At 31.9% G+C, this 72089-nt stretch overlaps 1 long non-coding RNA gene across 2 annotated transcripts; it reads right to left on the bottom strand.

Annotated features, from left to right (window-relative positions):
• Window positions 1–23977: 23977 nt before the first annotated feature.
• Window positions 23978–51441, bottom strand: LOC148284818 (uncharacterized). 2 transcript variants are annotated; one of them, XR_015823806.1, is made up of 4 exons: window positions 51289–51441; window positions 50611–50765; window positions 50286–50356; window positions 23978–24345 (listed from the first exon to the last, which is right to left on the bottom strand). It is a non-coding gene; the product is annotated as an uncharacterized LOC148284818 (long non-coding RNA). The 2 variants fall into 2 exon arrangements; XR_015823807.1 differs by lacking the exon at window positions 23978–24345 and adding an exon at window positions 46846–47264.
• Between the last annotated feature and the right edge of the window lie 20648 nt (window positions 51442–72089).

Raw genomic sequence — 72089 nt, 5'->3', positions numbered from 1 at the left:
GTCATATTTCCTAAGACCAAAAATATACCTTATGCATGTATTCTGAATCATTTAAAAACGTATTTAGTGCCAGTGCATCACTGTAACTGAGAATTGCTTCGCAATTGCGCCGCCAGGCGATTTTTTTCTCAAATGTTTACCATTGCCGTGTCCCACTGGTTTTGCTTTGTTATAATGTGTTTGCTTTGTGGACTAACTCATCTAAAAAGTCATCCAAAACCCGTAAAAACGCCCAGTTTTATCTGAGGTTTTCGGGCGCACGGTATACAAATACGATTTTTGAAAACCGTAAGACGTATCGATACAGAAAAATTCATTCTGGTATTCAGTTTGAAAAATTACAAAATCGGTTCAGTTTTGATATGCGTACAAAATGGTACAGCGAAACGTCGATTTAGTCTATTTTATTTAGGCATAAAAGGGCCAGCGGTTGTCTTTTTTACGGCTTTCGCGCAGTATCGGGTAGGCGTCTGCAAGACGGTGACGGAAAAACAATGTTTCAATACCTATTTATCAAAATTCCATTCCACCGCATATCCTCACAATATATGTAATTCGAAACACCAAAATAATAATTTACATATGCATATCTAATAAGAACTAAATACAAACCCCCCCTGATATCAAACATTCGATTGTGTACATAGAATTCTTACAGGGTGTACTTTAAACCCTGTAACATCCGAAACCACGATTATCAGTATGGGCAAGAAGACATATTAGCACATTAAAAAAAATATTAAGAACGAAGAAATTTTAATAAAATAAAATATTTTAAAAAAGCAAATGGTTGCTTACTTCTGCAGGGGAGAAGCGAGTGGAGCGTGGCCGTGCGGTTGAGGGTGTATCAGACTCCCCCCTCCTCGTTTCTCCCCTTCAGAAGTAAGCAACCATTTGTTTTTTATTTATGTTTTATTTTTTTAAAGATTTTAATCGTTCTAAAAATTTATTTTAATGTGCCAACATGTTTTCTTGCTCATACTGATCATCGTGGTTTCGGGTGTGACAGAGTTTAAAGAACACCCTGTATACTCAAATCTAGCATTGGCAAGGCATTGCTGCGTTTAGGTCGTTGCTAATAAAAATATGTCAATCGAAGCTAAACTGGCAGTGCACAACGGAGTTGCAGTCCCAACACTTACGTATGGAAGTGAAACATGGAACTGGCAGAGGAACGATGAAAGCATTGATGTGGGACATCAATGTATGACAGGGTCACGAATGATGAAATGAGGCGAGTGTAAATCTGAGTCAGGTAAAATTGATAAGGTTAAGAAAGAGTCCCTGAAATGGTTTGGTGATATAGAACGAATGGATGACGAAAGAATTGAAAAAACAGACATATATAGTGAGAAAGAACGGTAACACGGGACGAGGACGACCAAGGAAGACGTGGTATGATCAGATAAACGAAAATCTGCAGAACCGAAGGGCATGTATGACAAGATGTATTAATGTGGAGGAAGATAGGAATGTATGCCAGGATATACGTGTATAGCGGTCCATCCTCTCTGCCTACCCTTACGGAAAAATAGCGTGATGGTAGTAGTAGCAGTACATACAAGCGTAGACTGTGAAGTGCCACAGATTTCTAATAGACAAGCTGTAGACAACAGCGACTGCGAACAGTACAAATTTTAAGTACTTGCTTAACGTTACATATCTATCTACCGAATAACATCAACCCTGATGATGGTCGCTGTAATGCGATCTGAAACGCCGGTAAATAGTAAGAACGCCACCGGGCATAATAATCTAGAAAAACTTATAATGTGTCTGAACGGCCGTGAAAATTTAAAAGTTTAATTTATATTCCAAGTGATAGATGTCAGTGTCAAAAAACTTTTTAAACATAAAAAAAAAATCGTAGAAAGTTGATTGTTTGGCTCTTTTTATATGTATCGTCCCAATACAGACAACGCGGGAAAATTAGGGTGAGTTGATACCACAGATATGTATAATAAGATATGTATTTTAAAAAATCCCACAAAGGCATGGCCTGTTCGCAGTGGCAAATGGTGATTTTATTTACAGGTAAGCTATAAAAAATATAATATATATTTGTACCTACGTAGGAGGTACATAATATAATGTAAGTAATATATACTATAAATTGATATTTTTCTGTGGTTCGTGATATATTATATTGTATAGATATATTATCCATTACTTTAATATATAATTCATAAAAAAAATAAAAAAAATACCACTATGAATTCAGTCGATATTAGGTATTCAATTGAAATTTCAACTGGCCGCATTGTTTTAGTAATTACTAGTGCTAAAAACGGCCGCGTAGAGTGCTATATGTCCTGCAATATGACGCACGAAAGTAATTATGGTCTTATGTCAAAAGTACCATCTCAAAGAAAAATAGTCCTTAAGAAACAATGTTTGAAATACTGTTTTCCAAATCAAGAATATTCAAATAATTAGTGTAATCTGCAAGTTTAATCTAGGAGAAAAAACCCGCACTGCGGCTAGTTCATTCAAAATATAGTATACTCATTTGTATGAAAAAATAAGCTGGAATAATCGGCTAGTTTCTTGGCTCACCGCAGGCGCTGGGCGCGCTTTATTAAAATTAGGATAAAAATACAAACGGTGGAAATGATTAAAAATAAATGGTAATTATTTATTTATTTTTCTGCAAATAAAGTTACAATAAAACATTATTATGGTTGGTCAAATATAAAGGTAAGCTGTGCATAATCACTTCTATACACGGATCGCCCCTGCCTGTTCGTGGGTATACAAGAAAATGTTAATGACTTTTTGCTCCTATAATAAATAATTGACAGTTAAAATATTTTTGTGTAACATAAGAAAGAAAAAATAAAATATTCTGTAAAAGATAATATGGTATTTTTTATAGTAATTAAAAAAGGAAACAAAAATCATTAAAAAAAATACACAAAAATATTCCTTATTATTAATAGGTCTAGGATTGTAACTTTTTGCCGTATCAGATCTGGCCACTGTTGCACTCCGTCCCATCTTTTTTAAATTAAAATTTTAGACTCCAATGCCTGCGAATGTGGAGGCATTGGAGATCTTAATCACATTTTTTTTACATGTCCTTTAATGACTGGGAGGAAAAAATTATTTGATATTTTACTTATGTTTTTTATAACCTTTCCAATTCATTTATCTCAATTTTTTTCTTGCACAAATTGTTTATTGATCAATTCTGTTTATATTTTTTTAAGTTCAAACTGTTCCCTATTATGATTTGTAATAATTGTGTCATTAAAATAATTATGTTTAAATTAATTATTTATTTTTTTACAATAAATTTATCTTACATTTTTAGGTTTATGTAAAATATTTTGTCATTATTACTTCCGGCGTTTAATTTTTAATTTTAATATTTATCATTAATATAAGATTATGTTTGTTGTAATTTTTCTAGTTATTAAGTTCTATCTTCCTTCTTATTTTACTGTAAGTTTCTATTTTCTGTTAAATAGGCACTATCAGGTTTTGGTGGGTTTTTCTGTTAGTCCCTATTTCAATTTATGTTGAAATTTTTGTTGGTTTAGATATGTGTTTATTATTACAATTGATATTTTGATGTTATTCTTGTACTTATATTTTTCTTCTCTTTTGTTTGTATCTATATTGTTATTCCTTTCTGTTTATGTTTTTCTTATGTTTATAAATGTAACTTGTTTTTGGCCGATGTTATCATGTTAGAAGGCCCTAATAAATAAAAAAAATATTAAAGGGCAACACAATATATCATAGAAAAAAAGAGTTCATATCTTTAGTTTAAATCCAGAATAGTTCATGTTTTTTAAAAGAAGGAAAATTTACTTATTTACGATAGGCACGTAGTTTCTACGCACAGGTAAAACAAATGCAAAATGATATCGAGTGGGGATTAGTCGACCTCACGGTGTACTGCTTATGCTTAGTGCGTTTGTCTACCATTAAATAAATAAAATAATTATAAAACCATAAATTTATTTATCGCGCTGAGTAAACTTTTACTGAGATGTGAAACGGCCTTCCTGTCGTCCAAGCGTCAAACGTCAAATGTCATGTCTGTCACGTGTCACGTCTCACGTCACGACGTCACGAGTCACGTCACGAACGCGCCCACGCTGAAAAGTGATGACGTCATGGTAAGTACTAACTAGTAGTCATTGACATATTATACACATAGACATGCCCTGAGCCCTCAAAATTGATGACACCTAACCCCTTACCGCATATGGACGCATATATGGCCCGAACTTTAAAATATTTTTATTAATTATTTCCAAATATTTTCGGTCAAACTACATATAATCCCATATTCGGCAATACTATATGCGTCTATTGGTGCTATTTTACGTCAAATATCTCAACTAACCACTTGGTGAGTGTGTTTACAACGGTGACGGTCGCGTCTTCCGAATTGTTGAGTGTTTAAACGTGTTTAATTTAATAAAAACTGACGGTTCAAGTAAAATTTAAATTGTACACTAAGATATGATATACTTAAGTGAATACATTGAATAATAATTGGGTAAATTTCATATCATTTATCATCACAATTATGTGTTTTATTTATACGGCCAAATGTGACTTTGTATGCGTTTAGGGTTACATTTATGTTGCCGGATATGTCCTTCTATGCAGTCAACGTTGTATTTACATTGGCCACATCTGGCCCTGTAGGCACTTAAAGATATATTCATAAATCACATATTATTGTTTGTTACAAACAATTAATTTTTCCCGAAAAATGGATCCAAGCTCATTTTATGGCTAGAAACCATGTTTTAAAATTTCCGATGAGAGGGATTGTGAATACCTATGCGATAATTCTGACTGCATGAATGAAAATAAAAAAAATAAAATATTGATACTGTTCAGGAGCCTCCAAATTTACAAGATACGCAGGATATTGAAGAATCTATCGGAAATAGGCCATCTTCAACAGAGAAAGGCGAAGTGAGAGGAAAAAAAATATTAAGAAGACAGGAACGGAAGATTTCATTGAGGGGACAGAAGAAAATATGATATATTCTCAGGACGATTCAACTTTTTTGGGATATTAAACACTAACAGAATAAACAAATTGAATCGTATTTGTTCATAAATAAAAATAGAACCTGTTTTTTCGATTTCCATAAATTGCAATCAATTTTTTTAAAACTTTGTTGTTATCAGTTTGTTTTACTGTTATTGTTTTATTTAAACTTTATATTATCTAACGTCAGTGTGTTTTTTTTAAATAAAGAACTCTTTAAACTATTTTAGGGTATAATGTAGGTCACAACTGCATGAAGTGCCAAATATGGCCAAATTATACTTCATGTATTTAATGCATGTATTTTTTATTTATTTATTGTGGATAACTTATATAGCGCCATTTTCGTAATAAAATACCTCAAGGGCGCTTTACATGGTGATTCTACTGTTAAGTTAATTTAATTGAAGCTTTAAATTTGTAATTTGATTAAAATAATTTATTTTGTTGTCACGTGCTACGGATTTATTCAAATGATTTAGAGAACAAGTGGGTTTTAAGTTTTTTCCGAAACATCACTTCACTTTCACAGCCTCGCACCTCTGCTGGGAGAGCATTCCATGCCATAGGGCCTGCGACCGCAAATGCGCGCTCACCAAATTTAGTGCGCTGTTTGCGTAGAGGTATAATAACTTTTCCTCTCGCCGTAGACGTAGCTGATCTAAGCGTGAGACGCCTGTCAGCTAGTTCATCTGGAATGCATAGTTCCCTTAGATATTCCGGAGCCGAGTTGTGCAGTGACTTATACATAAGCCAACAGAGTTTGTATTCGACCCTCTGTGGAAAACGTAGCCAGTGTAGTTCCCGAAGTAGTGGAGTGATATGACTGAACTTAGAGATTCCGAAAATAAGTCTCGCTGCGGCATTCAATACAGATTGTAGGCGAGTCATTTTGTTCATTGGTAGACCTGCATAGATACCATTACAATAATCGACTCTAGACACTACAAACGCATTTATTAATTGACGGGCGGCATCAACCGGCAAATTTTTGCGTATGCATTTAATTTGTCTCAGCTGGTAGAAGCATGAACTTATCGTTCTACTAATTTGAGCGTCAAGAGATAGGTCAGAATTGAGTAAAACTCCCAGTAGTTTAACGGTGGGTAAAACGGCACTCCCTACATTGGGTAGAGCCGTATCCTGGATCAAATTCTGTCGTCTGGCTGAAGCCACCCACAGTTGTTCAGTTTTTGATGGGTTTAATGTTAGTCTGTTTTCAGCCATCCAGTTTCCTATTTTCTTGATGCATCCATCAATTAAATTGACAAGCACACTTCTCTCGCCTGGTTTGCAATAAAAATAAATCTGCGTATCATCTGCATAGCAGTGCGACCACAATCCACATTCTTTGATAATGTTCTCTATATCTTTAGTGTAAAGGAGATAGAGAAGTGGTCCGAGTACTGACCCTTGAGGCACTCCTGTAGACACCCGAAAGTTGGTTGAGCTTTTACCCTGGAACACGACTGCATATTCTCTTTTATTAAGATATGAACTGAACCACATATGTGCCTGATCACGGATACCATAAGTTTTCTCCAGACGTTCAAGCAAAATATTATGGTCTACAGTATCAAATGCAGCACTCATGTCCAGAAGAGCCATCAACACCAGATTACCAGAGTCCACCGACGTTATAATGTCAGACAGTACACTCCCGTCTCCGTGGAATGAAAACGTCGGTATGCCGATTGCCTTACCGAAAATAAAGAATTCCGCTCGATATAGTTAACGAGCCTGTGAGAAACTATTTTTTCTAGTATTTTTGATACGATGGGAAGATTTGAAATAGGGCGAAAACTGGAAAGATCTTCCACATCTAGTTGGGAATTTTTTAAAAGTGGAGTTACATTTGCTTTTTTTTATGGCTCTCGGAACAATGCTGCGCTCCATGGATGTATTAAATAAATCTGTTAAAAATGGAGCTAATACGTTAATGCATTTTTTCAAAAACCATGTTGGCATCGGATCTAATATACATTGTTTGTTGGGTAATGCCGCAACAAACAAACGCAAAGCCAGATATGGCCCGATCTTCTCTTATTCAAATACAAAAAAAAAAATATTTTCCCAGCTCTTTTTAAGTATTCTACATAACATATATTTTTTTCAAATCGAAAAAAAAATCCATGCGGTAAGGGGTTAACTCATGCCCAAACGCTCAGTCATGCCGTCATGCGTCATGCCTATCTTTTCTTCGACCGTGATGTTTAGAATCGAAACCAAAATGCCCGCTTGTGTCATAAGAGCGCGTAAAAACCTTTCGGATAAACATTGTATTCAGGATTGCGTATCTTTTCATTGGTAAATATTTGTTTATGAATGATCAACAAAGCTCAAAACAATTAATACCTATTCAAATATAAATATTGTTTTTGTAAACGTCAAACTACACCTAGCGGCACAATTGCGAAGCTCTTCTTAGTTACGGCCGTTACGGGGTATGTAGTGATAGGAATACGTTTTTAAAATATAATAAATGAGAGTTGATATTATTTTTGCATTTCTCTAAATACAGTGAAAAGAAATAAATGAGTCAAAATCATAAGGTATTTAAGGAAGTAGCCTGATTGGGATCCATCAGAAACAAATGTTGATTACAATATTTTGAGTTTGTCCAAATGTTTCTAGACAAAATACTGAATTTCACCCTCCAGGGAGTCATTAAGATTAAAAAATTACAACAAGGATGGAGAACATTTTAGAGAAGGGAATTGAAAGCCCCACCCACTTATCTTAAAATAAAAATTTTTGGCTGTAATAAACAGTAAATAACATATTTTTTTCAAAAAGTTTTGTTTACAAAAGATTCGTGTTTTTTTTTTTAGAATTTACATTTACTGCTTTCAATGTCCCTATCGCCGTCAGAGCAACCTAAGTATATTCACCCTCAATCTAATTTTTACAATTATGACGGCGATAGGGTATGTTAGTTCATTAGCTTGTTAGTAAACCGGAAGAAACAAGTCCGATCGGGAGAACCAGAACCGTTACCACCCCTCTACCTGTCCATAAATCAAACCTGTTAAGCCCAAAAGAAAGTGATTGTTCATATTTCTAGCAACAACCTATTCAAAACCTGGCATCATCCTAGTCAAGACCTATCAACCAATCTATCAACAAACTAATGAACCAACCTTATTAACCCCACGCAATATGAAAACTCAATCATACATACCAGGACAGCGTCCTTTAACACACCATGATAGCAAAGTCCCGTAAAGTCAACACGACAAGTTCATTTTTTTTATAATTTACTGCCCAAAAAAAAAAATTATGTTCAAAAGTCGTTTATTTATCGTAGCTGCTCCAAATTTAATTTACTTTGTCCCCATTTAGATATTTTTAATACAAAATTTTGTGACTTCAAAAAAAAACTTTTTGTAACACTGTAAAATAAAACATGTGTCAGTGTGTAATAAGTTTATGTTCCTTTAATTATGTTTATTTTATTAAAATATCACAATTTTGAATTGGTCAACTATATTATAAAAATCCCTCTCTTCCACTCCTCCACTCTATTTCCTCATCTTATTCAGAGCTCCTTTTTTTTTCTCATGTCTTATATAATATATTATTTTTCTCTTTACTATGTAACATGTTCTCTCATTATTTGTGAAAAACTTTAACTGGATGTATGTATTATTTTTTATATTTTATATTCTTATACAATAACTGTTGTTTTTCCTTAATAAATAAAAAATAAATAAAATAAAATAAAAAAGGAGCAGCCCAGTCCGACCTCCGACCGATACACGCCTCCCAGCCCTACTCATTACTGTATGAGTAGATAAACCCTCTTCCCTTTTACGGAAATAGACAATACAAGACTTGAGTTCGGAGCTGCATTGCCGCCATGAAGATCATCGGATAAAAATCCCGTTAGAGCCAAAAAACAATGCGCCTTTAGATTCCCCGAATATCATCCCACTTTTTCAGCCATGCTCTAGCAATCTTTGCAAGTTTACCAAAATTGTTCGGATTGCAGAAGAAATCGGAATTCCATGTCGGTCTCATTACCGTCAAGCCATCGAGCATGGTCTAATGGAATAGGACATCTCCAAAGTATGTGTTTAGCTGTTTGCATTCTCAACCCGCTCACGCAGTCCGGATTTTCAGCAAGGGCGAATTCATAGAAATTGCCCCTGAATTCACCATGATTCATTACTAGTTCGATTACATAGTGACTCATGCTAAGGTACTTAAACTCCATTCTGCTGTGAATGCTCGGTGAAAAAGGGTGGGTCCATCTCCCTGTAGGCCCTGAGTCCCATCGGATTTTATATTCATCAAGTGTCTTCATCCTAACATTAGAGAAGGGAATATAGAAGTCTAGGCATTTACAGGGCAATAAAATCAACCGGTCCAAGAAGTTTAAAAACTGGCAAATTGTTTTCAGGCGTTGCCTAGTATGTGAAATAATTCGATCGGATGAATCTCTTCACAACAATAAAGGTCTCAGCATTTTAACTTCACTAAAACTAACAGATAATTTAAAGAATTGAAGAAACATGGATGTTCAAACATAGGCAAAATGGTGAATGTTACACTGTGTGTAAAGTGGGTACTTAAACCAGCCAATGACAGGTCATAAGACCCTGTAAATGCCTTGACTTCCATCTTTTCTTCTCTAAAATGTTCTCTTTCCTGGCTGTATTGTGTTAAATGGTAATTGTCAACGTTAAAACATAAACTTTTTTGAAATTTATTTGTTTATTTTTCCATACATATATTATTTACATAAAAATATAATTACAAAAATACACTTTAGAAAAATACATCTTAAAATTAAGCCACAACATAAATTCTGAGCGTCTGAGCGTGGGCCATTCCTTTATTATTTATTAAAAAGTTTATAGCATATAAATATGATATGATATGACCATGAAAAGAAAAGAAAAGAAAAGAAAAGAAAAAGAAAAGAAAAACCAAACTAACATATGCTGATATTACGAAAACATGATTTATTTGCAGTATGCATTTTTTTTTTTTTAAAAAGAATGTGTTTAACTGTTCCTTCTATGCTTATGCTTATCCAAGACTTCAAACCTCCTTTAAACGAGTTAGAAGATTGAAGGATCTTGGACCAACATGTAAGGAGTGCCTCTGCGCGAACTTAGTTCTGCATCCTGGAACTGACAGTAAACTTTCGGATCATTACTAATACGATTAAAATTATTATTAAACAATTCCCTATTCAAGTAAACATTTTTCAAAATTTAAAAAATGTTTTGAACAATGGCAGGATCGTTGCAGAGGTACGTTGTGGTCAATGGAGAATACTTTGAATGTGATCAAAATTTAGTGGAAAAATATTGAAAAATAAAGAAGTTATGACGAAATTCCTGCTAATACTTAAATGTTTGAACCAGGGGTGCTATTCTGAACCACTCTCGTGGCACGAGAAAACAGTTTTTCTCGTGTATTTACATACAAAATAATACAGCCATGAGAGCGTTTGGAATACCAGTCGAGCCAATGACAGGTTACAAGCCTTGTAAATGCGTAGACTTCTTTATGCCTTCAAAAATATATTATCCACCTGTGTTGTCTAATAATCTTCCCCCAAAATCAAATATCAACAGATAGAAGAATTGAAAAAAATGGATGTTCAAACATAAGCAGAATAGTGAATGTTACACAGTGTGTGAAGTGGCCACTTGAACATGCCTGTTTATTTATTTATTGTCACTGATGCACCTGATGGTGCATAAGGCACTGCATTGGAAATGACCATGCATCTCAATCATGTGTTACAGGAAAGTAAGGTGATCAGTCTCACGATAGTGAAATATTGCAGTGTAAAACCACCTTATGAACAAATGTTACCCTTTTCAGAGACAGACTTTTCTCCACTCCATTTCCTTTTTCATTACTTGAGAGTAGTCATCAAGTGGAAAACACTCATCCACCCGGACACAGAGAAAATGCCAATACTTATTAACCTTTCCCTTACTGTCCCAAAAACATCTGCGCGTTACGGCGCTGTGCAGTCATTACCCATTAAAAAAAATAGAGATTTTATATTGAAAAAATGTAATATTCATAGGCAATTGCTTCAAATTATTTGTAGTTGAAGACAAAAGTGATAATGTTTTGAATCTATTTGCTAAAAACATGAAAAAAACCATTAGCTCATGTTTGCAGCGCAGGCGAAAGAACCACCCCTGACGAAAGTCGGGAGCTACTCACTGGCATCTGGAAGAAGTATTAGAAACTTTGTTGTGTAATTGTCTCTCTCGCTCCCGAATATACCTGTATTATTGAGAGCGAGACGTAAAGAGTGTGTGAGACAATTATATATTAGGATGACTTCTTTACTACGTAGTTTGCAACATGCGACACTTTGGTTGATTTTCTATTGTATTGGTAATTTATTTCCCGATTTTTGATGAAATGCTTTTTCTTTTCCCAATAAGCATTGATTATTAAATATTTAAACCGACATGTAAATGTAGAACGGAGGAATACCAAAAATCTTAACCCATAATTTATGATATTTATGGAGATATTAAAGTTATTAGATGTAATGTGTACTAGCTACACATCACCGGGAAATTAGAGTTAAAAATGACGATTCTCATTGACTTTTAACTACTTTTGTTTAATAATATTACATCTCTAGTCTCCATTATATACGGGTTAATTTGGACCATAATTTTCAATGGAGTTTAATAAATGTGTACAGTAGAAATATGAATTATGATATATGAATTAATTTCAATAAAGTAAATAATTAAATTTAAAAAATACTGTAAACAATGTTCGAATCTGACACGGTCGTACCCTCAGAGTAATAATTCATTAGAAAAGCCTTTTCGCTCTATTGCATAGAATAAAAGCGTTAAGATTTTTGGTTTAGGTTTTAGTTTAACAACAAACGTGTAACGGACGATTTCACCTTGCGTTTGCGATTCTCGACCTGAGTACCTACGGCCTGTTATATTGCTGTAAACTGTACCTAACTTTGTGGTTGATAATGGCGTATTAGTACTCTAAGATCGTACCATATTGTTGATTAAATGTATGTACAATAAATGATTTTTATTTTAAATTTTCTTATATTCACAAATAAACACAGTTATATAATAGAAATACAGTCATCGTTATAAAATACATAAAATATAAAAAACAAAAAAACTCTATTTAGGCATTACATTTGTGTGTAAGTCACTACAAACATCCAAGTACAGATTCATAGTATATAACTATATTCATCATCACTATTGTAGCTGACGCGCTACCGACAAGCTAGCAGGTCCACCACTTTCACTAGGTCGTCCCTTCCGCTGGTTGTAAGGCAGTGGAAACCGAAGAACGAAGTACACACTGATTTCACTGGCAGCGAGAACCGAAGGGTGAAGCACACACTGGTTTCACTAGCAGCGAAAAGCTGAATTGACTCGTAGTCCTGAAAAAGACTTTTAATTCCGAAAGAAAGCGCCGCGGTCAGGATCCAGTAGTCTAAAGTCCAGTGGTCGAATCCAAGGGCAGGCGAAGGTCTTGTAGAGTAGTCAGTATCGGCGGAGGGTAGAGCGGGAGATGATTCAAACACGAGCAGTAGAATGAGACTGATTTATTGGATGGTGCTGCGGCCTTTTATACACTAAAAATTTTGCCGACCAATGTCGGGCGGGAGTTAGCCGACCAATCCCGTCGCGAGAGAGATAGCGTGCTGTCGCCCGTTCTATCTGTCCCTCTCTTGCCATGTATAAGGACTACCTCCCCCCGCCACCTGACCGCATTAGGGTGCAGACCGTGCGGTAAGAAACATGTACAAAACAGGGAAACTATTATTATGAATTATTATGAAAAATTAATATGACGTGGCGATATTTTTTATTAAATTTCGAGATGGTGGTAATAACCCATGCACTTTTGAATGTGGATACTATTTATGGGTCAATTATGATCATAAACATTATTATTACAGAAACTATAAAACAGTCTGTTGTAATACATCCACCCCATTTGACGTATCAACATAAGCTGGGAATACCAAAAATATAAGACCGTTATCTCATAGTATGACGGCGTGGTTTGTAAAAATGAGTTGTGTACTGACCATTTCGACTCATACATAGTAGTTAAGGGTTAGAAATGACAATGCTTATTTAATTATACATTACTTTTTGTATTTATTTATAAATTTATTGCATAAATAAGTTCATATTTAATACCAGGGAATCTATATAAAAGTAGTGGGTGACAAAAAGAATACGGAGCGTCCTCTGGTTAGGATAGTCTCTATCTAACATGGCTCAGCCTGTTCTAAGATGGAGATTGCTTATATTTTAAAATATAAGTAGTTCAATACTAATATAACAATAACAGAAAAAAAAACTAAAACTAGTCAATTATAAATGCATGGCTAATCAAATTTAATAAGTAAATAATAATTATATATTTTATGTGCTAAGAATACAGTGGGCAGTAAGAATACACTTAAACATAACCATTATTGTTTTGCCCTTGTTCGTCTTTGCTACATAGTTTTATGTTCTTTTTGTTCAGTTTCTTGCATTTATGTTTCTTCATGTAACTGTTGTAATTGGCTCAGGCCATTGTTTTGCGGTTTAGGATTTGGTGTCGCGGTCATGTTTGGCGCTGTTGTCGTATATGCTCCAATATGACATGTATTATGTCAACACAGAATTGGCAATTATTAACACAATTGCAATAGTAAATAATTAAAATTAACTGTTAATTGAAATCACAGGTTACAGGATTGTAATAATAAAGCAGGACGCTATAATTCCAACCAATAATTCGCATTATAATTATTCTTATTCAAACATTTATCGCCACTTTTGACAGCAGTTCTTCTTCTACTTCTTAGTTTTTTATTGGTTTTTTCACCCCTAACAGCGTCAAGTTTGAGATAGTCTTATTAAAATATTTACACACGTGTTAGTACTATACATACAAGTTAGTGTGTTAGTATTTAATATTACATACACTTTACATAATATATTTATTTTTTATTATTTACAACTTAATACTATTTATAGCTACATATTTACATAAAAAATTTAATATATATTTATTGGGTGGGGACAAAAGAGTTAAAATATTAGTAGGGAATGGGACCCTGATTTTGGAGAGGTCAGATAGGAACTCAGGATAACAATCATTTATGGGGCATCCAAAGAAAATATGATTTAGATCTTCCTCCTCAAGCTGACATTCGCACATGGCAGAGTTCCGGACATGGATTCTAAACAAATGATAAATATTACAACAATGTCCAATGCGCATTCTGCATATGGAAGATGTCTCAAATTTGTTCAGAATTTGACAGCAGTTCATCGACATTTGACATTGAACTATAGACTCACTAATCAGTAATGAAACAAAGACAACTTGATTGGAATCCGTCACTACGAATCTATGGAATCACAACTATTTGTTTATAACCAGTGAAGGGGGTCGCGGCAGATGTTGCAATATAAATAAAAATACCCGACTTTTCGAGAACTAAAGCAATATTGGTCTGCTGAATGGGGAAAAAAAATTAGGATAAAAGGATAGAAAAGACAATTTTCTCGACAAAATAAATAAATGTCTTAGTTATTGATACGTTGATACGTTACAACTAAAGTACTTATAAATCGATTTACTAACTCAACATAAGAAAAAGCCATAAATTTTAAAGTATAGAATAGATGAGGAAATATGGAAGTTCAAATACAGTCAGAATGATGATTGTTACACACTGAGTAACATTCACTTAAATCAGCCAATGACAGATCATAAGCCCTGTAAATGCATAGATTTCCATATTTCCATGTTTTCGCAATAAATCTAGCCTTGCCAATTATTATTACTATAATATATCAAAATACTAATACTTGTTTTTCTCTGGTGTAAAGTAAAATTCATGAACGTTAAAATTAACATGATTCGTATTTAAATAAAATTTAATATAGTATGTACATATTTGTAAAAAAATCACGCAAACATTTGTTTAAATCCGAAACATTTTTCAAACGATCACATATTTCGGTATGGAGCATGCGCGGTCCGACCACAAAACTCATAGGAAAAGTTAGCCAAATAATCAATGTTTGTAAAATGTTTAATACTTTCATTATCAGTCATAATACTTTTAGCATTGCCTCTATTCTAGAATTATTATCCCCTAAAGTCCATAAGCGGGGTAGCTGCTTTTTTATCATATTACTTTTCGCTTAGTATAAATCGTATTATTGATTAATTATAATACGATTTGTACTACTACGTACTATTCATTATGCTGATTTTGTTTATCAGTTTTTTTGGAATAATAAAATATGATTAAAATTGGAATTTAGATTTTTCTACAGCTGGCAACTCTTGACGTTGTGGCTTCGATCAATATTTTGGAACGAAATTTTGTTTTATCATATGCTTTTTCATTATCATAAGTTCATTTACTGATAGTTTTATTAATCTTATAAACTCAAAATCATTGTTAAAATTTATAAATGTATAAAACACGAGCAATAGTTGAAAATGTTCGAGTAGATTTGAAAATCGCGGTCGAAATTCCACTTTATGTAAACCATAGATGATCGGAAGTTCAATTTCTAGACACCGGTAGTAGGTAAAGAAATAGCCAGGGTATATATATTATTATTTTTATTAGGATCACGATAATCTGGGGTAGGTTGATATTATTTTCACCTTAATCAGTTTACACAAAAAACAAGTCCCGTGCCTGAACAGAGCCCTAGACCCATTTCAGAGGGATTGAAAAAATCCACACGGTACGGAAAAATTACTAAGATTGCATTTATTTTCATTTATTCGTACGTATATTTTTGATTTATTTGGTGAACTGATTGGCTCGACTGGCCGAACGAATCGGCCTTATGGCCTACGGGTTGATTTGTTCACTTGCTATACCTGGGGTTCTGAGTTTGATTCCAGGCGAAATCAACGTAAGAACTTATTATATAATTAGGATTACTATTCATTACATCCTCGCACAAGTGATAAAGTATTCATACTTTTATTGATCCGTATCATCAACATAATAAAAAAAACTTGAAAACAAGAAAGTGGTATTTGACAGTGGACAAGTGGACAGTAGCAAGTAAATCTAAACCTAAATCTGAGTCGGGTTGTGGTCCTGTGACTGACTCACAGATCAAAGGTCCGTGGTTCGAATCCTACTCTACCCCAACTTGATTCCCATTTTCTAATAGTGAGTTATTTACAACTCGTTGAAATTGGCAACAAAAAAGTAATAAAACGCCTAGTATTTTTATATAAATTTTTATTTTTTATTTTTTACAATAAACATAATAATAAAACAGAGTATTAAAAAAATAAAGCACAATTACATATCAATGAAATACATATTAATAGAAAAATAGTAAACAAAAAAATCCCACAAAGGCATGGCCTGTTCTTGGGCATACAAGAAAATGTTAATGAATTTATGCTCCTATAGTAAATAATGGACAGTATATAATATTTTTGTATAACATAAGAAAGAAAAAAGTAAATATTCTCTAAAAGAAAATATGTATTTTTTTTTATAGTAATTAAAAAAGGAAATAAAAAATATTAAAAAAAAAACACAAAAATATTCCTTATTATTAAAGGGCAACAAAATAAATCATAGAAAAAAAGAGTTTGTATCTTTAGTTTGAATCCAGGATAGTGCATGTCTTTTAAAAGAAGGAAAATTTTTAATGTTTGTAATCAATGAAATATTATCAGTAAAAAAAGAATTAAAAATTTTTGGGCCTATAAAATATGCATGTCTCTGTGCAAGCCTCGTTTTACAATGTGGTATTTTTAACACACGATTTCTTCTTTGACTTGATCTATTTGAATTACTTATTATTAAAGAACTAAAGCATCTAGTACTTTATGTTATGGTGAATAGTTGAAAAGTCCATTATTTACTGATTGTCGTGGAAATGCAACTTTTATAATTAATGCTTTCTTTGACTTTTTGGACTACATAAAAAAATATTTTTACAGATACACAGACCAATCAATAAAAAAAAGAATTTATTTTATCATCGGTATAAAAAATATAAAGTTACGATGAACATTGTGTTTTTAATGATGTATGTTGAATTCTGAAAATAAAAACAAAGATTTCATAGAATTACTTAGTGTATATGCAACTCAGCTAATTAAACAAACTTCATTAGTGTGATCACATGTATTGAGTGTCTCAAAAAGTCCTAAAGGTATCACAATCTTGTCGAGGAACGTCAACCAATTTACATATAGGCATGCCGGATTTCACAAAACTAACTTGAAATTCTGTATTAAGAACTTTCGTATTTAAATTTATTTAAAAGCAAAGTGGATATAGCAATAACCCGAATGTGATGCAATTTAGAAGAAGTAAAAAACATAAAACCACTTAGAGTTAACACCATTTTGCATGCTGTATCTATTGATAAATAAATAGCACATCGCTTTTATATATCAAATACATAAAAATGTGTACTCAAGGCTCTACTCAGGGTCTCTATCAGTGTTTGAACGAGAAGTTGTTCTGGACGTCAGGCAACTGTACGCCAGGGCACTGCTTGTTCACACACATAAAAATGGTGGGAGTAAGTATAATACAATCTATAAAACAAGATTAAAAAAGAGTCAACTATTTTGTGCCACCTAAAATGACAACATCGTTTGATCAGAGGAGTCACATGTACCTTTCACCTAAAATTTACAACACTATACCTATTGATTTAACAAATTATTTGTTAAAAAATGGCTTGAGATGGTCACCCCACCAAAACAGTAGTCTATTTGAACTCAGAATTATTGTTGCATGTCCGCTATTTATAATTTATGTTTAAATCCATACCGTGTTTTTACTATCATATAAAACATACAAAAATAGTCATATTTGTATAGAGGTATTTGTGCGGATGTTGGAGGACTAGCAGCTGGCCGGTGTAGAGGAGCCAAAAACCCGCGGCGGTGACCCGCTTCTCGGCTCAATATCTGCACAGTACATATGTGTATTATATTACTACATTTAAGTTTCTAAGTGAAAATTCTTGATGGAAGTTCATTGTAATTTATTATAGAAATAAAAGACGAGTGATACTTTTATCCACAAACTTGGAATATCCAGTGACCGGTTTCATCGCTTTGGCGACATCTTCGAGACTGCTATCTTTATTAAAGGAGTTCAATGTATTTTTACAAAACAGAGGTAAGGATAGAGAATTCAAAATTATATGAAAGTAAATTAAATAAAATTATTTTTATCTTAAGGATCATTAACAATTTTTTTTTGGGTTAACTAATGAGTTGATATAATGCTATTTTAATGAGTTTAAGTATTGTATATATATTATTTTTAGTGTCCCACCCTTGACCAAAATCATAATAGTCCCATAATTGTCAAAAATTACACTCACGAAGGATGGGACAATAAAAATAATATAAATACAATACTTAAACTCATTAAAATAGCATTATATCAACTCATTAGTTAACCCGAAAAAATTTGTTTATGATCCTTAAGATAAAAATAATTTTATTTAATTTACTTTCATATAATTTTGAATTCTCTATCCTTACCTCTGTTTTGGATAAATACATTGAACTCCTTAATAAAGATACCAGTCTCAAAGATATATTCTATAAAGAATTATAATTTTTTCCGTTATTAAATAGTATTTTCAGCATTTTTTGAGTGCCAATCTCCACTTACTGATTTTACTTATTTGATTTTAAAAACAAACAAAACGTCTTTTGTAAAATGGTCTATGGAACATACAAGTACTAGGGCAGCGTATTGTGATCGAGGCCCTGGAAGCTAAAAACAAATTTAAGAAAGAAATTTTGTCAAGATGTAGCCAGAACGTAGGCTAGTGATAAAGTAAGATTTAGATATGTTTTATAGAAGAGCATTGCAACTAATTACTTTTAGCGTTTCCAAATGTTCAAATAAAACCATTTTTTAACAAAAAAACATCTTATTTTTGCCCACGCCCCCTGGAGAAAATCCTTGCTATGCTCTTGTTTGTTAGTGTTTAGTATTTCTTTTACAAATTTCATATTACAGAAGCTTCAAGGAATTCTCAAATGGGGGTTGTCTGGAAAATTTCCTGGCTATGGAAAAAATTATGATTTGTTTTACCTTTAAGAATGCTGTTATTGATTTAGCTTTGTGGCAAGCATAACACCTATTCTCCTCTATGGATGTAAATCGTAGCACCTCCCTAGGGTCCGAAATAGCCAAATATTGAGTTTTGAGAAGAGGTGTGTCTTAGAAGAATCTTAGGTGTGCCATTGGTACTTTGTGAGGAATGAAGAAATAAAAGAACAGACGCAGCAAACTCCGGTGACAATTGACACCAAGTGAAAGTGATAGGGTAGGCTTGGCCATATACTGCGGATGCCCGCTTGCCTACTTTACAATGTATCAGGTTCTCGACATCCTCTGCTTACTGTTCATAGGCAGTTCATGTCAGAACTACGGGACGTGAATCTGACTTGGGAGAATGCATAGGAGCTTCCAGCTGATAGAGATGCCTGGAGGCTCTTTGTGAACACCATATGTTCCAACGAATGATGATTGTGGCAAGGTGCGGAATCATGCATTAAGTGACTTGAGAAGGATCAGCAAATCATAATCAGTCAAATCTCCAAAACGTTTCCGTACTGAACCTGCTTCATTATGCCTTACTCTGCTAACTAACCACATAATTACTTTCGTATGAGGTTATACAGTTTCTATGAAACAGCCGAGGTTATAATTTCTGGTTCTGTTGCCAAATAAATTAAGAAACATCCACGATTTCTAAAAATATTTTTATTTTGAAACTTAAAGTAGGGTACACATAAACATATTCTTATGTATGCTCTAATAATGACATTGTATATATTTTTATTTTAGGCTCGTATGAGAAAAAACCTTGAACACAATAAATTGAACATGGTAAATCGGGTTTCAGCCCTGTGGCTAGTGTCTCGGACTCACGGACTAAAGGTCTGTGGTTCGAATCCCACTCTACCCCAACTTGATTCCCATTTTCTAATAGTGAGTTATTTATAACGCGTTGAAAATGGCACTCAAAATCAAATATTTGGGTAAATCATCAGAACGCAAATATTTATTTTTATAAAAAAATTAATAAAGATGTTCTATTTAAAGGAAATCAATTTTAAGAGTCAAAGCATAGCAATTAAAATTAACAACAAAGAAAGGAATATTTAAAATTTTCAATGTAATGTAATGCTGTGATGTCTTATCGCTAGAGACCGGAAAACAGCGGTGTTATTATTTGTGAAAAGCGGTGTAATTTTTGAAAACTGGCGGTGTTATTTTTTAGAACCAATTTGAGTACACGGGTTGATAATAAAAGTCAAAGACGTTTTTTTGCATTAAAAATATTTATTTTACAATAATACAACATTGAAACACTGAATACATAAACTACATATTATAAACCGACTGGTAATATATATTTTTAAAAATTGAATAAAAAAAAATTAGCAAATATAACATAAAACGCGGAATATATATGTGTTAAATGCACATGCATAAGATGGTCACCCAAAACCACCTTCAACGTCGCAATACATTTAGTCATGTAACACGCTGAATCTGTCACTACACCCTTCACATTTCTAAACTCAATATTGTAGTCTTTCAAGGCATCTATTATAGCCCTGACACAATTTGTAGCGTTGGCTGACTCTAAAAACTTTACCCCTGCCACAAACAGTTTTACCTCTTCATGACTTGTATTAATTCTAAATAATATGGCGAACACACAACAGCCTGAAGAATCGGTAGTTTCGTCGCAAAACAAATATTTTTTTTTGTTTTGTAAAACTTCTTTCACTTTGCAAACTCTGTCGGCATCTACAATTCCGAGATATTTCTCCCTTAATTATGGTTGGATAATTTATATGGCGCCATTTAGTGAAAATCACCTTAAGGGCGTAGAAATGTTTTTGTGCACAGCGAATCTCCAGCACCTGAAAAAAAAACAATTGCAAACTGAGAAAGGAAAACTGTATTTTCGACAATTTTTTAAGTTTACTTTCAAATGTTTTCATTCGCCTTTAATCTTGAAATTATAATAGTGTTTGTAAAAGTTGTGGCTTTGGAAATTGTTTTGATCAGTTAAGTTTACGAAACAAATTCACTGCGTACTATAAAAAAATACAGGTAAAATGTTGAATGTCGTATTTTTATCACTTTATAAATATGTGTCAAAAATAGTTAGGTTATTAAAATTGGTAAAATAACATTAAAAATAAATGTTTTGCTCAGAATAAAGTAAATAATTAGTAAATCAAATACCTTGCATATATTTGTCAATCCAGACTCTGACATGCGGATCATCGAGTTTTTCCGAAGGTATGTTGGCTTTGATAAAGTTTTCAGTTGTGTCTTTAGCCAATTCCGTAACAGCGTCCTGTCTTCTGGTTACATATTTTATTTATAAGATCGCTTTGAAGTGCAAGCTGAATTCTTCTCGTCATTTTTCCTATGGTTCACACCATGAATATGTTTTTCACAAGAATCCTTTTATTCCCAAGATATCGTCATATTCAGCAGAATCGGCACATAACAACACAAATTTGACAGTTTTAAGCCAAGATTCCATAGAATGACGCAGAGAAACAAGTGTGAAGTTGGCAACTTAAAATATTCTTTGAAATATTTTATGGCTGTTCAAAGCTTGCTAAGCTTGTTATTTTACAAAAACACCGAATTTCGCGTTATTTAAAAAAAACACCGAATTTTGCGTTATTCGCGTAAAAATGCCGAATTCCACGTTATTTTTCGTTTTATCGCGATCGCGAAATTTTCCGGTCTCTACCTACCGCTATTACAATAAATCTCTTTTTGTGTTCATAAACATCGTCAGAATAGAAGCAATGTCCAGCAAATGTCTAAAATGCTGGTATTTCAGGATTAATTTTTAAAATGTTCAAACTTTTGGATTTACTAATTACCATTTACCATTTATTCAAATGGTAAGATGCCAGTTAGAATGCAACTCCTCCATTTAGAATCCATCGTATGATGTACACATAAAGTAATAGTAATGTAATGAAAATCTTCTCTTTTTAAATGTTGATAAGTATCATTTTATATCGTTCCATAGAATTAAAACCATCTTATACCAGTATTGATATTAAAAAGGTACTACAAGTTAAAGATCTTGGAATCCTCTTTGATTACTCACTTACGGCTTATTATGTCTTACTTTTATTCCTCATATTAATGAAATTACTAATGAAGCCATGAAATGTTTAGGTTTTATATTATGAACATCAAAAGATAACAGTTTACTAAATGAATTCAAGTACCAATATAAATTAGAAAAAGTTCAACGTAAATTCTTAAGATTTATAAATTTTATACTATCAATTCCTCTGGAGCAAATTGATTATAATTCTTTAACATGTAAACTTAGATTAAATACATTATCTAGTAGACGGACAATTAGTGATTTCACAATTTTGTATAAAGTTTTAAATGTCTGTTTGGGCGTCCTTGATTTAGGGAACCTCATAACATTTAACGTACCTTTAACTTAGGCCTGTCAGACCAACCAAATGCTATTTTATATAAACAAATCTAGTAGTAATCATTATATTCACTCGCCTACTCATAGACTATATAAACTTGGCAATGAATTTAGCTCTTTTGATATCTTTTACTGTTTAATATAAAAATTTAAAGAAAGACTTTTATTAATGATAGAATAATTTATTGGGTTATTTAGCCATTTTGCGTTCGAGTCCTTATTGTTTTTATGGCTTTGTTTATTTCAATTTCTGTCCTTTGAATTTGTATTCTTGTACCTATTCATTCTTTTTATACTCACTATCACTAAGTAGTTTATCTTTTTATGTATAAATCCTCTGTACGTGTGATGTCACCGTACTCCTCCTAAACGGCTTAACCAATTTACGTGCAGTTTTCAGAGAAACATAGATCTTTGCGCTGTGCGTGTTCGTAGATACTAAAATCATCAATCGAGTATGTAAAAAAAAGTTAGGAGCATAAATGTTTAATTCGTCGATCTACCAGGGTTGCATTCGAGGACAATGCATTTGCAAAAAAATGGAAAGATATTGTTTTTTCGTGTATAAAAAAGTTTTTTTTTTGATTTTTTACAAACGGCATTCGTTTTTGTGGATCTCAATCAGATTCTTTCTTTAAATTCCTCATAATTTCCACCCATTTATTTATTTTTACTGGATTTACTTAAATAAAATTAAATTCAATACATTTTAAAAATCGTATTCCTACATAAGTACACCCCTTTGTTGGTGAGACGACCGGAGTTTGACGTTTGCAAAAAGAATGCCATATTTGAAAAATATTTATTTTATGTTTTGGAATTCAACCATAAACAAGTACCTAGGTACCTTCTTAAATGAAATATTTTGATATTATCAATTTTAAGTTTTGGAATTTCATCACTAACAAGTAGTTAGGTACCTACTTATCAATGAAAAGTCTTTTTCCAAGCTAATAGCAAAGAAGCCAACGTTCGGGCAGGACAACGTCTGACGGGTCCGCTGGTAGTTTATAATTATGTACCAAATCTGTGTATTTTTTATAATGTAAAAGCCCGCCAGGGCGTTTAAATTAATTAAATAAATAAATAAAGTATTTTGAATGTATTCAAAAGAAGTTTTTAAGAGTATTCAATTATAAACTGGGAGACCCTGAAAAATAATTTTCTCACAATCTTCTATGATCTAATAACTTATAATTACATAAAAGTCATTAATTTAAAAATACTTGGTACACTTCCACTTATTTATTTGACTAATTAGCGCTTTCACCTTCTAATGGGCATCTTCAGACTGGACTTCAGACAGTCTGAAAGCGCTAATTGGTCAAATAAATAAGTGGAAGTATACCAAGTATTTTTAAATGAATAACTTATATGTAAATATAAGTTATAACATCATTATAATTGAATTCCATCAAGAATTGTCAATAATAATTGAAATAAAACAATCTTCTATGCTTGTTGAGCTTAACATCATTGAAGGACAAGAGACTATTAATTTATTGATTCAATATTTCTATGATTTTTAAAAAATATCTAACTATGAGTAGGCGTGGAAGTGGAAGGACCAGGTTTATTCTCGTCCTTATACTCATCATCCTTCTGAGCATCTGCCGGTCTTAGATTATCTTAAATTACTTCTTGGCAGATTTGCTATGCACGGAACCAAAAATACTAATTTTTCAAAGTAAATGTATCTTCGTCTCATGGTTGAAGCTTGACTTGGCTTTGTATATTTTTGTGTACTTAATTTTCTTCTAAAACAAGTCTGCAAATCGGCCCATTTTCTCTGTACTTCATGACCTGAAATGATACAAATATAACTTGATAAAAATGAATTATTTACAGTACCGAAGCTAGTATCAATCAGCTGTTCTTCGAATATCAGATCGGAGCGTCTACAATACCTACAATATATTACTAAAACTATACTCTGTTCATTGAGACACGAGCCCACTGCATGCTAAACGTCGGCCATTTGCTCCTCCCGATTATTATAAAGCCTCCTCCACACCAACGTACAAAATATTATAAACAACGTAATAATAGAATTAATTTATTATTGTTAACAAAATCATTTTTCATTTTGTGGTATGACATTTTACACTTATTTGTTTATAAATTTGTATAAACCACTTAATTTTTTTAATTACACTTCGACCGGTTTCGAGGTTACTACCTCATCGTCAGGAATTTAACTAACTTATAATTACACGCGTTGCTATTTATATAATTAAATATTGTATGAAAGAGACAGAAAATTGAAAGAAAGAGAGAGAAAGAAGATAAAATAAATCATAACGGGAATAGTTTTAAAAGAGGACTCGAAGTTAAATTTAATTGAATATTTATTATTTGAAGTTTTTGATTAATGGCTTTACTAATTTCTAATCGTTCTAAATTATCTAAACGAAAACCATTTTTATTGACATGCAAAATTTCTACACACGTTTCTTGATTAAATTCATGGTTTTCGGATATAAGATGATTTGCGAATTCTAAATAATAATTTTTCACCCGTCAGACGTTGTCCTGCCCGAACGTTGGCTTCTTTGCTATTAGCTTGGAAAAAGACTTTTCATTGATAATTAGGTACCTAACTACTTGTTAGTGATGAAATTCCAAAACTTAAAATTGATAATATCAAAATATTTCATTTAAGAAGGTACCTAGGTACTTGTTTATGGTTGAATTCCAAAACATAAAATAAATATTTTTCAAATATGGCATTCTTTTTGCAAACGTCAAACTCCGGTCGTCTCACTAACAAAGGGGTGTACTTATGTAGGAATACGATTTTTAAAATGTATTTGTTACATATACATTCATTTGCTAATTACACATAAAATGTGATTCCATCCTGTTTCTTTAAAATCCTAGCAGTATTTCTACACTTTAAAAGGACACAACACGGCATAGTTGAATTCAAATCAGGAGCTGCGTACTGAGCGACGTCTACAAAGAAACTAATGGGTCAAAATGTAAACCTACTCATTTATGAGTAGTTTAATCACCTGTTTGATGTGCGTATGCGGTTTCTGGACTATTCTTTATTCTATGGTTTTATTTATTTATTTTCAGTTCACAAACAGTAAAATATATCACAATATAAATACAATTAAAAAAATAAAAAATAATAACACTAAACATCTTTCACCAATTATAACACCAATAGTCACCAAAGAAAAATTAAAAATTGTATATAGACCAAAATTTAGTTTTCATTATATGTTATTAAAGCAGTTTATTAGAATTTATATAAGATTATTTTTAATAAAATTTGATTTAAGATAGATGCAATTTATACAATCGAATATAATTTTACTAGATTATTAATAAAGCCTCGTAGTAGTAATAAGTTTTTTTAAATGTATATCAATAAATTATCGTAATAATAGTCACAATAAAATAACAAAAATATTTTAGTCTTAAAGTGTATGTTTATACTCTAAGGTTTTAGTAAAAAGTTATATAGTAATAATTTGTAGCTTAAATAGTGCTCTCTATTTTTTAAGTTCACAATAATTGTCCGTGATAATCCAAAGCCGAGATATGCTCACGAAACCTAAATTAGGAACATATTTTGCATTTTTTTATAACGTCCACTAAGAATTCAGGTCGCAAACAGAACATTTTATTAGCAACTTACAGCTCTACCTAGCCCACTAGTTATTAAAACTCCTTGAATTATTCCCAGCAAGAGTGCAATTTACCGACCTGACGTATGGGCTAATTATTGAATGGATAGAATTGGAGCAATAGCAGAAATATTTGAGTCGATATGAAAATTACGTCATAAATGTCACTTGGCTTAAACTGAGGAGTGTCTGCTCAAAAGTGGCTACTTACATTTTCCGAATTTTTATTTTTCAATTTCAATCTTTAAAATCTATTTCTGATCTCAAGATGCTAGAAAAATTGATTTTAAAAGTCTTTGACCTAATAGAAAAAATAATAAAAATTGTCGAACAGACACTATTCAACTCTAATAGATGGACAGGTATTACAGACGCTTTGTTTAAAATGGTGCATATTATTTATAATACAGATATAATGCCCGAGGACTTTGAAAAATGTCTAATCGTTACTCTCCCTAAAAAGTCTGGTACGACAAAATGCGAACAGCATAGAACACTTAGCTTAATATCTCATGCCTCTAAAATATTGACAAGTATTATTTTGCAGAGAATCAAACCAAAAGTCGAGATTACTCTTACTCAAGACCAATTTGGATTTAGAAAAATAATGGGAACTAGGGAAGCTATACTGTCTTTGCGAATAATATTGGAGAAAATATTGAAAACAAATCAAATTACGTATGTTGCTTTTGTGGATATTGAAAAAGCTTTTGATAAAGTTGAATGGAGAACGCTTTTTGAGATGTTAAAAAGGCAGGAGTGAAATACAGAGACAGGAGAATTATATCTGCACTATATAAAAATGAAGCTGCTGTAATTACATATGGAAATGATATAAAATAAGCCAAAATAAGACAAGGAGCCAGACAGGGATGCTATATATACAGTGCGCAATCGATGAAATCAGGGAAAAAAATAGTTATAGAGAGGGTGTTAAAATACACGGAGAAAAGATAGACATAATAAGGTTTGCCGATGACATCGCTCTGATTTCTAAATGTGAAGAAGAACTCACTGAGGCTCTGACCTCCATGAAAAATGTATTAAATAACAAATATAATATGAAAATAAATAGGAGAAAAACCAAAGTAATGGCTGTGGCCCGTAATGAGCAACGAATGAATATAGTAATGTCAGGAGCAGCTCTGAAAAACGCGAAAGAGTTTGTGTACCTTGAAAGCAGGATCACCTGGAATGGAAGAACAAAAAGAGAAGTCGACTGCCGCATAAACCAACAAGGCTTGCGTTTAACAAAAGAAATCAAAGATTTTTGAGTCAAATAATATCAATCTAAAACTCCGCAAGCAACTTGCCAAGACATATTGTATGGAGCATATTGATGTACGGTTGTGAGACATGGTGCCTCACCGAAAGAGATAAAAAAAGACTAGAGGCCTTCGAGATGTGGTGCTACAGAAAAATATTACGAATTTGCTGGAGAGACCACATCACTAATGGCGAGGTTCTCAACAAAATCGAAGAAGGTAGGCACCTAATCAAAACCATCTCAGAAAGGCGAGCCCGATGGGTCGGCCACATTATGCGCCATTAGGGTCTCTTGCATGACATTATAGAGGGAATGGCTGAGGGGACAAATTATAGAGGGCGCCCCCAACGGGAATATTTGCAATCAGAGTTGCAACAGAGAGGGAAAACATTTTAGAGAAAGGAATATGGAAGTCTAGGCATTTACAGAGCTTTCTTTTGTCATTGGCTGGTTTAAGTGGCCACTTCACACACTGTGTAACATTCACCATTCGCCTATGTTTAAACATCCACACTTCTTCGACTCTTCCATCTGTTGACTTTTGTGAAGTAAAAAGCTGAAACCTTTATCATGTGGGTGAGATTCATACGGCTGAACCAATTCACCTACTAGGCAACGCCTGAAAACAATTTTCCAATTTTCATATTTCTTCTTTTACCAGGTGGTTAATTTAACAATGTTTTGATTCGGCGGCCTCCATGGTGTAGTGGTCAAGACGCTTGACTCACGCACGGAAGGTTCCGGGTTCGATTCCCGGTGAGAACACAAAAATTAAAATGTGATTTTTCTCAAGCCTGGGTGCTCTGTGATGTAATTCATCACTATAATTAGGCCTCCTGGCCTGTTGTGGTGCAAAAAAAAAAAGTAATGTTAAAATGAGTATGTCCAAATGCTTGCAGACTGGCTTGATTTCATCCTACGGAATTATTTAGATCTAAATTTGTTGCGACAGAATGGGAAAACATTTTAAAGAAAGGAATATGGAAGTATAGGCGTTTACAGGGCTTATGATCTGTCACATTACACACTGTACAACATTGACCATTCTGCCTATGTTTAAACATCCACATTTCCTCAACTCTTCCATCTGTTGACTTTTGTGAAGTAAAGTAGCTAAAACATTAATCATGAGGGTGAGATTCATACAGCGGAACCAATTCACATTTTAAGCAATGCCTGAAAACAATTTTCCAATTTTTTTAAATTTTAAGAACAAAATTTTTCAGTTTTGTTAAAAAGTTTGACATTTACATTTTTATTTTATTTAACTTTTTGTAAATAATGTTATTTGTACATTGGCGGGCTTATTGCCAAATGGCAATTTCTTCCAATCAACCAATAAAATGAAAGTTATATTTTTATAATTCAAGTTACAGAACATATTCAATAGAAAAAAAAGATTAAAAAGCTAAAGATATATAAAAATAGAAATTAACGTATTTGTTTATAAATTATCTTAAATCAAAACTATTGCTCAATGGGAAAAAGGAAAAAAGAGGAAAGAGGAAAAAGGAAAGGAGGAGAGATTAAAGAAGAGAAAGGAGATGTTTCTTCAGACGTGATTTAAACAGAGATAATGTAGTAACATCTTTGATGGTGGATGGGAGATAATTCCACAGTCGAGCCGCATGGACACTATATGAGTTAGAGAAGAAAGATGAATTGTGGATGGGTATTAAGAGAGTGCCTTGAGAATTAGAACGAAGAGGTAAACCATGAACTGATAAGCGTTGAAATTTTTCACACAGGTTTATAGGAGATTCCCTTCACATTCCCTTCTCTAAAATATTTTCCCTCTCTGTTGCAACAAATTTAGACAAATAAATTTATTAGAAAGAAAGTACGTAGTAGCTTCGGTAAATTTTCCGATAAGGGCTCATATAATTCATTCGAATGCAAATGGACTAGGATGGATTGCTTTTTTCTTCACGCCGAATGAAAATAAGTCGAATTAATCTTTCTTGACCGAAGGAATCCCTTCGAACGCAAATTAATACAGTAGTGCCTGATTCTCCATCTAATTGGAAACTAGGGGTTGTTCGAAATAAAAAATCGTTCGGATTATCAAACACGATTTGTTAAATGACTATAATGTGTTTGCAAAAATGTATAAATATTATTATTTTAGTAAAAAGTCTGTTGTCATATAATATTTATCTGTAGTAATATTGATTTATGTGTCCGAGCGGAAGAAAAATACAGTCCTGTGTGTGAAATAGAACCACAACCCTAGACGTGAGTTTTCGACTCGTTAGCTCTCTGGTAAAAAACCCAGAGAAAAAAATCTGAGTGGAGAAGTCTAATTATGGGAAACTATACGGCCCGTGTTGTAATTGTAATAAAGTGGCTACATAAACCAGCCAATTAATTTATTTATTCATTCAAAATTACACTCTTTTAAATATAAGTGAACTTATTAAGGCCTTTTAGGCTGTGCCCGTGTCAAACCTTAATAATTGACAATAACAAATACATAGTAAAATTAATTAGATTCAAATATATTGTCATAAGATGCTATATATTTTTTTTCTTTTAAAGAAATATTTGCGTTCTTATGATTTACCCAAATATTTAATTTTGAATACAATCCTAGCCTCTTCCACATTCATACATCTTGTCATACATGCCCTTCGGTTCTGTCTGCCTTTGACATGACCAGACTTAAGATTTTGGTTTATCTGATCATGCCACGTCTTCCTTGGTCGTCCTCGTCAATTTTTGCAAATTGCTAATTGCTAATCTTGAACTTACAGGTCATAAGCGTTGTAAATGTCTAGAATTCTATATTCCCTTATATAACAGGAACATATGCAGATATGCAGTGGTGTGTCATTCTCCAAATCAAGACCCTTATTTTTATTGGGTTTCTTCAAAGATTGGTGTCAAACAAAATAACACAAAATAAAAAATAAGCATGGATCATCAAAAAGAAAATTAGAATAATGAATCAAAATATTATATGTGAAGTAAATGGTACAGAATTTCGTTTTGTGATGAAAGTAATTGACAATATCACGTCTGATAAAAAAATAAATATTTAATCAAACTAACCAATAATGGTAGGCAACAACCCTTACGTGAACTTAAAAACAGGGAGATGACGCATACAAAGGCACTTAAAAAGAATTTAATCAAATAAAGAATAGAAAATAGAAAAAAAATATAAAAATTAGGAAACATAATGCGTTTGGATCTAATAACTTGTAATATAGTAACTGAAATTATTGTTGTTTATATTGATTATAATGTAAGTTATAACTAGTTGTTTAAGTTCAGGGAAAAGCTATAATTATTTGGGTATATACATAGATTATAGGCTAAAATGGGAAAAACATAAACATATAACAGAAAAACTCAGATATTTATTTTGTGTTTTCAAAGCCTGAAAAATATTTTGACTAAAGAAAAATTAAAAATGGTATATTACGCTTTAATTCAATCTTCAATAACATATGGAATAATTGGGTGGGGAAGAGTCTTGTGTGCATAGTCGCTCAAAAGAAATTGCACAGAAAAATATAATTAAGATAACAATACATACAATACATCACATGCGGCCTCCGTGGTGTAGTGGTCAAGACACTTGACTCACGCACGGAAGGTTCCGGGTTCGATTTCCGATGAGAACACAAAAACAAAATGTGATTTTTCTCAAGCCTCGGTGCTCTGTGATGTAATTCACCACTGTAATTAGGCCTCCTGGCCTGTTGTGGTGCAAAAAAAAAATGTAAAAAAAATAATAATATAATCACTCAACACATAGACAACTTAAACAAATACAAACTAATACCACTTTCGGACAAAGGGATTTTGAGTATTATTCAATTAAAATCTATAACCTACTTCCACTATCTATCAAAACAATTAGTAACGAGAAAATGTTTAAAAAGGCTATAAAAAATGGATAGTGAAGCTAGGTAGAAGTAAAATGGATTGTCTCATTCGCCCAAACCAATATTGAATCAACTGCTACACAAGTGTATAGCTTATGTTAGGTTTTTGTTATTTTCATTGTGTGTTTTGTAATATAAATGATATAGATGTACATAAATACCTTGTTTTCTAAACTGTCTAAATATTTGTTAATTATTCTTCTTCTTTGTTTATTCTCAAATATAATTTTAAAAAATATATTGTTAAGTGTCCTCGGCACGGGAAACCCCAGTGAGGTCACATTATTTTTATTATTAATTATTGTTTTATAAGCAAAGAATATTAATAAATAAATAATGTACAAAAAACATAGACTATTTCCTAGTAATGAATTATACGTAGAGAGTGGACTCCTTAGTTTTAGAAAATTATATTTATTCCAGTGCCTGAAATATGTTAACTTAAAAAGGGAATTATTTAGTAATAATTTAAATCGTATTAGCAATAGATCCGATAGTGTACTGTCAGTTCCAGAATGTAGAACTAAGTTCGCACAGACACTCCTTTCATGTTGGTCTAAGATCATTCAATCTTCTAAGGAATTACAAAATATTAAATCACTGGTACAGTTTAAAGCGTGTTTGAAGTCTTGGATTAGCATGGAAGGAACAGATAGATACCTTTAAAAAAAAAAAAATGCTTACCGCAAATAAATCCTGTTTTCATAATATCAGCATGTGTTAATTTTGTTTTTTTTCTTTTTCTTTTCTTTTATTTTCATGGTCATGTCATGCCATATTTATATGCTATAAACTTATTAATAATTAAAAAAAGAATGGCCCACGCTCAGACGCTGAAGTAATTTTGGTCATTTTTTCCTATTTATGTTATGGCTTAATATTAAGATGACTTTTTTCAAAGTGTATTTTCCTAATTAAAATTCTATGTAAATATATGTATGGAAAATAAACAAATAAAAAAAATAAAATTTAAAAAAAATCCATAAAAGGTTTATCACCTGTGTTGAAAAATTAAATATTCACGTTTTTATGATTTACCCAAATACTATTTAAGGGGCCATTCTTAACGAATTGTAAATACAGTAGACGCTCTCTTAACCGGCGCCGCTTTAACCGGCCTCTTCTAGGAATGCCTCTTTTGGAGTGATGTGTGGCTTTTTCCTGTACATATTTTTTACAGTTTGTGAAATGTTAATTTTTAATGTCTGAGTTTCTAATACAGAATAAAAGTTCTGTTTTCTTAGTGTTTTGAAAAAATTGTGTTTTTTTCTTCCTTGCGAAAGTGTTTTTACTAATGTGTTTTTCACTACTTTCTCTTAACCGGCTCTTTCGTTATCCGGCCCTGGGTCGGTCCCGTCATGGCCGGTTAAGAGAGCGTCTACTGTAACTCACTATTGAACGTAGTTATTGAACGTAGTAGCAGTGAAACATTTTGTGAAAAGAGTGAATTATAAAATCTACACAATAGTTTGAATGTTTTTGACTTTAATAAACGATAAACAATGAATACATAAGTTTTTTTATATATATTACAAACAAGAATCTTATTGTGTATTGGATCAGTTCAAAAGATTTTTAAAGTACCATAAGATTTTTCTAGTTTTGCGGGTGTTTTCTGCAAATTGAGAAATGCCGTTTTTGTGATCGACACCTTTTTCCGGAGGTGATTAATACAGTTTTTTTTATATGAAAGCGGTCTGGCTGTTTTTAGCAGAACATAGAATCGACCTTACTGCACCCGATAACATCAATATATCATTTTTTCGAAATTGTGGACTGGCTGCTTTTTGCATAACTACGTTCTATTGGAAAATGTGAATCAAGTTGAGGTTAAATCAAACGCGGTTCGAACCTCGGATCTCTGGACCTCGATTACTATGGGAAGTTTACAGAGTTATCTTCGACTGTCCATAAAGAAAAACCGATATTTGTGTACGAAAATGAGTATATTTGCATGAACATTATTAGTATCTTCGTCGGTAACCTATAATTGAACATTTTTAGAAGAAAAAATCGTATGCATATTCTGCTTTTCATACAGAAAACTTAATTTTATTTTGTAGATAAAATTGAAGGTATAAACTTCCCATTGTAATCGGGGCCCTGAGCCGTATTCTAAACGGAAGTTAAAATGTATCTTCAATTTTATCTACAAGTAAAATTAAGTTTTCTGTATGAAAATATAACATGTTCACGATTTTTTTTTCTAAACATGTTCAATTACAGGTTACCGACAAAGATACTTTGAATTTTCATTCAAATATACACATTTTCGTACATAAATATCGATGTTACTTTATACCGTCTCGATATGTACCGATGAAGATAGCGTTTGTAATCGCTTTCCCGACCGCGGGACACTAGCCACGGAACTACGACCCAGTTTGAATGAACTGTGTTTAATTTATTTTAATATATATCTGTACCGCAGAGGCAGACGGATGCAAATCCAATCATCAAATTTTCAAACAAGCCTAAAGAATCTACTTTCTCTAAGTAATTTCTAATAAATACTTAGGACTAACAATAGACAGACAATTAACATGGACAATTCATATCAACAATTTAATTAGCAAAGTGGCGACATTATCGAGTCTTCTTTTAAAAATCAAAAATTTTGTTCCAAAAACGGAAAAAAATTCTAATGTATGAAGCCTATGTAAAAACTAAAATATGTTATACGCAACTACTATGGAGAACAGGATATCAAAATGACATAAACAGACCACAAAGACAACAAAATAAAATATTAAAGTTAGTATATGACCTCCCCTATTTAACTGCAACTAGAGAACTTTTTAAACAAACTAAGCAATTAAATATAACTGAACTCTTTCAACTAGAATCATTAAAATTTATCCGTAAATTAGCCACTAATGTAATTGTAGACGAAGAGCTAAAACTTGTAAAAAATTGTAGTCAACATGGACATAATACGAGAATATCAGACAAATACCTTATACAACTTTCTAAAACAAGACAAGGACAATCAAGACTAATGAACCAGGGACTGAAATCATACAATAAACTACCAGACAAAACTAAACAAAAGACTCAGACAAACTTTTCAAAAGACGGAAAAAATATTATTTTGAACAACAGAGTATGAATGAAAAATGTATATATTATGTAAAATGAATGTAATAATCCATAAGGGTTTATAAATAAATTTTCAAATAAAAAAATAATTTATAGAATTAATTTGTGTTTTCAGTATCTTAATACATTAGTTCTTCAAAATTAATGGACATGATCATAAACTGGATACGACAATCTAAATGTCATTTCACCAAATTCTGGATTTGCATTCGTCTACCTCTATGGTAGGTACAAATATATTTTTTTAAACAAATTATTGTGGTAATTTTTAAACAATGCCCATAATCAAGTGTTAATGATTATTTAAATTTAAAAACAAAATAGTAGGTAATAGAATGGGTAAAAGTAACTGGATTTTAAGCCTTAAACACTTTGCTGGAGCAGCATAACTGTCTGATATGCCAAAATTGCCCGTTAATTAACAAACTGCCGCTAAGCGCAAGTCCTTAGTATTTACTATTCCTATCTATGTGTTATGATTTGTAGTTCAGTGCTACGTAATTAAATTTTCCGATGCTTCGCAAAATAAGGACTATAAATCATAGTTTAGCCCTGGTTTAATACAACGCTTAATATTTCCCGTGTCCGGGGTATGAAGAATACAGTATGAAATAGATCCAAAACATAGTGTTTTCGACTAGTTGCCTAGCTATCATAATTTATTTGATTTTATTTTTGATTTTTAGTTATTACAAAAAAAAAATAAGTGGAAATATATAAACAATCCACTGAAAAATCCACTGTAAATTTAATAATACATAATATGTAAGAAAAAAGTTTACTTAATTGTATGTGTGTGACTTTTGTACTCATATGTGTATATGTGAATGTGTGTGTATGTGAATGTGTGTGTATTTGGATGTGTAAATGAATGAAGGAGGGTGTGTTAGGGTGTGTTTGGGTGAGTGTAAGTTTGTGAGAGGGTGGATAAGTGGATGTTTAAATGAAATTAGAGTGTGTGTAGGTGCGTAAGTATAAAAAAAAAATAATTTAAAACTTGTATTTATGTACACATTGATAGGGACGAGGTAGTCAATTTTTTTAAAGTTCGAGATTAGCAAAAAATTACAAATCTGCTTTCCTTCCATACTTTTTAATTTTATTTGCTTTTTATATATTTTGATAATTTTTATGTTTTTTTTTCATTATGTATTTTTGTTTAATTTAATTTAGTACGTACTATTATTTGGCATATGATTTATTGCTCCCATTTCTTATATTTCTTACTATAGTTTGAGTGAGTTTCTAGAATACATATCTCAATTATCATTTCAAGTATGCTTTTATGTATATATTCTTTTTCTGTTGATTTAAATGATACTCTTATTTTGTTTTTTTTGAATACTACTATATTTTACTATTATTTTGTTGATTTTATTGATACCACTATTTTGCATATTTGATTATCTGTGATTCTTAATTTGTATAATTTTATATTTTAAAAATTGTTTCTGATTATCTTTTTTGCATTGTATTCTTTGGAATTTGATTATTTATTACATTTACCTTTTTTTTTAGATTGTTATTCTATGTCATAGTAATTTGATCTATTTAATTTAACTATGTATTTTTATTGTTATTTATTGTGGCTTGACACAAGCATAGCCTAAAAAGCCTTGATAAGTTCATAAATATTTAATTTTGTAATTTTGAATGAATAAATAAATAAATACATTTATATTGAAAAGGGTACAGGAATGAGCTGGGTAAGAAGTTTGATTCTAAAAAAAATAGTTTATGCTTACTTTCGAAACCTTTTTGTAAATATTTAAGTCAGGTAATCTTATAATTGTATTTTTAAAAAGTATGGTAAATTTCAACACCTTGTTTTGAAAAAAGCATTTTATTTTAAAACTAGCTGACCAACAGACGTCCTGGCCAAACGTTGGCTTGCTTTGGAAAAATACTTTTTATTGATAAATAGGTACCTAAGTAATTGTTTGTGATTGAATTCCAAAACTAAAAATTGAATTAAATTTAGGTAGGTACTTGTTTATGGTTGAATTCCAAAACATAAAATAAATATTTTTTCAAATATGGCATTCTTTTTGCAAACGTCAAACTCCGGTCTTCTCACGAACAGAGGGGTGTACTTATGTGGGTATACGATTTTTAAAAATGTATTGAATTTAATATTATTTTAGAATTACCAACAATCCAATAAAAAGAAATAAATGAATAGAAATTGAAAAGAATTTAAGGAAAGAATCTGATTGAGATCCACAAAAACAAACGCAAATGCAAACTCGAATGTTAAATGGTTGGTCGAAGAAACGTGAAATTTGATACATTTGGACACGTCATTAGAGATGCGATTTTTAGGTCAACGGTGCTGTTTTCAAGCAAAACTTTTCTTGGCCGTCTTCGGTTTAATATCAAACTATTAGTGAAGCCAGGTTATAAAACGGGTTGTTTTATACTATCCAAATGATTCGTTGATTCATTTTATTCGATTGGGTATGTTTAAAAGTACAAGTTATAATAGGGTGTCTTCACAAATCGGGAACAACATTAAAAAATTCCTAGTCCCATTTCAACACAAGACTTTTAGTCCCATGGAGTTGGGACTTATGTCTCAAATAATGTACAATAAACTTATGTATGTAAATAAATAAATAAAATGCATTAAATACAAAGCGGATTTTACGATTCTAATACAATCGATGCAAAAAAAATAAATTAATTTTTAGTTTCCGGGTTAAAAAACGAGCACCTACAAAACTGCTAGAAGCTCGCGTCACGTCATTAAAAACAATAAAACGCTTTGTACTTACAGCCAATCTGCTAAACAAAATAGATTTTTACCCTTGAAAATAGACGCACTGTGACTGAATTATGCTATTTATATAAATTATAAAATAATAAAGTAGACTCTTTTAACCTAGTCTCCAAAATTAATCTTAATGTCCCCTTTCACGTGACAAGAAATAAGTATTTGTTCCATCTGCCGTCTGTAGCACTAACTATGCACAAAACGCTCTTTCCTCTATCGTTCTTGCTCTAACTATAATGCTTTTTTTTCATCCATTGATATATTTTACATGCCCCTTAATTTATTTAAAAATAAATGAAGACTCATTATTTCTGGCTGCGATACGATCCCACTTACTATTTAATGATGCTCACACTTACACACGCCTGAACACTTACTCCTACACTAATACACATAAACACACATCTACACTTACTCTCATACAAATACACATAAACACACCCTTTTGTTGTAACACAATTTAATAATATGTATGATTCTTATTTAGAAACATTGCTAGTCTGTCTTTTAACTGTATTTAAAAAAAAATATAATTATGTCATTGTCGACTGTTTGTTTTTTTAAAATAAATAAACATAAATAGCTTAAAAAGTCAAAATTAATAATGTGGGTAATTAATTACGAAAAAAAAGTTTGTTTAACCAGCTAATAGCAGGCAAGCTAACGTTCGGGCAGGACAACGTCTGTCGAGTCCGCTATTCATAATAAAAATAATGTGATCTAACTGCGGTTACCCGGGCCGAGGACACTTAACAATATATTATTTAATATAATATCCGACGCCGCGACGCGACGTCTCAATCTTTATTTAAAAATGCAGTAAGACTCCGATTATCAGGATTAATAAGTGCCAGACGCTATCGGATAGTTGGGACAGCCTTTGAATTAAGACAGTGTTTTTAAAGAAAATGCCAAATTAATTCTTAGATCACTTTTTTATTGCTTTTGAAATTATACAGAGAATTGAAATCACACAAAAATCTTACTTGAACGCTTCCAGTAAAGTTAATTGCTTTGACGTCGGCCGACAGCGCTCCATTATTATTTGTTATTATAACATTTTTATTTTTTATTTCATTATGACGATCCGGATATTTGGCAATCCAGATGACTGGAGTTTGGATAAACAGAGTTCTATTATAATAATAAAAAAAAGTGAAAAGAACCTATTATTTTTACTTTTTTTTTTTTAACATTTTTTTTGCACCACAACAGGCCAGGAGGCCTAATTACAGTGGTGAATTACATCACAGAGCACCCAGGCTTGAGAAAAATCACAGTTTTAATTTTTTGTGTTCTCACCGGGAATCGAACCCGGAACCTTCCGTGCGTGAGTCAAGCGTCTTGACCACTACACCACGGAGGCCGCGTATAATGCGTACGGGTGTAAGTTCACATTAAAAACATATCCGTGTGCGATTGAAAGTAAAACATTTTCACTACATTCGCAATATGTTATCCGTTAGCGATTTCATTAAATGTTCAATTTAGTACACGTTACAAAAGCGGCGCGGCGCAATCCCGCTAAATCTGTTTAGCTGAAAAGCCCATTTCAGACGGATCACACAAATCCACACGGCACTCTAAAATTACACGAGGTAGATTGATTTAATGGTATAATAATTATTTATTTATCCTATCAAATACAAATACACTTTTTACATTAATATAAAGTTACTTTTACTGTCGAACTAGAGTGATTAATCCGTTATAAGATAGTTAAAGATATTTCATTTTACTAGCCAAAACACATTAATATGAAAAAAACAACTAAAACAACATTTTTTAGAAATAAACGGTTACATATTAAATAAAAACAATGACAACAACTCAAATCTATCGCCGCTTAAATTCAAAAGAGCCACAAAACAAAAATTTAATTTTTTGAATGCTGTGTTATTTCGAAGACCTTTCCGGCCTATGAAGTTATGCTTTTGATGGAAGCTTTTTTGATGGATGTTAAATCGAATCAGATGACCCTTGACTTAAGATGGAATGCTCCAGATTATTGAAGCAACCGGCAAAGATGATATTCCAAAACTTTCCTAGCACAACGCGTCGTCATTTTTCATTTCATTCAAATATTTTTTATTATTATTATTATTATTATTTATTTTTTATTAATAAATTTTCATAAAGATTACATGTTTTTGTAAAATTCTAAACGTATCTACTTTTACACATCTAGTAAATGTAGTATCACTGTAACTCTCCAAAAAAGAGACGAACTCTTGTGCTTGGAGAGTGACTTACACTGTTTGAGTTGTTTATTTATAAGAGTTTATGTAATTTTAAATACGAGTACATGAGAAAGAAAAATATAAACATAGGACAATAAAAGGGTGTTTCCACACCCTAATTTTTCGTAGTCCCTGGTAGCTGAAGCGTAAAACTGATCATCTTACCTTCATGTAACAAAAACGATCAAGATACGCTGCTATTGGTGTACCACTGCAGTGCCCTATGCACCATTAGGTGCGGAAAGAGAATCGTGAATGATTAAAATATTTTATGTCATATTATGTAATTTATATATGTAATAATTATAAGCATACAATAAGCAGGCTGCAGGTTTTTCCGGACGCACTCAATGAAAACATTGTACATTAGATTTATTCCGTGTAAAATTTGTTGTGTGGCTATGATGTAACACGAGTCTACAGATGACACAAGCCTCAATATATAAGTTGTATTTTTCGTAATCTTCAAATGGACATTTTCGCATCGGATTTGGAAATAAAAATTTGTAAAAATATGCTGGGTTTTAATACAAAAATATTTATTCTTACTACGCGAAGAATAATTACTATACGTGTATTTGATTGATCACAAATTGACAATACCGCAGTGAGGGGTGCAATGAAAGCTTTTAAAGTTTCTTTGTTTTGTTATTTCCACGGTTTGATTGTAAAGAAATATTAAATTTTCGCCTAGTTAATTTTAAAAACTGATATTGATATGCGAAACTGAAGAAAGACTCGAGTCTTTATGAACAGTTTCGGGAAAGGGGTGGATGCTCTCATTGTAAACGCATGAAAGTAATGCCAATATCACAATAAATCTGATTGATTTACAAGAAAGAGCACGAGAATAAAACTTGGAACAAAGAAGACGTAGACGCTATTACGTGGCTGGTGTTTGTGTGAATGAGACTAAAGCAAAAGAAGAAATTCGTTCAATCAGTCGGTTATTGGCAGTAGACGAAAGTGCACGCTAGCTATATGATCGGCGTATTTATGTTTTTTTTTGCTATAAAAGGCCTAAATTGAATGATTATTTTTTTATAAATTATGGCAAAGGAATTATTTAGCAGTATGCCTCTATTTTTTTTTTTTTCAAAGTCTGATCTTCAGAATATTCCGTATTTTGCTTGTGGTAACACGATGTTACATCACTGCGCGTAAAATATTTTTTTGGCACAACCTTTATAGAGTAAAAAATATACCAAAATCTTGGAACTGAAGGTAATCAATTCACGCATTAAATTAATTTATTTCTTTACAGTAGTATATTTGTCATTTTTTGAGACATAAGTCCACACATCATGGAGCCAGCTTCCTATGTTGAGCTGAGATAATTAACTTAAACAACATGTTATAAAAAAATATTACACATAATCAGAAATTTAATAAAAAAATTACATCTGGCACCATATTATAAAAAGAACAAAGACAAGAACTTGATTTACATGAAAAAATAAAATGGAAAATAATGAAAACGAAAAATTCTAAAATTTAAAAATCATCAACGAGTTTCCAACTTAAATCTCTCCCACTAAGAAAAATCCAGCCTTTAACCCTATCTCTAGAAAATAGATTTTGTCCTCGAGAGTTTAATACCCCCTTCTTAAATATTGAACACTCTCGGTGCGATAAATTTATTTATTTATTCATTCAAAATTACACTCGTTTACATATTCATGAACTTATTATGGCTTTTTAGGCTGTGCCCGTTTTAAACCATTATAATCAACAATAAAAAATACATAGGAAAATTAATACATTAAAGTAACATGTGATGTAATTAAATGAAAATCTAAAGCATTAATAATAAAATTGCAAAAAAAAAAACGACATATTTAAAAAATAAAATAAAATGCGCATTATAAATATTTAGTTACATACATAATCACATATACAAAGTAATTGTATCATTTGAATTCATAAAAAATAATACAACAACGTAATTGAAATAATAATTGAGATATGGTTTCTATAAAAGCACTCTATATTATACGCGTAGTAAGAAATTAGAGTATGACTTATAATTAATATAAATGAATGATTTAAATATAGATTTGTTGCAATAGAGAGGAAAAACCTATTTAAGAAGGGAATATGGAAGTTAAGGCATTTACAGGGCTTATGACCTGTATTTTTTTAAAACAATACCATAAAGTAATGCTTAGTATGAGAAGACCCGTTCTAAGGCAGTCTAACATATATGTTTATGTATATATTTCCATATACATACACACACACGTGTGCACCCTTATAAACATTCGTACACATACATACACGCACAAACACACATGTACATTCATATATGCATACATATATGTACATATACACTTACCCACATAAATATTCATACATACATACACTCACATTTACATACACACCCTTACATACATATATATCCATAAATTATATCCTTCTTGTCATTGTATTGTATGGTGTTTAAATTGTCGTGGATAATATTAATATTAATATGATTTACTTTGCAATGTAGTTTGATAAGGTTTTGGTTTCATTTCTTCCTAACTTAATAAGCCACTGGCTGGTTTAAGTGGCCACTTTATGTGCCGTGTAATATTTACCATTATGCCCATATTTAAACATCCACATTTCAAAAAAAAACATCCACATAACAAAAGAGCTAAAACCACGTGAGTGAGATTCATCCGGCTAAACCATTTCACCTACTATTTTTTTTTTCAATTTGTATGCTTCTTCTTATACCAGCTAGTTTAATCAAAAAAGTTTTGAGTATGTCCAAATGTTTGCATGTATAATTAAACATAGGCAGAATAGTGAATGTTGTACAGTGTGTAAAGTGGCCACTTAAACCGGCCAATGACAGGTCATAAGACCTGTAAATGCCTAGACATATATATTCTCTTCTGGAAAACGTTTTCCCTCTCTGTTGTTACAAATTTAATCCAGCCTGTCTACAAACATTTGAACATTCTTAAAACATTGTTGATTAAAATATAATTTACTAAATGTTATTAAATATTTGTATATAACCACTTACCGACTTTTCTATGTTTACCGGTTTCGAGACGTACCCGTCTCTTTGTCAGGACACCAATTAAACCAATTTGCAAACCAACATGCAGAACCCACTATACACCTTCACCATAATTGTTGCAAAAAATATAAAACCAACATGACATGCATTTTAATAGGCACATGCACTGATTAGGACAAACATGCACTGATTAAATTATGAAAATATTCTGTTGTTTGAGAATTAATGAAAAAAGTAAATGAGATGAAGCGAGCGGGAATGCTTAGTAGGTTTAATAGGGTGACCATTACAGTGGAACATCGTTTAAAGTACTATATTGAAAATATAATTTATAATTTAAGAAAATATAATTTATTGATAGTATAGAGACTTGATAGGGTACTTACTATCTCTCCAAATAATAAACTTATACCCGTATGCAGAGACAAACCTTAAGGTGAGGAAAGTACATTCTAGTGTCTTCACCTTCGGGTTATTCTCTGCATTTGAAATTAGAATGTACTTTCCTTACCTTAAGTTTTGTCTCTGCATACGGGTATTAAACCCTCAGAGTAATAATGCCCCAAGTTATGGATGAAGAGGAGCCCAAACGTGGGATAACCATTATATGACTATTGGATATAAAGTTAGCTAGAGTTCGCAGCAAAACAATGGGCCGTACTCAGGTCGAAAATTGCCAAATGGATATTAATTTGCATTGTAAACACTTTTAAATATGTACCTGTGTATTTGTTATTGCAGGGTTATTCCAATTTATTTTTCTAAAATACCACTTATTTTTATTTTTTAAAACTGAAAATACATGTGTGTGTTTATTTTTTTATTTATTTAAAACTTCCGAAAAATGACGTTTTTTTGGGTTAGTGGTTTTTGCCTGAACGTCGACGATATATGAATTATATGTGGAGGCCATAGAATTAAGAATAGTCCAGCAAGAGCGTAGAATAATATTTGAATACATCGGACTGTGTCCAATAATTCCTCCACTCCGGTTTACTTTCGCCGCGCGTATTCGAGAAGTCGCCGGGTAATGTTGCTTGATGGGGAAAAAAATCATAACACAAATGTAAGGTAAAAAAAAAGTAATCTGTTAATTTCTCTAAAATTTTATTGTGCACGCGGAAACATTGATTGACACAACAGAGTAGATAAGTAAAGGGTCATTTAATAAGAGTATTGAATTAATGAACTTTGAACTTAAAATATAAAACAAATTGTATTTGACGTAAAACGGATATTTTTATATCATGTTAAATAATATTTGATGTTTTAAAGATAATTTCGTTCAAATGTCCCCCACGGCGTTGTTTAATCCGAGGTCTAATTTTCATTAGTTCTTTTATTAGATGAGCAAAGTAGGGTAAAAAAAATCTACCTTGGCAACACTAACGAAATTTCCATTTTGTTTCTTCGACAATCTGACAGATGGAAAAATAATTTAATTTTTAAGTAATGCATTTGTTATATACACATTCATTAGCGAATTACAGATGAAATGTGATTGAATCCTGTTTCTTTAAGATCCTAGCAGTATTTCTAAACTTCAAAAGGACACAACACGGCATAGTTGAATTCAAATCAGGAGTTGAGTACTGAGCGACGTCTACAATGAAACTAATTGGTCAAAACGTAAACCTACTAATTTATGAGTATTTGAATCGCCCTCTGTTTGATGTGCGTACGCGGTTTCTGGACTATTCTTAATTCTATGGTGGCGGCTCATTAAATAATATTACGGTTGCATGGACGATAGTGTAAGTAATACATGTTTTTAATGAATTATTCCTAAAAACACAAAAATACAAATCGTGTGCAGATGAGTATAAGATGACAAAATGTGTGTAACATGATGCTCGTTATACGCGTACAGTGAAATACATCCAAATTAATTCACAACGCACCATGGCGGTATTTGTAGGCATGTATTTTGTATGAGGTTATTCGGGAAAGCGCTGATATAAAGGGCGACGCGACGGGAATAACAGCGAATTGCGGCAGTTCGCAATTCCCCGCAATGCAATGTGTGATTATGAAAATCAACACTTGTTAACAAACATAATGTTCTCGCGGCAGGAAGCGTCGCTGCGTCGCATACAGGATGTTTTATTAAGAATATGTTAAACTGGATAAATGAATTATTTCTTTATTTTTACGAATACATGTTATGGTATCGTACTGCCAGGGTTTTCGAAAATACCCGCGTACTGAGAACTCTTTACAACTCCTTTGTGCGAAGTAGACTCGAGAGTGGCTCGATGATTCGGTGGCCACATGAACTGAAGTTTCTGAGATATCTCTACACGAGAGAGTGCGGGTATTATCCTTGGCTCTACCCGACCGAGTTTCTCCAGGGTTTGTTTGGCTACAACAGTTTAGAGACTAGAAGGAATGTGTATTTGACTACATATTTTTATCGATTGTTGCGCGGTATGATCGATAATTCTGAAATTATGATGAGCATTGGTTTGTATGTTCCTGGTACATTTTTTTTTTTGGACCACAACAGGCCAGGAGGCCTAATTACAGTGGTGAATTACATAACAGAGAACCCAGGCTTGAGAAAAATCACATTTTAATTTTTGTGTTCTCACCGGGAATCGAATCCGGAACCTCCCGTGCGTGAGTCAAGCGTCTTGACCACTACACCACGGAGGCCAATAATTACCTGATAATTACCTAAGACAGCGTCAGCATAGATTGTTTCATATTCCGATATTCAGGACCAAACTGCCTATGGTTATGCCTGTTGGAAGGGCTACCGCCATGCTGAACAACATCGCTCTGGATATTGATCTGTTCCATGTATCCGAAGGGGTTTTCCGGAGCAGGATTCTTCTACTACTTTGACATGAGTCTCTTTCGTGTATTTTTTTTTCTTTTTTATAATATGTACGTATTGAATATATTTTTGTAATGTATATGTTATATTTAAAATAAATAAATTGAATAGAACTGAATCAATCTATTGCAACAAATTAATATTTAAATCATTCATTTAAAATAATCGTAAGTCACACTCTAATTTCATACTACTCGTATAATATAGAGTGCGTTTATAGAAACCATATCTAAATTATTATTTCAATTATGTTGTTGTATTATTTTTAATGAATTTAATTGATACTATTATTTTGTATATGTGATTATGTATGTAACTAAATATTTATGATGCGCATTTTATTTTATTTTTTAAATATGTCGTCATATTTTTTATTTTATCTTTTTTGCAATTTTATTATTTATGCTTTGTTTTATTAGATTTTCATTTAATTACATCACATGTTACTATAATGTATTAATTTTCCTATGTATTTTTTATTGTTAATTATAATGGTTCAACACGGGCACAGCCTGAAAAGCGATAATAAGTTCATGAATATGTAAACGAGTGTAATTTTGAATGAATAAATAAATAAATTTATCGCACCGAGAGTGTTCAATATTTTAGAAGGGGGTATTAAACTCTCGAGGACAAAATCTATTTTCTAGAGAGAGGGTTGAGGACTGGATTTTCTTTAGTGGGAGAGATTTAAGTAGGAAACTCGTTGACGATTTTTAAATTTTTTCGTATTCATTTTTTTCCATGTTATTTTTTCATGTAAATCAAATTCGTGTCTTGTTCTCGTAGCAAGAAGCGTTATATAATATGTTACACTGGATAAATAAATAATGTATTTCTTTTAACGACACTTAGAATACATGTAATGGTAGGTAGGGGAGCGCAGGGTATTGCCGCACACTTAACTTTGAACGTCATTTTTTGGAATCTTTTTGGTACAAGGCTAACTATTAACTACCAATTTACTCTCGTAATTTAGTTAACCTTTACTTGACCAAAGCTTATTTATATGCGACTACCATGGAACCCGAAAAAATAAAGTATTTGAAAAAGCAGGAAGTACGGAATTACCCGAAACATGCGTGTAATTCTGTACATCACTCCTCTTATTTAGTACATTATTTCAAGACTAAAAAAAGCACAGTTAAAGGTGTTTTTACAAATGATGAAATGACTTAATCAATTACGCCTTTATTATAGGTAAATTCATTCGTAAAATTCACATAAATAATTAACCATAGAAGTCTGTGCCCACATCTCGCATAACCCACTTATTTGCCATAATTTTACGTTCTTGCCAAATTTTTCGCATATTACGCACATTATCTTATCTCGACTTATATCCTTTATTCTTGTAACTGCCCTTTATCATTATGCTACCCATTATCATTGTCATCGTGGATGTTTTGGTTTCTTTTAGATGGTTGTTTTAGTATTTTTTTCCTTTTTTACAAACCATTTATTTCTCTAGCCTTATCTTTTTTTTATCGCCTTTTTATTAATTTTTTATTTTTCAAGATCGTCTTCATTGGAGCGGGGTACGAAATGTTGAGGATTGTTTTCTTATCTTGACTTGTCTTTTCCCCCTTTCTTGTTTCGTATTGCTACCCGGCATTGGAATAATACTGCAAAAATATGGTTGGCTGGTGGGTTCAGATGTTTTCAAGATCCTTCATTTGACGCATCCTATTTCTTCTTCTGCGGGTTTAATTTTTTTTAATAATATTTGCTTCGATACTCATTTCAGATTAGATTGGCAAATTCAGATTTGGTGAATGAGAAGTTTCATAACCTTAAGATTAATGAATTTTCTAGGAAGTTGCCTCATGATAAATTTGGTTATCAATAGCTTCGTCAGGTGGGATAGTGTTATTCGTGCTTAATATACTAGGCTGTAAATATCTGGAACATCATTGATACGGTACGCCTTGTGTCTCTGATTCTGCATTGACTGCTTCTTCTGCAAAATCAAATTCATTTAGTGACTCATAAAAAATGGGATTTTATCAAAAAAACCCTTAAATTTTAGATTTCCATATAACTTAACTTTACACTGGTACAATACAATTGCAGCTTTAAATCATTATTGAAAAGTTGGATTTTTTTAAAAAGTAACCTTCCAGAAATCTTAAAATCGATACCAAATATTAAAACATTTAAATCTAAATAAAATAAAACACATGCCCTGAACTTTAAATAGTAGAAAATTGTGTATCTTTAAGAATATAATTTGAAGGAACCTGTTTTAGATAGTAAAAATAAAATGTTAATTAAATATAATACATATATTTATTTAATTATACTTTTACATTGTTTGTATTCTTTTTTTTGTACATAATAATGTAACCCCCTATTGGGATGTCCCGTGCCGAGGGAAACATTTTACAAAATGTAAAACATGACTTAAATTAGTTGTTTAACAAAGGAAACAATAATAATAAAAAAACGTAATTAATCTAATTAACCTAATTATCATTAACATAATAAACAATATAAACTTAAATAATCATAAAAAACACAACCAATTTATATGGACCAAATTTCATAAACAGTACACACATTTTACCTATTTAACTTGATCCACTCATCGATCCGTGCGCAACCCCCCTCCACTATCCATTTCTTAATGGCAATTTTATATTGTGAGTACTTACTAATTATCCTTATGTATAATAGAAGTAGATTGTACACTTTAGCAGAGTAGTAGGCCAATCCTCTTTGACCGAAGGTTGTATTAATTATTTTTTTTGCAGCATCAGGGTGGAGTATCTACAAAGTAACTTTTGTATTTGTGGAAAGAGTTATGTATAGTTACTTTAGTGAACACTTTTGTTGGAATGAATTGATTGGTTTGACTTACCGCAGTTTTGTTGTAAGGTCGCGTGAAATTAAATTAAAGATTTAATAGATAATATATGAATACAAGATTACACAAAAAGCGATTAGATAAAGTATAACATTGAATGAATTAACCGTGACACAAATTTATATTAAGTTGGTAATTTGAACGTCTTAGAGAGAACAAAACGCTAACGAACTGAAGTCAACGGGGGACACGGAGATTCTGACGCGCCTCGATCGTGCCGGCGTCAAGCAGTTCCAGTGTGCCTTGCGCGGTGTTGCTAGCGGTGAAAATGATGGCAGCGTAAGTGCGTGCCTATAATAATAAATAATATAAAAATAAGTGTTAAACGAACTCCTTCTCTAAACACTAGTTTTCACTCTGTTATAGAGGTAGAAACGTTATTTTTAATTACGTATGTACTGACTATTTTGTAATTCTGTACTTATTTTTTTCATCAAATATTTTTTGAGCTCAATTTATTCTTAAATTTATGTTTAAATTGAATTTGAGACAGTTTTAGTCTTTCCCCATAAATCGCTAAATTGGACAAAAAGGATTATATTAAAAAGCACATCTATTTGGCTTAGTTTGATAGTTTATTCACAAATAAATAAAACAAAAAAACTACTGAATTTGTGAAAAACGCCTTGGTTGTTGTGACGTCAAGATTAGAATCAAATTTTTAGAATTCTTCTAAAGGAAAGTTTTAAAATATTTGCTAAAGATAAAGAATTCTTTATAGTTGATAATAATTAAATAAAGCAGCTGGAGTATGCAATTGAAAATTAATATATTATAACTTTAATGCATTCACCCTGTATATTGATACATCGCTTTGGTAAAGAGCGAGTGCACATATTCTAAATGTATTCCGCCAAAACTGCACTTCAGTTCCTATTAAGTCATTTGCGAGAAACTAAATCAAAATGCAATTCTCATCATAATTGAAACATGAAACAAGATTATAAAAAAAAACACAGTATTTCAATCTGTATATGCCCTTTTCATACGTATTGTACAAATCCAATCGATACGGTAAAATTAAGGTGGATTGGTATTTGTTTACTATTTACTCTCAGACAAAAAATTCTCATGTACGCACGCCGAATATTTTGATTTTTGATACATACGATTTCAAATATTTGTTGGATTTAGTCATGCCATGTCCTTCTCTGTCTTCTTCGTTTTCTACATCCAACAATATCGCGTTGTAAACTTTTTGTCACTCTTTCGACCTTAATTCTAGATCTACATGTCCAAGCAAACGCATCACCCCTTTTTAAGGTTTACGAAAAAAATTGTTTTCAGAACCGGGTCCCGGCGGACTCTACCACATCTTGGTTTCCATTTTTTAATAGTGAGTTATTTATAACTCGTTAAAAAAGTCCCCGACAATTAAAATATTGGGTAAATAATATATGAGAACGCAAATATATTTTTTTTTTTTAAAAACACGTGGATATTTTCACTCGCAATTGAATTATCAATTGCGAGTGAAATAAATAAATTAATTCATTCTAATTTCCCATACTTATATTTTTTTCAATGTATTGTGTATATTGATAAATTTAAACGACTCTTGAGGCATCGTGTATTTGTGTTTATGCAATACTATTAACTGAATTTTCCACGTGATTTCAAACCTAAACAAATTAGTGGTTTTGAATAATGGGAGAACTAATTTTAATTGTTTCTCAAAATATATAGACGTACAATGGAACTGAAGACAGGGTGGTTAAACCCTTAGAGTATATACATCTTAGAGTCCGTACTATTCCAAAGTTTGTAAGAATTTTTGAAAAGGGGGCGTGGTCGTTTGTTTAGTGAAGACGTTTTTCGTTTTCAGATGTTTATAAAACAGGGTTGTCACAAATGCATGACTTAAGGCGATTTTTACAGAGATTGGCAGGGAGTAGGCAGTGCAATAAAAACGTTTATTTTAATTTAGTAACAAGTTTACTAAAAACATTTTTAACATTATAAATGACATTGTTGTGTACATAAATTAATTTTATAAACAAATATGCAATTACATATAATAAACAAGTAAAACCGCAATAAAGTAAATTTATTTAGTTTGGAAATTAACCAATTTGTTAAAATATTGGCTTACTCTGACGGCACGTTGTAACTTACATCTTTAAAAACTGGTTAAACGGGGTCTCCAATTCCAAAATATTTTCCGAATTTGTTGTTTGATTTGAAAACTGAAAACAGTAATCTCTATTGATTTTTTTATTTAAACTTGTATCTTTGGATAGAGTGAAGATACCACTACCAATTTGGTGATTTGGAGAAATCACGCCGTTTCACCGAAGAGGTAGGCAGAGAGGATAGAACACCATATCACTCTGTCTTTGCATGTAGATCTCGCTTCCTCTACATTCATACATCTTCTCATGCACGTACACTGATTTTTCCGACTTTATGGTATATAAATATGAAATAAATGTATATTTACCCATAGCGTGGTGGTACCATTTATTAGACGTACCAAATAATTTGTTTTTGTCCAAATTAATGGATAGAAAGTGGTTGTAAAATACCCAATTGTTATTTTCAGGGAACAATTGTTCCGCCCTGTCTTATGGATCCATTTATTTCACCTTATTTCATCTATCGGGAATCCAAAAAAAACCCCTTAATTAACTATATTATGCTTATAAATTTAATGATAAAATGATTACACTAATAAATAACATTGAAGTGAATACGTAATATTTTAAGGTAATGCACAGCCCTGGCATTCTTAATTACAAGAGCCGCCCACAAAAATAGTCATAAAAATACCATTCAAAATTGGCGCAGATGTATTGTCATCTCTTTTAGTTACATACAATAAACGATAATTTCACATTCTTTTAGTGATATAAAAAGAGAAAGAATTATTTCTAGATGTTGGTTGATTCGGTAAAAGGTCGTCGAGTTTGCGTGTTTTGAACATTTAAAGAAATATTTGGATTGAAACGATTGAAAAAAATAAATAAATCACATAAATCCAATGTATAAGGTATTTGAATTACACAGAAACAAATGCTATAATAATTTCTCAAATGATAGTACAAAAATAGTGGTGCATTTATGTTGAAAATTACCAAGAAACGTATTCATTTGAAACTGTATAATATTTGATAAATACCTGTGATAACTGAAGCGTTTTCTTCCTTTTCCAGTTCTATTTGAACATTATTTCATGAAGCACGTTGGCATAATGAATTTTGATGTTATTAGCACTAAATACGTTAAACAATCATCAAAATACCGACAGAGCGTTTGACAGTTCGAAACAATACTGGCCGCGTACTTAAAAAATGAGCATCGTAAAATTCTAAAATCGACTACAAAACAAAAAATGAGGACCGTACCTACAGATTTTTTTGTCTCCTTTTCTCTCATTTAGAACATATTGTAAAAAATGAGTCCGCTATAACCGGCAACATGCATTGGATTGATACAATGTTTTGTTATCCCTCTATATATGTATATACTCTAAGGTTAAACCCAGTCCTAGTCTAGAAAAATTGAAATACACTCAAAATATTATCTGAAATGTTTGTTTTAGTTTTGCGACGTCTATGAGTAGAATACGATACGGATTAACACATATCCCAGGTAGTTGAAATACAATTTCAGACTTTTGTTAGGAAAAAATACACGGGTAATGACCGGATTGAGATATTCGAGAGAAACGAAAGGATGAAAATAAATTGCAAATATAAATATCCTGGAGTTTTTAATAATAAGGGGTCAGTGCTAAATTAAGTCATGACGCTACTGCAACCCGAGTAGACGTGGAGATCAGAGTTGTCAACCTCCATCAAGCAAACATCGGTAGATTGACTAATAATAAAAGATCGACAGACGAATTGACAGGGCTCATCGAGAAGAAGAGGAAGAGAACTTGAGACGTCACAAGCGAAGTGATTTCAAAAATACAAAATTTTAATCAACCATAGCGGTGATAATACGATAAAAAAAAATATTTTTTTAAATTTAAATAATCAAAATTGTGCTTTATAGATACTTAAAATAACTCTAAATCTTCCATTGTAATCGGGGTCCAAGGCCGGTATTATAATACTGCCGTCATAAGAGAGAAAGACGTTTTTACATAAAACAAAAAACGCAGAAAATAAATATTGTGTACCTCGGAAATTAAAAATTCACCGTTTGAAAAATACTACAAAAAATTATGATTATGGTTTGTCCTAACAGAATATATGTATTTATGATAAAAAATTTTACGTTATATATTTCAAAATTGAAATTTTCGTTTTCTTGTTACTAAAAAAATACAATAAAATATGTTATACTTCAATGAAATGACGTTTCTGGCTAGAAACGCCCTTTTTATTTAGTAATTAAATAAATATTTTTCTTTCTTAGTGTTAATATTTATTTCTTTATTTTATAAAATCATTGCAAAAAGTTAGTATACATACTTAATAACAGGGGATCTATATAAAGCCAATGAATGTTAAATGAAAACGGAGTGTTCTCTGTTTATGATAGCCTCCATCTAACATGGCTCTAATATGCCAATAGATTCTACTCAACTAAATAAAATAGACGTTACTGTCTATTTACTGCTTTTCAAACTAGTAACGCCGACCTAATAATCAATTAACTTCGAAATTCGAATACGAGTAGGTACATTAATTTCAGATGTTTTTAACAACGGAATAGAAGAAAAATTAAGTGTTTTAATAATTAACTTTTATAATTATATAAGTCAGAACAGCCTTTTATATTTGGTAATCTTTAAGACTTTTAGCAGTTAAGTCTAATTTATTAGTGAAAATTATAGGGTTTTGGTTATTTTAGGAAGTTAATTCAAGTAAGAGTAGATGCGTATTTTTTCTTGATTCTGAATATGCGTTTAACTCATTTTCGAAAAAAAATGTCAGATGCGTTCTTCTTTTTTATGACGGCAGAATAGGATGGTAACAGAGTTATCTTCAATCGCTTATAAAATACTAGCGAGTTTTTTGTGAAAACAAAAGAATGTTGGTATAAAATGTGTATTGAAACTTGTTCAATTACAGGTCACCAACGAAAATGCTTAAACGTTTCATTCAAATATACATATTTTCGTACAGAAAATTAGATTTTACTCTTTAGATAACTGATGATAACTCTGTTTACTTCCCATTGTTATTGGGGCCCAGGAATCATTAAGTCAGTCTTTATATTATTTAAGTTTGTAAGACCTGAAGATGATCGGACGTCCATACTTGCTTCCCAAAAAGGTTTTCCATCTCTGTTTAAATATCTAATAATATTAATAAACCCCATAAAGGGTTAAATCCAGTATTTGTCGACGAACATTTGGGCATATTCAAAACCTTATTGATTAAATCAATATGTTTTCTGTGAGTGTTGACTTAGGGCAAATTAAACTGAAAAGAGTTTTGGAAAATTGTTTCGTTTTCGTAAAAATAAGCAAAACGGGTTGGATGAAAAAAATAATTGCTAAAGCTAGCCATTTGACGTAGTCTTGTGAAAACATTTTTTTTTTGACTATAGCTTAAGTTTTTTCGATGCAACTGGGACTTGGACGTTCCGTTATTCGTTATTTAAAAAAAATGTCATTATTATTAAGATGAAGTTTCTAAATAAATATAACCGTAATTCAAATAATCGGTTGACGAAATAATATTTGGTTTTTAACCCGATTATTCGCATCCCTAGATTTAGTAATCCATTTGGCAAAAGCGACTTTACAATTAATAATGTGTTGTAAAATAGGAAAGTGACGTAATCGCTATAATCCCGCCTGAATTTGAAACTAACCCTTAACGCAAAAAGGCCGGGGGAGTAACATTAAACAAACACGGCTAGAAAAGTGAAAGGTTGTGTGGTTTGATCTTAAAGGGGATAGTCAATTGAATAAAAAAAATCCTGTGGAAGAGGCCTGAAAAAAACATGTGAGGGATTGAAAAATAAAGCAGGGCTTTTTATTTTTTGCATGCGTTTACACTTTGCTTCTTATCTGGCCACACTGATGGAATCATTGTTGAATAACATCAAATTAATACGAACACGTGAAATCAAACATGATTATTTTAATTTAGAACATTATTGCGACCTTAAGCATTACACAAAATAGTTAATTAGGTAGAGTTGACCAATTTGTATTTTTTTCCGTTTTTTAACAGTCATGTGCATTATTTTTTGACGTTTAATCATCAGTGTGGTCATTATTTGAAGCAAAGTATTATCATATTAAAAAAACAAAAACCCTGAAATAAACAACTCCCTAGGGAGTAGAGAAGATTCAAAATACTACCCCTGGTCGTAAACTACGGATACCATAATAACGCCATTTCCCCAAAGGACTAGACAGATAGGATGGAATGCCATATGTGTTTATTTTATTTGATTTTATTTGTGATTTGAACAAGAAAAATACATACAATTTGTAATCAAGCATTAGTATCATTCTTCATAAATATATCCTCAATTAAAGATCTCCACCATCTTTCATAAATTATGTAAAATAAGTGTGTAGCTTAATAAAATAAATAAGAGTTACAATAAAGATAAGACTAATTGTTTTTTAAAGAAAAGAAAAGAGAAAACAAGAAGATATAAGAAGTAACAGAATAAATCAAAATTAATTTACATACACAAAAATAAAGGTTAGACACTGGATTTCAGAAACACAGAATTTTTTTAATAATCATAAATGACAACATTAACTTTATTTTTTTTATTTTTCATAAATGTGCCACATTGTTTGTAAAAATTGTAAGGTAAAAGGTATCAGGTGATCTCTGGCGCCTACGGGGAACGTACAATGACACATTTTCAACACAAAACACTGAATCAACATTATTGTGAATTATATTATACGAGCTGAATCCGGCAACGTTTTGCTAATGTTAGATTTGAGAATTTATATTATATCGTATATTTGTATTAAATGGACACAATCGAAAGTTTGATTTCAATTATTTTTTTATTTTCTTAAAGGATTAACCCGCTAAGCCTCTATTGAGAGCAGTGGTGGCCAGCATTTTGTACCATGCGCCAATTTTTTCACATACAAGGGCAGATGCGCCATACAACTCGAACTTGTTTTACCTTATTACGTTCACGTTTGGGGTTGTAAAATAGAGATAGGAATAGAAACCGCTTCACTTATGAGAGGAAAATGAATACCTCAATCACGGAATTCAATTAATTAATTTACGTCATGGCGCCTATTTTAAAATAATGGCCACAAGAACGCAATGCGCCATATGTGATCGTTCAATGCGCCACTTTGGCGCATGTGCCACGGTTTTGCCACCATTGATTGAGAGGCTTGTCAGCAGGTGGGAAATAAGGTACATGGAAGGAGGTAATGAAAAATACACCACAACACCCAGACCAATTGAGAAAAAATCTTTCTTGAATTGTTTTCTTGCTACTGGCGGTAACCGAACCCGCGACGCCAGTTCATAGTTAGTTAGCTGTAGTGTACATAGCAGGGGCGAATGGTCAAAATAAGCGATTATGCACAGCTTACTATTATATTTGACTTTAGATAATATTTTTTTATAGTAACCATGTTTATGGGAAAATAAATAAAAAAAAAGTTATTTATTAAAAATCACCGTTCATATCTTCCTACAAAAAAATATCCATAACGTGCGCCAAGCGCCAGCGCCCAGCGCCAGCGCCCAGCCCATTCTCAGTGAACGATGGAACTAGCTGATTACCTCAGCTTTTTCCTCCATTCAAAAAAGTACACTGTATTTTTCGTCTTTAACCCAAGTCGGCTTTTTTAGTACTAAAACAAATTTGCAGATTACAAATATTATTTGAAGATTTCTCTATTTGAAAACTAGTACGAGTATTTCGAACTTTATTTCCGAAGGACTATTTTTCTTTGATAGGACAACGTTGACATATTATGTATCACATAGGACAGGTGGCGTTCGCAGTGGTCGTTTTTGACATTATTCATTTAAAAGAAATCGGCCAGTGCTCAGTTTTGACACTTTGACAGTTCTGTCTATGATAGATCATAATGGAAATATCTGCTGAATATCATTGTAGTATTTGTTAATAAACTTTTGTACAAGTATTCTATAAAAATAGTGTAGAATAAAGCTACGTATATCACGTGGTTCATGATAATAGGGTATTTTCATAAACTGGGGATATGATTTTAAATGTATTCAGTATTTAAAGAATATTTTTACGATTGCAACCATTTTACTATCAAAATCTGAAACGAATGTTTTCATTTATAATTTCCTATTTAAAGTTTGATAGAAATAAAACGGCCCTTAACTGGCCAAAAGGGTTGATGACGTCACGCGTGACTTATATATCCTACGTTCACTCAAATCCTATACTGAGATACTCCGACGTGGGCGGCTTGTGGCTTTTTATTTGTTTTTTATAGTTAAATTTCGTCTTTTCCTTTGCTTTTTTTTTTCATTTATAAACATATTTTTACAAGAAAAATCCCTTAACATGCCCAAAATAGATATAATCATGATGGGTATTTTTTTCTCATCCAAAGTTCCGAGTATAGAAATGTAAAGGCCGCAAGGTAAGGAAATATACTCGTGTAATGTTTGCTTCCATAATGTATTAATTTAAATAGTTGTATTATTTGCATCTACTATAAATAAATTGTTTCGCGTATATTTAATGCAAAAGGGAAGTAACGTGACTTTGACACAACATAATCCATAAAATACTATTGCTTGTAAACATCTCTGTTGCTCGAGTGCGTGTTAATGCCTTTTTTTATTGAATGTTATTTACTTACCTATTAATATATCAAGCTACGGAAAATTACGGAAACAATGCCATAGGCTACATTCAAGTAAAACGGACGGGTGATATTTGAATGTTAAAAGGTCGAGTCACCCCAGAACATAAAGTTAGAACCAAAGCGTACTCGGTGACGTTGATTTGCGATGAAGTCTAGGAAATAATAGATTCCTGCAAGTGTGAAGACTATCCAGCATCCCAAGGTCAGTTGCCATTTTGTAAATGCAATAAATTTCACAAATAAATAAGGTACCTAGGTTTTCATAAATGAATTTTTTAGTAATTTTATTTTTTATTTTTTTAGAAAACCAACAGTTCTACAAATTAAACTAAGTAACATAAGTACAGAATTATAATACAAATATAAACAATAAAGTTCAAAGAATAAACTATTTAAGTATTGTAGTATCTGTCAAGCTTTATAAGTGCTAATTTCAGTACCTGCTGTTAGTCAATTTTTATAGTCTACAGTCTACATCATTAAATCTTGTATTTTGTACTGAACAAGACCAACGGAAAAAAGTATGGTGGTTTGTTTTTATTAACATCTCGTTTCATAACGTTCAAATACTTTAAACCATTTTTTCCGCATTTTTTCATTAGGTACTAGGAATGGACAAAAAGCTTTATTTGTCTTCACCGTAGTGTTTGCGCACATCGGAACTAAACAGTACTTGTATCTTATAACTAAGGACATTTTATGCGCGTTAATTTGCTAAAACAGTGTAAAACAACCTATTACAACAAAAAAACACGTAGGCTATACAAATTAGTTTGAATTTGTTTGAACAGACAGTCATATTCGTAACGCGTGACGTCACAAGCCCATACGGCATCCGAACGGTCGTTTTGGCGCCAATTCAAAGTATACTTGTTTAAACCGCTCTGAAAAATGAACGCGTGGACATAAAAAAAAAAATGTACAGTTACCATCGTATTTTTTTTCTCTTTTTTTTCGCAAAATAGAAAAAAAAACGTAAAAATACCCTATTACCAGATTGCTCGTGAAACCGTGTAAAAACTGTTTAGATAAAATGAAAAAAATATAGTGCGACTTTTCATTGATAAGTAGGAACCTAGGTACTTGTTTATGGTTGAACTCCAAATCTAAGAATAATTCATATTCAAATATTGAATTTAAGTAGGTACCCAGTTACTGGTTTAAGGTTGAATTAAATAACTTTACATAACAATTTACAAATATAGAATTCTTTTTGCAAATGTCAAACTCTGATCTTTTCACCGGTGGGTTTTGTTTGTTAGTGCCTATTTTAATTTATGTTGGAATTTTGTTAGTTTAGTTTGGTTTACATATGTTTATTATTACAATTATCATATTATGTTATTTTTGTAAATACGTTTTTGTGGTCTATTGTTTGTGTCTATATTGTTATTCCTTTCTGTTTTGTGTTGTTATTATGTTTATTTTAATTTGTAAATTTGTATAAATGGTTTTTTGCCAATATTATCATGTTTTGGTAGAAGGCCCTAATAAAGGAAAAAAAGGGGGTGCACTTTATTTGACAATGTGATTTTCAAAAATGTATTGAATGTCAGCTAATATTATTTTATTTTTACCAAAAATTCAAAAATTTGTTTATATACAAAAGAATAACATCCTTCCAATTTATTTATAGATGCATTCTCGGCAAATGCAGCCCCGGCGAAGGATGAAAAAAATATTCACACACTTAACTTCCCACTTAGGAAATTAAAGATTTTAGAAAAAATAATTGTATTTTTAAAATCAATATAGGTAGTGAGGAGAAATATTTTCATACATTAAAAAATATGTCTTTACAAAAACGCGACATGTTTGGCCCTGCCAATTGTGACGTCAAGATTCGACACGATGTTCTATTTAAATTTAAACGGTCACAAACAATGTTCAAAATTTTATCGAATCGTGACGTATTAGGGGCGTGGCCAATATAATGAACCGTTTTCGGAAATTTAAATTATAAATCTAAAAATATTTTTTTTGTGCCACAAATAAGTGCAAAATTGTATTTCACAACAATGTATTTCATAGACTCTGATTAATATGAAATTGTAAAAAAAAAGATATTTCCCTTTTCTGTGGTTTCAATTTATAGGGGCCAATGTTTTTAATCGTAATATTACAGGAAAGTAATTATTAAGCCATTTTGTGGCGATATGATGAACTGTTTGATGTCTTTGGTAACAAATATGAACAAAAAAACACTACAACACATGCATGTGTGTAAAATAAAAAAATATAATTATCATCATTCACTTTCCGCACATAACGGTGCATAGAAAACTGCATAGGAAACTGCATTGGTTCACCAATCGCAGCGTATCTTAATCATTTTTGTTACATGGGGCTAGTTGACTTAATAATTTAATATGGATTAAGAACATGGGGCCTAAATTTCAAATATTATACCGACAGAGTCTTGAACCTACAAGTACAATTTTAAAAACTATCGTACCTGTAAAAATAAAGATTGAGGCAAAATACAATAATAAAATATTACTTGATTATGTTAACGTTTTTCCGATTAACAAACAGTGTCAGTATACGATAGTGACAGATCATTTCATCGATTGCAGTTTTAAATCTAAAGTAACTCACCAGATCGTGACCCGACAAGTATCGACACAGCAGCTGACGGTGTCACGACAGAGGAACTACTATGGAGATAGAACAACGGGGAGTGTAGTACCAAAACTGTTTAATTTAATACCTGTTGAAAATCGTGATCAAAAAAACCTAAATACAAAAAAAAAAAACTGTTAAAAACAGCAAGAAAACTTAAGCGTGCACATAAATATATTATATTCCTCATTTATTATTAAACTATGTACTTACATTTTATAAATTAAAAAATAAAAAAATGTAATGTAACCCGCAGATACGCCTCAGTTTCGCGGGAACAAAAATACAATTACAAATAAAACTTTAAAAAAAAGAAAAAGATGATCAGTCTTACGGTTCAGGTACCAGTCCAGGGACTATGAAATATTCTAGTGTGAAAACACTCTTTTTAATAAATATTTCATATCAACCATGTCGGGTATCGAACCCGAGTCCTCTTGAATAGTTGGCAAAAGCGCTGACCATTTCACCACGAGACCGACAGTAAAATATACAAGTTTTTTCATTGACACAACCCTCTAAAAAATTGATGGCAAGAAAAATATAAAATATTACATTGGCCCTTCTAGACTTAAGCCACAAATAGTAAAAATAAATGACTAAGTCACCTTATGCAGTGTAGTGCAAATATTCTATGACCGGCGCGGCGGATGAAGAATACAGTTATGCGTGTAAAATTAAACCAGAATCCCGGACTAGTGTTTTCGACTCGATGGCTGCTTTCAGGTAAATGTCCTGTAAAAGGAAACAAAAGACGGCATGTCAATAGATGGCTGTCGTCCTAGATCACACAATATATCATCACCAGAGAGGTACCCCCACCTTTGGAGATTTTTTTTACATCGTGTAACACCCCCCCGTAGTCTATTGAGGGCGATCCATGGAGAGAATGGTAGGTGTTCACCTCCTCGGATACCCTCATTTAGATCCATCCACGGTCTCGTTCCAAGATCCTGTTGCCATAGTTCTTCTTTCCACTGTTGTGAGGATTCAACAGGGGAGGTGGCTTTGATAAAACTCGCTATAATTTCGTTAATACGTATAAAAGTAGGATAGCAATATGCGAAAAAATGTATGGTGATAAAGCAGGTGCTATGCTGTCTTTTTGCTCATGAGGGCGGTAAAGATGATCCGTAACTTCGATTCTGGACACCGAAAGCGCAGAAGTGGCTAAGATATAGGTTGATTTTATAGTCCTGGGGTACTCTGTCTTAGCTGCTTATAAAGGAAAGTTAATCCAATCATTCATAGGAAATCTAACTCTATGCGGATTAATTAGGGAGAAGATGAATGTATGGACATACAATGAATGTAGTGTACGATCTCAATAGCCCAGTTGGCGATTTAGATCGAACACTACATTTTATCTTCCAACCTTCAATAATAATATGGCCCGCTTTAATGAATTATCACCTATGTTAAGAGTAGTGTACTATCTCAATAGCCCAGTTGGCGATTTAGATCGTACACTACATTTTATCTTCCAACCTTCAATAATAATATGGCCCGCTTTAATGAATTATCACGTATGTTAAGAATATATAATTAGACTGCATGTAGAAAGTAATGCTAATAATTATAGGAGGACTGTAACGCAATGTTTGAAATTAAATAGTCCCTTATGTTAGTTAGTTATGCTTTGTAATAAACTGTTAGTATGATTTTTCCCTCTCTGTGAAAATAAATTTAAACATGAATAACTCCCCAGGGAGGAAATCCAGCTAGTCTGCAAGCATTTGGACATACTCAATCATTGTTGAATTAAGTACCTGGTAAGAGAAGAAGTATAAAAATTAAAAAAATTGTTTTCAGGCGTTGCCTAGTAGGTGATTTGGTTCAGCCGGATGAATCTCACCCACGTGATAAAGGTTTTAGCTCTTTTACTTCACAAAAGTCAACAAATGGAAGAGTTGAGGAAATGTGGGTGTTCAAACATGGGCAGAATGGTGAATGTTACACAGTGTGTAAAGTGGCCACTTAAACCAGTCAATGACAGGTCATAAGCCCTGTAAATACCTAGACTTCCATATTCCCCTCTCAAAAATGTTTTCTCTCTCTGCTGAAATAAATTTAAATAGCGTCATAACTTTCATAACATTAGTAGAAATTAATTGAACTAGTCAATTTTAAGAAAAAAAAAATATGTAAACTTTTTAAAACTTATTTGCGCATGTAGTATTCAAATAAGTAACATAATGAGCAATATCTAAACATAACAAATTGTAATGATGTATTAACTTATATTTACATATAAGTTATTAATTTGAAAATACTTGATACACTTTCACTTATTTATTTGACCAATTAGACCAGTCTGAAGATGTTCATTAGAGGGTGAAAGCGCTAATTGGTCAAATAAATAAGTGGAAGTGTAGTATTTTTTAATTAATAACTTACATGTAAATAATAAAGTTTTTAAATCATTACAATGGAATCCCATCAAGAATTGTCAATAAATAATTTAAATAAAATAACAAATTGTGATTATTATATTATACCAATGTTGAATGTATTGTTTATTAATAAATATACTGACTAAAATAATACTTTTACAAAAAAATCTCATGAAAGTATATAAATTACAACGAATAAAATAAAAAACAATAATATTTATAATAAGAAATCAACCTAGAATAAAGAAGAACTCTCTTGGTGACAGAGGAATCGAAGATTACCGTTTCGGATGTGTCAATTTAAATTAATCGATTATTCCCATAACTGTTCACAAATTATCCGATTACTTTCGGTAATCAGTTATGCGCGTCGCTACCGTAAAGCATTGTGGGGCGATCATCAATCACTCTAGTTTAACTTGAACTGCCAATCTCGTTTACGGTCAACGTGAACATTGCTCTTTGGGGTTGATTCAGGCTGTATTGATTAAACAGTTTCATTATAGCCTGTACCTAGTATAGCGTATCATACTTCACAAAGGCGTATATTTTATAACGAAACTGCTACTCGGCTTCCCGAATAACTCGCATTCAAATCTATAAAAAGGTGTTTGAATATTGAAAAATGCCGCGTATTCAGTTATCGTTCCAAGATAACCTCTGAGAGAGGAAAACATAGATGTCTAAACATTTACATGATAGGGAAATATACATTTTTTTAAAAACATTTTTAAAGTAATAAAGGTTCATGAAATATTGTCCTTAAAAAAATTAATTAAAAATATTTTTTGCTAATTATTTACTAATATGCTACTGCATAAAAAATTCTTTAAAATTTGCAATTTTGGATTCCTGCAAAAAACGGTCATTCCATTGGCCACGCCCCTAATACGTCACGATTCAGGTTTATTTGTTCCTGGCCATTGAATTTTTTTAGAACATTATCACGAATTTTGACGTTACAACAACCAAAGTCAAACATGTCGCATTTTTCTAGCAACGTATTTTCATTAAATTTCTTTTTTACATTTATTTACAAAAAACATTTCTCCACAATATCCATATTGATTTTGAAAATACAATTGATTATTCTAAATACATTTCACATATTTTTATCTGTATTCGTAGTATGTGATATTTCCCTATTATGACCTGTCATTGGCTCATTGTCTGGTTTAATCAATCGCTGTGTCTCTGACTGATAGATTAGAGGTCCGAGGTTCGAACACCACTCTACCACAACTTGGTTCCCATTTCCTAAAATTGAGTTATTTAAAACTCTTTGAAAATGGTCCCTAGAATTAAAACATCGGTAAATCGTACAAAAGTAAAAATTTATTCTCAAAAAACCACTTTGCCTATGTTTTAATTTGGACAATCTTTATTATCATGTTCGAGATTATTCTCTTTTCACGAAAAAAAATGAGAAGAGTTGAAGAAATACGGATCATCTATTATGGGCAGAATGGTAAATGTTACACAACGTGTAAAGAGATTACTCGCATCAGCGCTCTTGAGGTGATTTTCCCAAAAATGGCGCTTTATAAATTATCTAACCGTATGTGTACATGATATAATCGTAAACCTTGTAAATTTTTAGATTTCCAGATTTCCTTCTTCAGAAATTTTTTTCATCCGTGTTAAAAATATTTGTCAATCTTGGTAAAAACAGATGACCAACCAGTTTTTATTAAAGGTTACAGAATGGGGGAATATAGCTTTACCAGTAAAGATAATAAGAAGGGTTTACATCCCTTTCCACACCTAATGGTGCATAGAGCACTGCATTGGTACATCAATTGCAGCGTATCTTGATCATTTTTGTTACATGAAGGTAAGATAGTATTACGCTTCAGGTGCAAGCCCAGGGACTTTGAAATATTCGACTGTGAAAATACCCTTTAAATAAATATTTCTTGTTAACTATGGCCCTTTTCCACAAAAAGTGACACATTTCGTATGCGTTTGTAAGATGTACCCGGAAATTACTGGACCGGGTGGATTGGCGTGGCATGTGTGAAAAGGGTCTATCGGGAATCGAACCCGAGACCTCTTGCATGGTAGGCTAACGCGCTGACCATTACATCACGAGGCCGAAGAAGGTTTTCAGTAAAATAATACTAATTTTCTAGAGCTAAGCAAGCTTTAGTTACAATCCTTTTAAAGCTATTTATTTATGCCATATAAAGTTAGTTCATAAATGTACACTTTTAATAATATTACAAATTTTCATAAAAATTTCTCAAAAACATATTTTTTATAAATTAATTAAAAATGTTTTAATGCTTTTTTTCTTTCATTTCTTGAGATAACCCATTGTACAGCTTTAACCCCTTGTACAATGAGTTTAGATACTCCGTTTTTATCTATATTTTTTTGTATTCTTAGTTTCATATGTATGAGATTGTTGGTTAAATTTGATTAAATGTTTTATTTTATGTATCCCCTTAGTTAAAAGAAAATACTTTATTTACTCTTCTCAGATAAAATAATGAAAACATTAAATCCACTTGTATTCAGAGAGCAGCCACTAAAGTACAATAAAAATAAATCCACCCTAATTTTACAGTGGCGGTGGATTTAAAACAAGCTTTTGTAAAATGACTGTTTGTTTTTGAAATGGAAGAGAAATATGTCGATATGTCGAGAACGGAGGGTCAGTAGCAAATGAGAGCACATTGTTTGCCAGGGGCGTAGGGTAACTTACTTGCACAAACCCACATACTTAAAAAAAAAATGTTTATTAAATAAATAAGAATTTTATTGTATTTAATACACTTACATTTTGCACCTCATGAAGAAAAAAAAATTTTTTTAGGTGCTTATAGTGTTAAGATATAAATAAAACACTAAAAACAAGCATTCGAGTATGAATATTTCTTAATCTTAAAAGTATGTATACGCATTTTATTATTTTTTGACGAATTTGTTGATGTCCTATATATTAGTGGTGATAAAAAATATAATTGCTGTTTTAAAACAGTAACCCTTTCGAAACACCTAAAACAGTTTCACAGAAATAAATTAAATCGTTTAAAAATAGCAAAAACTAAATCATCAAGCGCAGATGTAAATAAAATAAACATTTCGCTTCGCGTAAAAAATTCAACGCCCCCCCGCACTCCGTACCGCGCTTTGCCCAAACTGCAAATATTTGTCCATAATACCTACCTACTCGTACTGCAATTTCCCAAGGAAGAAGTACATACACATAATACGCAAGAAATTTCCCCAGCCCGCATCCACTACACCTCACACCGCGCAGTCTAGTGCCCTGTCCGGTCTATTCATAACATAATATTTAATGCGGGGGCACCAGGAGTTGATGATATACACCCGGAATTTCTTAAAAGCTTCATCACAGCCATTATTGGCCCTTTACACCAACTAATGACCAAACTGTGGGAACAAGAGAGGTGCCCAAAAGACTGGGCGAACGGGGAGATCACCGCATTGCATAAAAAGGGTGATCCATTAAAACTTTGATAACTATCGTGGCATCACTCTACTTAGTGTACCGGGAAAAGTACTTGCCTACATAATACTGCAAAGAGTTTGAGAATCCATTATGCGGGTATTAAGAGAGAACCAGGCGGGTTTCCTACCTGGTAGGTCATGTGCGGATCATATCCACAACATTCGCTGTATTCTACCAGAGAACAAGGAACTTAATAATTGTTAAACGTTCACGACTTGATGGTTGCTTTCAGGTAATCCTTATAAAGGAAATCGAGTGGTTTGAAGTCGAATGATTTAATCGAAGGGTTTAATTCCTGGCAGGTTCGATGTGAAATATGTATTTGAAAGGTTGTTAAACACAGAAACATTTTACAGTTCAAGGATTGTAATAATGTGTACCTACATAGCTTTATGTAATTGTTATAGGGTGGAGAGGGTCAAGTACCATCTTGAAGTTAAACCAATGGGTTTTACTAAAACTGTTTAGAGAATGTAGATTTATCGATAAAGAAAGATAAACTGACACACTATTTGTTGGTTTGCGTAACAAACTGGGTAATACTCACAATTCCATATTTACAGTGTACCTGTGCAGCGTATATTGATCATTTGTTAAATGTAGGTAAGGTGATCAGTTTTACGCTTCAAGTGCAAGTCCAGGAACATTGAGGAGATCCTTAACTCCATCATCTACTCTCTGTCAGCAGCGTATAGAGGAAAGTTATTAAAAATATTCCTACGGAATATAAACTCTATACAGATAAAGGAGCCTCTGTTTTTTTTTTAAGTCAGCCCAGGAACAGTGAAACATGGCAGTATTAAATCTATTTGGTCAGCTCTATACCTTTCAGGCATTGTACACTGATAACAGCGGGAATCAGAATTTTGTGGACTGCATAGAAATTGTTTATTCACTTTTAAATTCTTCCGATTATTTCTTTTATGAATCACTTCACTTTTGGTATTGCACGGATACCGGTATCGTGTATATGTTGATGAGTTATATAATTTAGTCTGTTTATGTAATAATTAAACGTAGCTATGCAGAAAGCAGCCAGCTATAGAAAAGTGAAACTGAGATAATAGCACCTTTGTGAAAATAGTGAATAATCAAATCTACACAACGGTTGTAATATTTTTGACTTTGACAAATGATAAACAATGAATTTATTAGTTATTTTATTTGACAAACAAGAATTTAATTATATATTCGACCAGTCCTAAAGATTTTTAAAGTACCGTAAGATTTTTCTAGTGATGTGGGTGTTTTCTGCAAATTGAGGAATACCGTTTTTGTGATTGAAACTATTTTCACAAGGTGATTATTATAGCTTTTTATATGAAAGTGGCCTGGTTGTTTTTAGAAGAACATTGAATTGACCTTTCTACACCTGATCACACCAATATCTCATTGTTTTGAAGTTGTGGACTTGCTGCTTTCTGCTTTCTGCATAACTACGTTCAATTGTACTTTGTCTGAAGTATACATATGCAGGATATGAGAAGAATTTATCAGAGAAATACTTTTCGCAATGTGACTTGCTCACAGGACGGTAGAACAACAACAATTTGAATAAGGAAGAATTTAGGTAGAAATGGGATATTTACAGAGTTGGCAGTATAAAAATATGAATTAAATATATAACAAAATCAATATTTCATGTCAATCTTCCCGGGACTCGAACTCGGAGCCTCAAGTATGATAGGCAAATGCGCCAACCACTACATTACGAGGCGAACTTACCTCCACTCGATTTTATTTTTCAGGATTATTACCTGAGAGTAGCCATCTAATCAAAAATGCTCGTCCAGGATTCTGGTTTAATTTCACACACGCAATAATTGTATTCTCCATCCGTTCGCGCACGGAGTATCCACACCTATACCATTTTTGAGTCTTTTGTATCAGTATGTTCTTACGTCGTGTCGATTGGAAGTCCAAAAACAACAAAATATTTAAATAAATAAATAAACATTATTGCTGATTTGCTAGGAATCGAACCCAGGACCTAAAAACGGCAGACGAATGCGCGAACCATATGTGAATGTTTTTCAGATATAAATATAAAATCAGACATGTATTTAACAAAGAAGTAGCAAATAAAAAAGAATTAAGAAAAACAAAAAAATAAATATTATGTTTACACATCGCTGCTCTAGTTCTTGTATGTTCAATAGACTATTTTTAGCAAAATTGAGTTATGAATGCCAATATGTTCATTATCTTATTACGCGTCCATGTAGCTAAAGAATTTTTTTTCCCCTTATTAAATGGTATTTTCAGCATTTTTTGAGTGCCAATCTCCACTACTGATTTAACTTATTTGACTTTAAAAACAAAATATGTCTCTTGTAAAATTTGCAAAATGGTTTACTCAACATCAAGAACTAGGGTTGCGATATTAGTAAAAAATATATGGGTTTATGGGATAATGCAGTAGAGAGAACAAAAGGGGATTTTTTCAAGGAGTTGTATTAAAGGAAGCTTATAATCTGAAGATATTAATAAAATAATTACAATTTTTTTCGTGACCGCCACTGGTTTTCGGAGCATTGCTTCTCTTATCCAACGTCTCAATTTCCAAAGGAAAAATACACACACGGATTGAGGGAAAGAATTGAAAGAAAGATAAATATATTTTTATCAACGGGATGATAAATGAAAATAAAATTGATTGATAAAATTATTTATTTAAATTTGTTGCAACCGAAAAAGAAAACACTTTTGAGAATGGAATATGGAAGTCTAGGCATTTACATGACCTGTCAATGCCTGGTTTAAGTGGCCACTTTACACACTGTAAAATTCACTATTCTGCCTATGATTAAACATCCACATTTCTTCAACTCTTCCATATGTTGACTTTTGTGAAGTAAAAGAGCTGAAACCTTCATCATGTGAATGAAATTCGTCCGACTGAATCAATTCACCTACTAGGCAACGCCTTAAAACAATTTTCCAATTTTTATACTTCTTTTACCTGTTAGTTAATTCAACAAATTTAGATCTGAATGACTCCTTAGAAAAAAATCCAGCCTGTCTGCAAACATTTGGACATAATCAAAACATTGTTAAATTACTTATTATTCAATACATATGTGATACAATATTTGAGTTTGTCCAAATGTTCATAGACAAAAGACTGGATTTCACCCCCTCGGGGTCATTAAGATTAACAAATTACAACAGGGATGGAGAATACCTTAAGGGAATATGGAAGTCAAGGCATTTAAAAATTGACAAAACATTGAAAAATTGTTTTCAGGCGTTGCCTAGTATGAAATAATTCAGTCAGATGAATCTTTTCACAACAATAAAGGTTTCAGCTCTTTGACTTCATTTAAATCAACAGATGGAAGAATTGAAGAAATGTGAGGTGTTCAAACATAGGCAAAATGATGAATGTTACACAGTGTGTAAAGTGGCCACTTATAATTAGAAATCAAACACTGATTTGAGTCTACTGAACACTTTATTTTATTTTTACAAATATAAACATATAAAAATAAAAACTTCGTGACAATTGTTTCGCCTTATTAGGGCATTTCCAAACGAATGTGAAGATTATTTGGATTGAAAGTTCTTATATAGTTGTATAATTCAAAGTACTTAAGACGAAAATAAAAATAATCTTATGAGCTATAGCATGTACATTAATCATAATTGAGGGAAAAACTAATGGTTAAGGGTGAGGCTAAGTGTTTAATAGGTAATGGGGAATTTAGGTATTTATATTTGAATTTCAGGGAAAATATAACAAAGTAAGTATTTATTGACATACAAGTATGTATTGTGAGATAATTAATGAAGCTTTATAGTTTTGTAAATTCAGATAATTGTTGTCGAAAACATATCATAAATACCTAAAAATAGGTAAATGCAATTTTTCATAATCCCTGGCACATGATCATCTTACCTTTATGTAAAAAATGATCGATATAAGCAGCGGTTGGTGCATGGTTCTCTCTATTCACTATTAGGCGCGGATATGTTGATTTCGGCTATTCGATGGCATTAACAAACATTAAAATTTTGTTCAAAATGTACAGTACAAACATAATATTAACAACTAAAATATCTTGTATTATTTATTGAATCGGCATTAACTTTGTGGAATAACATGATTTAATATATTGAATTAAACATTTTTTTTAAAAACCACACGAGTTTATTTTGAAGCACTACTAGTTTTGGAAATCAAAGATCTTTCCATTTACAGGTGTAATTATAAACTAAATATACATACATGAATGAAAAATCTAGGTACTGACAGGTGGGAGAAGCTAGTAAAGGAAGGGGTTGATATAAATCCCCTATATATTGTGAGTAATGCTGAGGGATTGAAAAAGAAAATAAATTAGTTTCTTAAATTATTTATTATTTGGCCTTTACGTGTTATAGAATGAAGAAATTTGATTTCATATGAATCAAAAGAATGGTTTGATTCCATTATGTGATTGTCGAATTCTTAGAAGATATTGGATGTAAGGGCTGTTGGGGGTGTAAGGGTGTTCATTCATTCTAATTTTTAAATTAATCGCAGTTTGGCCGATGTTCTTATGAATTTAATCTCCACATTGTATTTGGTATATGCCACTTCTATTTAAAATTGATATTTTTGATTTCAAATTATTTAATGTTTTCCCCAAATTGTTATTTGTATAATATGCGGGTTGAATGTGTGAGGGTAATAGTTGGAAATTTATAGATGGAAATATTTGTATTTTCTGAAACTAGAGGTGCTTCAAGACAAACTCAAGTGGTCTTAAAACAAAGTTTTTAATTTAATATAATATTCAAATTATTATTATTGTAAAAAAATATAATTCTACAAAAAGGCGTTTGAACGAAAATACCTAAACTATTTTTAAACACATCAACGATTGAAGGCGTCATTTAAAATAGAATTTAAAAAAAACACCACAAAGTTTGTATGATTCTAAATGCTCCTCTTTCTTTTAAAAAACATAAATTCTACTTCTTTTTTATTTAATTTATTACCTTTTTGACTTTTCTGTAAATCTAACAATTTTTAAGGATAACCATAAAAACTACAATAAAAACTTTGATAAACGGAAATCGCAAAAACGTGCGGGTTCAAACTATTTTTTCTGCAAATTCTACCTTTATGACCGCTGCGGGAAAAGTAAATGACCCATAAAGTTTCAATTTGTAAAGTTGTGTTTGTTCTCAAGAAATGTACCCTGACTGTTTCCTTGATTATTCTATCCCATTATTCCCTACAGTATCTAATACCATATAATAATGCTCGGATCACAATCTTTTCCACGTCATTAGTTCGCTTCTGCTATCACATTAACGTGGTACAAGAACATGAAAGCTCCGCTCTTTTGGATTAGATTTAAACTTGGATTAGGAAGATTCGATGAAATTGCTATGTTAATTAAATTAGATACAATTTGTTTAACAAATACGAAATTAATAATTGTTTATTTTTATTGCAGTAGAATAATAATTTGTATTTCCAATATCGCCTTTACTTTACTGTAATTTATTGCAATTGTGTCTGGTTGTAGCTAGTACGCTGGTCTATCGAAAATTGAGTAGCATCATTCCTATTTGTTACATTTTCTGCCTTGGATTTTTTCCGTATCTGTTGTTACGAGTATTAAAAAGTTTAATATTTTTTACATTTTTACTGCCCGTACAAGTGTTACTACAACAACAAACACTATAAGTACAAAGAAATACAAAAAATACAGAATGAAGATGTTAGTAGTACCTACTCACAGTTTAAAGTAATTGAGTATCTATATAGATAGTATTAAGAAATTAACAAAAAAAAGCAAAAAGAAGTACAGTTTAATGAAAGAAAGTATCGATGTACAGGTAAACGACGTTTTGCGCCGGTTCGATTTACGCCGATTTACAATGAGGAATTCCACTGTTTTCTATTTTTTTTTTCTATTAGCGTACTATTTAACTAAGCAAAAATATATATATATATATATATTGTGCGTTATTTATTTAACTTTTTGTACATAATGTTATTTGGACATTGGTGGGCTTATTGCCAAATGGCAATTTTTTCCAACCAACCAATAAAATAAAAGTTTTATTTTTATAATTCAAGTTACAGAACATATACAATAGAAAAAAAAAGATTAAAAAGTTAAAAATATATAAAAATAGAAATAAACGTATTTGTTTATAAATTACCTTAAATCAAAACTATTACTCAATGGGAAAAGGAAAAAAAAGAGGAAAGGGGAAAAAGGAAAAGAGGAGAGATTAAGGAAGAGAAAGGAGATGTTTCTTCAGACGTGATTTAAACAGAGATAATGTAGTAACATCTTTGATGGTGGATGGGAGATGATTCCACAGTCGAGCCGCATGGACACTATATGAGTTAGAGAAGAAAGAGGAATTGTGTATGGGTATTAAGAGAGTGCCTTGAGAATGAGAACGAAGAGGTAAACCATGAACTGATAAGCGTTGAAATTTTTCACACAGGTATATAGGAGCGTTAGGACTATGAAGTACATTGAACAGAAGTGAGAGGGAGTGATAGTCTCTCCGCTGTCTAATTTTGAGCCATTTCAGTTGCCTACGATAATCAGAAATGTGGTCATATTTCCTAAGACCAAAAATGTACCTTATGCATGTATTCTGAAGTCGTTAAAGTTTATCGAGTTGCTCACAGCTTAAATCAGTCATGGAAACATCAG

The sequence above is a fragment of the Micrasema longulum genome, unplaced genomic scaffold (assembly GCF_059751315.1).
Source record: "Micrasema longulum isolate JH-2025_06_02 unplaced genomic scaffold, ASM5975131v1 h1tg000087l, whole genome shotgun sequence".
Lineage (NCBI taxonomy): Eukaryota > Metazoa > Arthropoda > Insecta > Trichoptera > Brachycentridae > Micrasema > Micrasema longulum.
Note: the sequence above shows the minus strand (reverse complement) of the source record. Positions and strands in the feature narration are given on the sequence as shown.